This window comes from Rhinatrema bivittatum, chromosome 12 (assembly GCF_901001135.1).
Source record: "Rhinatrema bivittatum chromosome 12, aRhiBiv1.1, whole genome shotgun sequence".
NCBI lineage: Eukaryota > Metazoa > Chordata > Amphibia > Gymnophiona > Rhinatrematidae > Rhinatrema > Rhinatrema bivittatum.
Genome location: NC_042626.1, coordinates 56,265,655 through 56,337,033, shown reverse-complemented (window position 1 = coordinate 56,337,033; position 71,379 = coordinate 56,265,655). Strand labels below are relative to the sequence as shown.

The window sequence follows — 71,379 nt, the reverse complement described above, 5'->3', positions numbered from 1 at the left end:
ATGATTAAATGGAAGACTGAAGTCACCTAATATTAACATGTAACTCAGATTGATTTCAGCCAGTAACAATTGTTCAAAAAATAATGATAAATTCGACTCTAACAGTTTAGGAGGGCAATAAACAAGGCAAATAGAAAAACTTGAAGAGTAAACAAGTAATATTTCTTGAGCAGATGTTCCACTAAGATTTTGAGACTTTAAATTCAAAATTTCTTTGAAGATAATAAGCAACCCCTCCCTTTAGCATGTGGTTGTGAAATAAATGAATAGCCCGTAGGACACATCTTATTTAAGGTAACTACATCAGAATCTAAAAGCCAGCTCCTACTTTGCAAAAGACATCAGGTTTTTCTACTTCTATCAGATCGAATAACAATTGAAATTTTTTTCTCACAGACTGAGCTTTAACATGATTTTCACATCAGAAGGAACAGATTTAACTGTAGGCATAATAATTGGAATATTCACTAAACTTGAAAATCTATAAGAAAATGTTTTTCGAGTAGAATTAGAAAGATCACCATAAATACCTCTCCCTGAGATTACTAGAACTGAATGGATTTCAGACTGAGAAACATCGTTATCAGCAGACTGTGGCTCATCTACCCTCATCACACACGAAGAAGCGCACAAAGGAGCTCCTTTGTCTCGCTCCTTCATCAGTGCAACAAGTCGCGCGATGCCACACTGGCTTTTCACCCCCCCGTTCCGGTGACATCATCGGGGGGCATGGCTTTCGGCCTGATAAGGTGGCAACGGGGCTGGAAACAGTGGGAATAGTGTCCTTAGGGCTTCTGTCTCTCCTCTCTCAATTTTTGGGCTGAAAGGTGGCGCTGATAGAGGCGTCTCACATTGCTGGGTCCAACAATGTGCAAGTGGATTTTCTCAATCGGAGGCAATTGGATCCCGAGGAGTGGGAGCTATCGGACAATGCCAAGGACCTCATCTCTCACTGATGGGGCATGCCTCTTATGGATGTGATGGCAAATCAGAGAAATGCAAGGCTCCACATTCCTTCAGTTGTAGAAGAAGAGCATGGAGTGGAAGGAGTCAATGCCCTGGTGCTTCCTTGGCCTCACGACGTTCTGCTCTGTGTTTCCTCCATGGCCTCTGGTGGGCAAGGTTGTCAGGAGGATAGACGGCCACCCAGGAAAGGTAATCCTGGTACCGCCAGAGTGGCCACGCAGACCTTGGTTTGTGGATCTGGTGAAATAATCAAATTTGCAGATGACACAAAATTGTTCAGAGTAGTTAAATCACAAGCAGATTGTGATAAATTGCAGGAAGACCTTGTGAGACTGGAAAATTGGGCATCCAAATGGCAGATGAAATTTAATGTGGATAAGTGCAAGGTGATGCATATAGGGAAAAATAACCCATGCTATAATTACACAATGTTGGGTTCCACATTAGGTGCTACAACCCAAGAAAGAGATCTAGGTGTCATAGTGGATAACACATTGAAATCGTCGGTTCAGTGTGCTGTGGCAGTCAAAAAAGCAAACAGAATGTTGGGAATTATTAGAAAAGGAATGATGAATAAAACGGAAAATGTCATAATGCCTCTGTATCGCTCCATGGTGAGACCGCACCTTGAATACTGTGTACAATTCTGGTCGCCGCATCTCAAAAAAGATATAATTGCGATGGAGAAGGTACAGAGAAGGGCTACCAAAATGATAAGGGGAATGGAACAACTCCCCTATGAGGAAAGACTAAAGAGGTTAGGACTTTTCAGCTTGGAGAAGAGACGACTGAGGGGGGATATGATAGAGGTGTTTAAAATCATGAGAGGTCTAGAACGGGTAGATGTGAATCGGTTATTTACTCTTTCGGATAGAAGAAAGACTAGGGGACACTCCATGAAGTTAGCATGGGGCACATTTAAAACTAATCGGAGAAAGTTCTTTTTTACTCAACGCACAATTAAACTCTGGAATTTGTTGCCAGAGAATGTGGTTCGTGCAGTTAGTATAGCTGTGTTTAAAAAAGGATTGGATGAGTTCTTGGAGGAGAAGTCCATTACCTGCTATTAAGTTCACTTAGAGAATAGCCACTGCCATTAGCAATGGTTACATGGAATAGACTTAGTTTTTGGGTACTTGTCAGGTTCTTATGACCTGGATTGGCCACTGTTGGAAACAGGATGCTGGGCTTGATGGACCCTTGGTCTGACCCAGTATGGCATTTTCTTATGTTCTTATGTTCTTATCTAGCGGTGGACGAGCCCCTGAGATTGTCATCTGCCAAATCTTCTACAGCAGGGCCCTATATTTTTCACTCAAATGGATCGCTTTTGCCTAGCGGCTTTGCTTTTGAAAGAAGGCGATTCAGGAAGGAAGACTATCTGGAGGAGGTTATTTCTACTCTGTTAAGGGCTCGTAAAACCTCTACTTCTTTGGCATATGTCCGGGACTGGAGAGTTTTTGAATCTTGGTGTACGGAACAGGAACTTGATCCTCACCGAGCATCCATTGCAGAGATTTTGACTTTTTTACAGAGAGGTCTGACGAAAGGCTTGTCCCTTAGTTCTCTGAAGGTGCAAATTTCAGCCTTGGGCTGCTTGTCAGGTAAGTCTCATGGTTCATCTCTGGTGGCGCATCGGTATTTGGTGTGTTTTCCTCCGAGGAATGAAGCACTTCTGCCCCCTGTTCATCAAGTCTGATTTTCCTGGAGTCTTAACTTGGTCCTCAGGGGCATGTGTGAAGCATCGATTAAGCCTCTTAAGAGGGCCACCAGAAAAGGTTTGACTTTGAAGGTGGTTTTTCTGGTTGCAATTTGTTTAGCCAGAAGAGTGTCTGAACTTCAAGTGCTGTCATGTGGGGAACCCTTTTTGAGGATTTTGGATTCCTGGATCTCTCGGAGGTCGATTTCGTCTTTTTTGCTGAAGGGAGTTTCAATGTTCCAATTAAGTCAGTCAGTGGAACTCCCGGTCTTTACACACCTAGAGTGTGATGCGCCTCATGCGAAGGAACCGAGATGTCTAGATGTCAGAAGAGCTTTATTGTGGTATCTTGAGGTCACTAGTAGTTTCAGGGTGATGGTTCACCTTTTAGTACTATGGGGTGGGGCAAAAAAAAAAGGGGTCAAAAAGCATCAAAGGCTACGATAGCGCGATAGATGAAAGAGGCCATTGGTTCTGCATATATCTTGTCGCGGTTGCCCGGTACCGGAGGGTTTAAGGATGCATTCTGCACGTTCGCAGACAGCAACCTGGGCTGAATGCCAACTGGTTTCGCCACTTGCGATTTGCAGGGCAGCTACTTGGAAGTCTTTGCATAACTTTGAAAGGCACTACCGATTGGACGTCCAGCCCACGGACATCGACGATTTTGCTAGAGGTGCTCTGCAAGCGGGTCTCTGAGTCCCACCCCATTTTAGGGAAGCTTTGGTACATCCCACAAGTTTTTTTTTTTATTGTTTTTTTCTGCTTGGGTACTGATAGTGAGGAGATGTAGGAGGCACACCAGGTTAAGAGGTGGTGCCTTCGAAACTTTCTCTGTCTCCATCTGCTGGAGAGGAGGCAAAACTCAGGAGTCTGGACTGATCTGTGGTACTACAGGAATGAACATATTACAACCGTCCCTTCCCAACAGCTTCATTCCGCCTATCTTTCTTTCTTTGCACCTCCTCTCGCTATGGATGGATGCCTGGCTGCCGCGGCGTCTGCCTGCCGTCCGGCGTCCCCGGACCAGCTTGGGTGCTGCCTCCCGCCATGCTCCGCTGGTACCTTAGGGTGTGCGCGCCACGTGGCCCTCACTCTTACTTCCTACTTGGCGCGAACCTCAGGGGCATCCCCCTGTGATGACTTCACGCTGCCCGGATATTTAAAGCCTACGATGTTTGCTTGCCTTTGACTTAGCAAGGTGATTCTTACGGATAGGATTCGCTCTCCGTACCCAGCTACTCTGCCTCTCCAATCTTCCATTGGACTCTTAACGCTAACGGGGTACCCGCTCCTCGGGGGCCTCACTTGCTTTTCAGGTCGCTATCAGGAAACCGGTACTCGCTCCTCGAGGGCCCATGTTCCCTGACTCGCTGCCTGCTCCTACCTTCTCTTCTGCCTGGAAGGATTTGCTGTCTTCAACACCAGTGAGTACTACCATCTTCACCTCAGAGCTGTTCCCTGGAACCACGTACTCGCTCCTCGAGGACCTGCCTCCGTTCCAGCCCTAGTGCCATCTCCTACGTGGAACCACTGTGTGAGTACATTACCTTCAAGCCTCTCTGCTCTCAGGGATCAGGTACTCGCTCCTCGAGGGCCTGCTCTCCCTATCCTGGGGTTCTCCATACTGGGGCTTGTGCTTATTCCACTGTACTCATTATTCTCAGTTCTTTCCACTACAGCACTGCTACCGGAGAAATCGCTGTTCCAGCGCCTGAGGGATACTAGCCCAGCCGGGCTACTTCTGCTGCTCACCACTGCCACCTCTGGTAGCTTTATCACATTGTCTAATAAAAGATCAATCTCTGTGTTTGTGTGTCCTAAGCTGAGACTGACCTGTGGCCCCTCACGGGACGTCCCCCCGTGGGCGTGGTCAGCTGCCACAGTGTCCAAGGGTCCACCCAAACCTCACTAATTATAACAAAACATTAGCAGTTAAGAACCAATTTTTCCTTTCTGTTGGAGACTCTGGGGCCTTCAGAGCTGGGCAATAGCAGGACTTTTCTTGGAGCCTGTGATGGAGGATGGCAGCTCTTGGCCATGCTTGAAGACTAAGCTAGATGGCCGCCTAGGGCATGGAGAGGCCAAAGATCGGGAGCTTTGCCATTCTCCTGTGTACCTCCCTATCCTATTCTTTTATTGCTGTATTAGTGTCCTTACAGGCCCTCAGCTGGGTTGTCTTTATAATCTGAAAAAAAATGGAAGTAGAGCCAGATTGCTAACAGAAAATGGTCATCCTATAACTGTACAAGCAGTTGATTTTGTATTAAATCAGTTAGAACCAGATATAAATTTTGACTAAAAAAAATGTGAAAAGCCTGTAAATGAGTTGGCTGAAACAGTTTTTCAAATGGTGTAGTTTTTATCCGAGGCTTTTATTTCCTGGGATAGGGGAGAAACTCCACAGGAAAGTAAAATTATGCACACAAACTTGTGCAAAAATGCATTACAAAACTTTTGTAAAACTAGTGCAGAAGCATTTAATCTTAAAAAGGGAGACTATGCTAAAATGAGGAAATTGGGGGGAAACGTAAAAGGAGTGGTTAAAAAATTGCCTGAAATGGACACTGTTTAAAATACCATATTGGAAACCCAGATAAAATGTATTCCATACATTAAAAAAGGTTGAACAAAATACCAGTTGAGTGCCAGCATGGTTTAATGCTGAGAATGAAAAAGGCAGTTAAAGCCAAACAGATATTTTCCAGAAAACAGAAAGCAGACCCAACAGAGAAAAATAGGGAAGAGCATAAGTACTGGCAAGTTAGATGTGAAATATGAATAAGAAAGACCAACAGGCCGATGCAATACTGTGCACTCAGGCTAGCACACAGGTTAACCCAGGGTTAGATGCTTGTTTTGGACGTGCGTCCATAACCACTTATGCACTAAGGGGATTAGCGCATCCAAAACGCGCGTAGCTAATAGCACTCATCACATGTAAATGCATGTTAGTGAGGCTATTAGCTATTACCCCCATGTAAAAAATAAATGTGCGCCCAACGCGCAAATTTTTACCCTCAAAATGTAATGCCGGCCCTGGAGTTGGTGTTGAGGAGTCGCAAAACTTAACAGAAAAGCAGAACATATTACTTTTTTGTAGTTCCTCCAACTTAATATCATGGCAATATTAAGTCGGACCCAAAAAACAAGAAGGAACTTGGTCTGACAAAGCCGTGAGGAATACAAACACAGAAAGGCCGAGGTCCTCAAAAATATTTATTTATAAAACAATAGTCCGGCGACTGCCCGACTCAATGCCTGAGTTTCGCCCAATGGAGGGCTGTTAATAACAAATTATGGCATTCTGCAAGAAGCATTTTAGTTGTCTCATATCTCATTCAACTGACATCAACAAGGAAACCCAAAACATTGCTTGCAGGTCTCTTAGCATATCATGTTGATGTGCTTATTCCAATATATTTATGAAGAAGCAATATCATCCCAACTAGAGAAACCAATACAATAGTGTTTAGCACACACTGTGTTAATATTAAGTCGGAGGAATCAAAAAAAGAGTAAAGAAAAAACATTTTTTTTAAATCTTGCCGGCGGTCAGGTCAGGAAAACCGACGCTCAATTAAGGAGCATCCATTTTTCTAACCAATGGCTGTGCACAGATTAGGAAAACAGATGCTCGTATAACTGAGCGTTTGTTTGCACAACCACTTCTCCTGGGCATCTGATGCCCTGGATGCACTAGGGACACACAAATTATCCTAGTGTTTCCTCTTTAGAGCGGCAGCTCATTTGCCTATTGCATCAAGCGCCCGGGAGAAGTGATTGTGCATGCATTAAAGGGCATCCAGTTTGGACGCTCATTTTTAGCACGTTGATATTGCATTGGCCTGCAAGAGAGAATTTCAAAGGAATCTAGCTATAGAGGTAACAATCTAAGTAGATTTGAAGCAAGAAGCCTGTGAGAGATTCAGTTGGACTGCTAGAGGATGGCCAAGGAGTAAAAGGGATGCTCAGGAATGACAAGGCCATAACAAAAAAACTAAGTGAATTTGTTGCTTTGATCTTTACTGAAGAGGAGGTTGGGAAGTTAACCCTCACTGAAAGCTTTCACTGATGGTGATTTATTCATAGGATCTGAAGTAAATTGCTGTGAAGATGAAAGATGTAATAGACAAACTGATAAACTAAAGAGTAAGAAATCCCCAGGACTGGATGGTATTCATTCGAGTTCTGAAAGAACTAAAATATAAAATAGCAGGCCTGCAGTCTAACATTTAAAAACAGCCACAGTAATTAAAGACTTGGGAGCGGCCTATGTAACATCAATTTTTTAAAAAGCTTTAGCAGTGATTTGGCAGACCAGTGAGCCTGATGTTGGTGCTGGGTATCATGGAGGAAGTTATTCTTGAAAACAAAATTATTGCTCATATGCATAGACATGGCTTAATGGGAAAGAGTCAACATAGATTTAGCAAAAGGAAGTCTTGGCTTACCAGTTTACTAAATATTTAAGAACATAAGAAATTGTCATGCTGGGTCAGACCAAGGGTCCATCAAGCCCAGCATCCTGTTTCCAACAGAGGCCAAACCAGGCCACAAGAACCTGGCAATTACCCAAACACTAAGAAGATCCCATGCTACTGATGCAATTAATAGCAGTGGCTATTCCCTAAGTAAACCTGATTAATAGCCGTTAATGGACTTCTCCTCCAAGAACTTATCCAAACCTTTTTTGAACCCGGCTACACTAACTGCACTAATCACATCCTCTGGCAACAAATTTCAGAGCTTTATTGTGCGTTGAATGAAAAAGAATTTTCTCCGATTAGTCTTAAATGTGCTACTTGCTAACTTCATGGAATGCCCCCTAGTCCTTCTATTATTCGAAAGTGTAAATAACCGAGTCACATCTATTCGTTCAAGACCTCTCATGATCTTAAAGACCTCTATCATATCCCCCCTCAGCCGTCTCTTCTCCAAGCTGAACAGCCCTAACCTCTTCAGCCTTTCCTCAGAGGGGAGCTGTTCCATCCCCTTTATCATTTTGGTTGCCCTTCTCTGTACCTTCTCCATCGCAATTATATCTTTTTTGAGATGCGGCGACCAGAAATGTACACAGTATTCAAGGTGCGGTCTCACCATGGAGCGATACAGAGGCATTATGACATTTTCCGTTCTATTAACCATTCCCTTCCTAATAATTCCTAACATTCTATTTGCTTTTTTGACTGCTGCAGCACACTGAGCCGATGATTTTAAAGTATTATCCACTATGATGCCTAGATCTTTTTCCTGGGTGTCGTTCCTAATATGGAACCTAACATCGTGTAACTACAGCAAGGGTTATTTTTCCCTATATGCAACTTCATCTTTGTGAACGTGCCACGTTGATTGGGTTCCGGGGTATGCAAGCGCCACCTTCCGCGTCTCAACAATTGGTTACAAGCCCGGCATCCGTTGCAGCAGATTAGATTGAGCTCTGCCCGCCCCACCTCCTCCAAGCCCACCCCCTTTTTTTTTTATTATTGTTGCTGCGGTGCGGTGGGATAAAGAAGTGGGATTACGAGGGCTGTTAATAAATGTGGATAAGAATAAAATGGCTGAGATACCTAGATTTGCAGAAGGCATTTGACAAAATCCTTATGAGAGATTCCTCAGGAAATTAGTCTTGGGCTAGGTAACTGATTAGAAGACAGGAAACAGAAAATAGGAGCATAGGGTCAATTTTCCCAATGGAGAAAGGTAAATAGGGACATGCCCCAAGGATCTCCATTGGGATTGGTGCTATTTACTATATTCATAAACTATTTGAAAAGGGGATCAACAAGGGAGGGGATCAAATTAATTTGCAGATAACATAAAATTATTCAAAGGTGTTAAAAACATGAGCAGATGGTGAAGAATTTCACAAGGACCTTGCCAGACTGAATATCTAAATGGCTAATGAAATTTAACATGGGCAAATGCAAAGTGATGTGTATATGCAAAAAGAAATTCCTAATTATAGATAAACAATGCTGGAGTCAACACCCAGGAAAAGGATCTTGGAATCATTGTGAACAATATATTGAAATTCGCAGCTCAGTGTGTGGCAGCAGTAAAAAAAGCAAATAGAATGTTAGGAATTAATGGAGAATAAAAAGTGTTCTAAACATCAAAATCACAGAACATATAGAAAGACATGGTTTAATGGAACAAAGTCAGCATGGCTTTACCCAGGGCAAGTCTTGCCTCACAAATCTGCTTCACTTTTTTGAAGGAGTTAATAAACATGTGGATAAAGGTGAACCGGTAGATATAGTATACTTGGATTTTCAGAAGGCGTTTGACAAAGTTCCTCATGAGAGGCTTCTAGGAAAAGTAAAAAGTCATGGGATAGGTGGCGAGGTCCTTTCGTGGATTGCAAACTGGCTAAAAGACAGGAAACAGAGAGTAGGATTAAATGGGCAATTTTCTCAGTGGAAGGGAGTGGACAGTGGAGTGCCTCAGGGATCTGTATTGGGACCCTTACTGTTCAATATATTTATAAATGATCTGGAAAGAAATACGACGAGTGAGATAATCAAATTTGCAGATGACACAAAATTGTTCAGAGTAGTTAAATCACAAGCAGATTGTGATAAATTGCAGGAAGACCTTGTGAGACTGGAAAATTGGGCATCCAAATGGCAGATGAAATTTAATGTGGATAAGTGCAAGGTGATGCATATAGGGAAAAATAACCCATGCTATAATTACACAATGTTGGGTTCCATATTAGGTGCTACAACCCAAGAAAGAGATCTAGGTGTCATAGTGGATAACACATTGAAATCGTCGGTTCAGTGTGCTGCGGCAGTCAAAAAAGCAAACAGAATGTTGGGAATTATTAGAAAAGGAATGATGAATAAAACGGAAAATGTCATAATGCCTCTGTATCGCTCCATGGTGAGACCGCACCTTGAATACTGTGTACAATTCTGGTCGCCGCATCTCAAAAAAGATATAATTGCGATGGAGAAGGTACAGAGAAGGGCTACCAAAATGATAAGGGGCATGGAACAACTCCCCTATGAAGAAAGACTAAAGAGGTTAGGACTTTTCAGCTTGGAGAAGAGACGACTGAGGGGGGATATGATAGAGGTGTTTAAAATCATGAGAGGTCTAGAACGGGTAGATGTGAATCGGTTATTTACTCTTTCGGATAGTAGAAAGACTAGGGGACACTCCATGAAGTTAGCATGGGGCACATTTAAAACTAATTGGAGAAAGTTCTTTTTTACTCAACGCACAATTAAACTCTGGAATTTGTTGCCAGAGAATGTGGTTCGTGCAGTTAGTATAGCTGTGTTTAAAAAAGGATTGGATAAGTTCTTGGAGGAGAAGTCCATTACCTGCTATTAAGTTCACTTAGAGAATAGCCACTGCCATTAGCAATGGTTACATGGAATAGACTTAGTTTTTGGGTACTTGCCAGGTTCTTATGGCCTGGATTGGCCACTGTTGGAGACAGGATGCTGGGCTTGATGGACCCTTGGTCTGACCCAGTGTGGCATTTTCTTATGTTCTTATGTAACAGAGAATATTAGAGGATGTGGTTAGTGCAGTTAGTGTAGCTGTGTTTAAAAAAGGATTGGATAAGTTCTTGGAGGAGAAGTCCATTACCTGCTATTAAGTTGACTTAGAAAATAGCCACTGCTATTACTAGCAACAGTAACATGGAATAGACTTAATTTTTGGGTACTTGCCAGGTTCTTATGGCCTGGATTGGCCACTGTTGGAAACAGGATGCTGGACTTGATGGACCCTTGGTCTAACCCAGTGTGGCATGTTCTTATTATGAGCAGGGCTGGATATAAGAGTTTTGCACCCAATGGCAAGGCTGGCGAGTTGGGGGGTGGGAGTCCCTTTCCCCCTGCCACCCCGCAACATCCTAGAGTACTATAGCAGCATTGCTTTGAAGTGACTTACCGGAGCAGGCTTCTCTGGCACAGTTGCACTCCATCTTGGCCTGGATATTTGGCACCTTCAAAAATTTGGTACCAGAGGCAATTGTTTATGTTGCGTTTGCCTAAATTCAGGCCTGATCATAATGCCTCTGTATTGATCCATAGTGTGACTGCAACTTGAGTATTGTGTGCCTTTCTGGCTGCTGTCTCTCAAAAAAAGATAAAAAGGAGTTAGAAAAGGTAAAGAGAAAGGCAACCACCAGACAGAGAAAGTGATCATGTCCCGGTACAGGTTTTTGTTGAGGCCTCACCTGGACTACTGTCTTCAGTTCCAGAGATCATATCTCAGAAAGGATAGAGATAAGATAGAAATTGTCCAGAGAAAGGCAACCAAAATGGTGTGTGCTCTGTACCGAAAAACTTAGGAGATGAGACTGAAGGAATTAAATATATATCCTGTTGAGGAGAGGAGATAGCAGGGAGATATGATTATAGACTTTTAAATACCTGAAAGGTAATATATACCCTGTTGAGGAGAGGAAATAGCAGGGAGATATATTATAGACTTTTAAATACCTGAAAGGTATTATTTATAAATGAGAATCAAATCTTTTCTGATGACAAGAAAGCTGTAGAGCTAGTGGTCATCATATGATATGCCAAGGGGGGTGGACTCAGGAACATCAGGAAGTATTTCTTCACAGAAAGGGTGGTGGATGTATGGCATGCCCTCCCAGAAGAGGTGGTGAAGACAAGAATGGTAATGGAATTCAAAAGGGCATGTTAACTTTAGGAGTAACATGTCTGCATGGGGGTAATGTCCACAGAGCAACAGTTACTACCATTAACAGAAGACGTGGGGATAACCTGCATAAAGTGGCATTTATTACACTAAACAAATGGTCCATCCAACTGCTGGGCAGTTGGATGGACCATTTGAGTCTATCTGCTGTCATTTACTGGCCCATGTGGTCAAGGAATCTAGAATAGCTGGGTTTAAAAGCGGTTTAGCCAAATTTGTGGAGGAATAGTCCATAAATTAGTTAGCCAGGTAAATTTGGGAAACCCACTGCGTATCCCTAGAAGTGAGTAACAAGAAATGGCTCCTACTCTTAGGGATCTGCTGAATACTTGTGATCAGGATTGGCCACTGTTGGAGTCAGGATGCTGGGATCGACGGTCTGACCCAGCAAGGCACTTCTTAATTCTTTCGAGATGTAGTTCTGATTTTCCCATTTATGTCTCCAAGAAATCCAGAACTGCATCCCACTGCAAGCAATAGTGCAAAACCAGGACTGGCTCAATCCGATCGGTTGCCTGGGATGAGGTGGCAAGCCTATACCCGCCCCGCTTTGTTTTCTCCTGCAGGGCCTATACCACACCTACCCGCCGAAGCCCCGCCTTCTCCTCGCCAACCCAACAAGCGAAGGGGCGGGGCGCGGCCTAGGCAACGGCAACTTCGTGAACGTGCCACGTTGATTGGGTTCCGGGGTATGCAAGCGCCACCTTCCGCGCCTCAACAATTGGTTACAAGCCCGGCATCCGTTGCAGCAGATTAGATTGAGCTCTGCCCGCCCCACCTCCTCCAAGCCCACCCCCTTTTTTTTTTTATTATTGTTGCTGCGGTGCGGTGGGATAAAGAAGTGGGATTACGACGGCCTTTATTTCTCGTTGCATCCCTTTATTTTATTTATCCAGAGTTATTTTGTTGCTATTCTTATTTACTCGGCGCGCGGCGGCTTTGCTCGCCTTTGCTTACACTAACGCGCTCGCAGCCTTTCCGGCACCAGATTGCCCTGGCTGGGGAAAGAGGAGGGCCAGTGACGCGCGGCGCATGCCCACTGCAGTCGCTAAGGGTGGGCCGGTGATACGCACATGCGTGTTCCCCTCCATCCATCGCTCTCGATCCTCCTGCGTGCCTGCCTGTCGCTTGGTGCTGGATTGAGGCGGCCTGGCTGGGTGTATTGGGGGGGAGGGGTGGGAGGGGGGATATGGCGGCGGCAGCGGCCCGTGAGTGATCCCTTGGGCTCCGAGGAAGTATGGGGGAAGCGCCGGGGCTCCTGCGGGACACGCACAGCCCGCAGAGGAGGCACTGGGGCCGGCCCTGACCAGACACAGACGATTGGGTGAGTGGGAAAACCGGGGTGGGAACTAGAGACTTCTCCCACCCCCAGACATCTCGATCTTCTCGATGCTAGACCCCTCCCTTACCCTGGGCATCACAACCCCCGTACCAGAGTATGAGATCCCGCCCCTTATCGCAGAGAGAAGCCTCCTCCCTGGCACTTAAAGCCCCTGATGTCTCGAGTTTCCCATCGTACGGTACCAGAATCTTCAGTTCTACTATCTCATCTCCCTGGTACCAGACGTTCTGCCTGGAATCAGAGCCCCAGGTCCCAGTGTGCTCTATTTTCTCGTTACCGGTAACTCCAGTTTCAGTCACCCTCCCTCCCCATCTCACAGCCCTGATCTCTCTGTTCTATTCACACTACCTCTTTTCTCCGTGATGTCAAAATCTGATGACCCTACTTCTGCTACCGGATTGCCGCAAGACTCTCCTGTGTCCCATCCCTGATAAGAGATGGCCCCACTCTTCCTGATGTCATCCTGTTCGCTAGTATCACCCTGTTCGAATCTCAAGTAGCATACTGTTTTATTTTCCCTTCCCCCGGTATTAGAGCCTCTACTCTCACTCCTGTTCCTTTCCCTTGCGCCATGTATTGGAATTTCCTACTATTGTCTCTTGTAGCAAATTGTCTCACGTCACTTCATTGGATGGCAAATGTATGGCTAAATATTGTTTTCTGGTTTTTTTGCTCCCCCTTCCCCAAGTTATAACCAGTTTTACCTACAACAGCAAAAACTCCTCCACTTCTGGTATCAGAAGATCTTGACTATTATGCAGGAGTGCCTTGGGCCCTGGCTTTCAAATCTGTCCTGACAACCATGCAACCTTTTGGGTTTTTAGGGAATTGACAATGAATATCCCTGAGATACATTTGCATTCTTGGAATCACAGTACATACATATTTATCTCAGTGATATTCATTGTTGATATCCTGAAAATCTAACTGGCTCTGAGGGGAAGCTGCACTTAGAATGTTGTTCATGCTGGGTCAGACCAAGGTCCATCGTGCCCAGAATCCTGTTTCTGATAGTGGCCAGTCTGAGTCAGGATACCTGGCAGATCTCAAAATGTAGATCTGTTTCCTGTTTCTTACTGCCAGGAATAAGCAATGACTTGGCTGATAGTTGTTTATTTACTTGTTTCAACATAAAAATGAGTGGGGTGAACCTTTTTTTTTTTATTAAAAGAATTGTTTTGATTGTTAACAACTTCTGGTATTTATCAAACATCCAGTGCCCATTACATTATACAACATTATTTCTCTCTCCTTGCATGCCACCCCTTTTCTCCCAAAATGCAACGTTCATGTCATCCACTCCTATTGTCTCCCTCACCCCAAATCTATGAAGGATTCCAGTAACCATCTCAGTAATATTACATAGTATTCTGTCCTCTCCCTCATGTATTATAATTTATTCTTGCTGTAACCCCTGTGGCTCCCTATCAACATGTCACTTGCTCAGGGCTTAGAACAGTGAAAAACCACACTCCCAAAATACATCTAATTTCACAGGTTTTAGGCTTTTCTTTAGGTTTGGAGTTTTCTGTAATTTTCCTGTGGAATCAAGCTCAAAGGATCTTTAGCAGTGAGAAAGCGAGAGTAAAACTGGAGATTGAGTAGGTTCTGCAGTGTTGCAGTAAGAAGGGGGGGATGGACGGACATGGTGGGGGCCTTGTGGTCATTATCTGGTGTCATGTTCCTTGTTTTGTTTTTCCTCCTGTCAAGATTTGAGGCTGCCCAGAGGAGTCTCAGTCCTAAAGTACAGAATCAGCTGACCCATAGACTTGAAAAGGTGTCATGAATTTTCTCCACTTTTTCTGGAAAGTGGCTATAGGTTTTGAGTATCTCTGGAGAGGAGGGAGGGAGGAGACCTGTGAGCCAGTAGCAAGATGTATTGTTGCTGTAGCCTGCAAAAAAATTCTCTGCAGTTTTATGAACGGTTCTGCAAATTTCCAATGTACCTGCTTATGTCCTCCCATTTGTGTTAGATTCTTGACATTTTGATGCTTTGAAGCCGGTGGGTGGGGTTTGTGTTTTTTTTGTTGTTGTTTTTTTTTTTTTACTAGGGAGGGTGCTGGGATATTTTCAGATTCTATCGTTTGCCTTCATAAAAGGATTTTTGCTTGGCTTCCTCCTTTTTCAACATTCAGTCAGACTTAATTTTCAGGAAAAAAAATCCTACATGTCATTTTCCCTGCACCGTTCTACAATTGTGTATCTTTTGCCCAAAGTGGTAAATTTTTAAGGATTCAGGTAGAGGTCCCACATTGCTATTTGCAGAAGATTTTGTGGCATTGATTTTTTTTTTTTTCCCCTCCCTTTCCAGAAATTGCAGGAAATAAAATGCTTGAGCAATTGATGCACTGTTTCAACCCTGCAAAACTGATGTGTGGGTGCTTAGAACGAAACTTAAATCTAGTTGTTAATCATTGATTTTTTTTGGCATCCTCCACTTGGGGCCTCGCTGTTCCCGTTGTCTGTTCCTTATGTGTGGTGTGGTGGTGGTGGGCATTGGAGGGCAAGGGAAGAGGCTTGAGTGTTTGGACTGGTAACAGTATGGATCTGGCAGTTTGGAGTTTCTGTGCCTTCTGGGATTCAGTCTGGGTTCTGGTTTTGGTGACTCCAGACTGATCAGTACCTATCAGGCACTCGCCATGCTGATCTGAAATACAAAGGGGATGTATGTAGCATGATCTACTGAGATTGCTGTAATAGTAGAAAATAAGAGGCATTAGTAGAGCTCTTACTGGTATATACCAGCCCCTAACGCTGATCTTTTCCTATATGCTTTCAGGTTCATTTCTGTCTTAACACACATCCAGACTAAAGTATTTCCTCGGTCTGTGGCTTAAGGAAGGGGAGCATTTCTGAAGTTGTGCCAGTGGAGATTTCCTCTTTGTTTCCCTCCCTCTTGGGGCCTTGGAAGTGCTGCTTCATCATCTCCAATGGCTTTTCATCTTGTGGTCTTTGGATGCTTTAAACAATTTTAGGAATTTGAATTCAAAATGGTGTTTGGTGTGATTGAGAGACTAAACACCAACTTTGAGCTTAAATCAGAAGGCTCCTTAGCAGTGCCGTTGGTAGTAGTAATATTGTCATGTGGCAATAGTAGTAGTTTGGAGTTTAGCGACAGAGCCGAACCTAAATATTGTGCTAAACACACGGGGGAGTCTTGACCATCTGTAGAGGCCTTGCTCGGCTGCTGCGGGAGCTGGGGCTCCTGGTTCCTGGCCATAAAATCACTGCTGGGATGCCTCCAGTAATTAATGAGGGAATGGGGAGAGGAAAAGGCAAAATGACAGCTGCAAATGCAGGCGCATGGCACCTTGTCCTCAGGCCTCAGCTGGAGCCCTGGTGGCTGAATGGGTTCTTACTGGGCTCCAGGTGTCACTCTGCACGGCTGAGAGAAAAGCGAAAATGGGCAGAACACAGTTAATGCTGAGTTAGCGTCTAAAGCTCACTGTTCCATTTTCTTGAGCCAGGCTCATGTCTTTTAAACAAAGCATTCTGAAGCGTCGCAGTCCTGGCCGAGGGACGATGGAAGCCAACTTCTTGACTCTTCCTTTCACTGTGTCTATAATTTCTCATGTCCGTGGTTTTGAGGCTGCTGCTTCTGCTGAGTGAAAGGGCTGGTTTGCTTGTATGTGTTCCCTGGGTTGGTGCTGGCCCAGGCTGCCTCCCTACTCCCTTCATGGCAGGAGTGTGGTTCCTTCTTCTGCTTTCAGTTTGCTGGCCTTGATTTTTTTATTTTTTATTTTTTTTCCTGCAGGGATTTTGGCATTGGGTTTCCTTGTTTTAAAGGTCTTATTCTGACTGGCTTTGATGCCACATAGGGTAGGTTGAAAAAAGTGGAAGGGTTCCTGGAATTGAAAGTTTATTTACCTGCCATGCTGCAGAAACGGAGAACAATTTGCTTCTCTTCACAGGAAGGGCTTTGGAGTGCAGATGTGGTGTCTGTTGAGCTTTCTTTTGGTTTAGTGCCTGAATAGGTCTGCTCTGTGCACCCTTGCTCTTTAGTCAAGGTATGATATCTCGCCCAGTTTTACCTTTAGTGCTCTTAATACCCTCTTTATGCCCAGAGGAGCTTTTGGGACTCCTGTTGTAGGTATTGCAGCCACACACCACGACACACATACTTCCCCCCCACCCCCCTCTTGCACACATGTTCCTTTCTAATCTGAGGTTCAGGGTCCCAGCCCTCTCTGCTTCTAGGTTTAATGACCTAGGAATCTTGGGAATCTTTCATAAACCCATTTTTTTGCATGTTGCTCTCGCAGGCTAAGTTCGTTATGATGTTGTTGGTTTCCTCCCTAGACTTCCATTTCTTTTTCCGTTGCAGGGGATTTGCCCGCCTGGTCTGTGCTGTGCTCGTTCTGAACTTTATCTCCACTAGTGTTTGCAAATGAGAATGGAGGAGATGTCTTTGTCTGGCCTGGATAACAGCAAACTGGAGGTAAGAGGTGAACCCTGGGGCCTAGAGCTGGTGCACGCAACCTGCTGAATTCAGCTGCTGCCCATGCTGGAAGGGAACAACCTGCTTCCCTCTTTGATTCCCCCTCCCTGGGCATTTTGAGCTTCTGTTTCAAACCCCCTCCCCTCCACCACCGCCACAGCTAATTGTATGTTTTCTAGCATGTAGCCAGATGGACTCAGGAGCAATGGGTTGTGCTCCCCTGCCAGCAGATGGAGACAGTCAGATTTCAAAGCTGATGTCACCCTAGATAAACCCCTGCAGTGACCTCAGCCCTCCAGTATTCTCAGTCTCCAGCAGGTAGATGGTGGGCGTACCTCTCCCTATGGGGATTGCTGTACTTTTTGGAAGAAGAAATTTATACATTTAAATCGGAGAAAATGTTGAGCCCCGCTTTCCAGCAGTGATACCTAAAGGACCCTCCCCCAGTTGAGAATTCCCGAGGCAATTTCAGAGATCCCTTAGAGGTGTGCCTTGGTCCGGTAGCCGGTTCCTGGCGTGGACTTTGCTGCTTAAGCAGCTGAAAGACAGCAGGTTCAGGAAGCTGAGCACAGTGGTGACAGCCAAAACCCTCTCCCCCTGCAGCTGGAGACCATCTCTTTACTCAGCCAGTAAGCGCTGAGCCCATGTAAGTAAAAAATAAAAAAACATTTAAAAAAGATTTACTTCCTGATTCAGAGACGTTTGGAGGGGTTTTCGGTAAGACTTCCTCCGGTTTTTTGCTCAGTGTGCTGTACTGACGACGTTTCTGATCTGGTTGGGGTAAGGGGAAGTGGGCCCCCGCTAGGCTCCACTGAGGCTTGGTTGGCACACCATGTGGTAGGCCGTGGCAGTGCCATCTTGGGCATGTCTTTGTGCATACCGTATTGCCCTCCATAGAATGTCGGTGCGCGCAGTGCTTCGGCTCTTTGCATGCACTGCACGCAAAACGTCACGCGCATACCTTAGCACACAACCCACTAAGCGCAGAATATAGGTAAAGCTGGGTGCACAGGCTATGCATATGCCTTGCTGCATCCTGCCTAGGCGTCTGAAATCTGTGCACATTAAATTTAAAGCGTGAGCCGCCAATGGCTCCGGCAGCCAAGAAACATAAGCGCCTTTCTCTCTGAGCTGCTTGTCATATTAGGGCTTCACAGTCTGACCTGGATTCCAACTTATGTCAGCACTGTGAGGAAGCCCAGGGGGAGTTGGCCTCCCCACACTTGGCTAAGCCTGATTCCTCCCATTCAGAGGATGGGTTACCCACAGCCTTAACTGGAAGTACCCTTGATCTGAGTACCCCCATGACTGGGTAATCCATGGGAGAGGGAAATTCAGTGGTACCTACCCCAGTACCTCCTGGGCTAGGCATGGACCCAGCTGCCTTCTCTTGGGTGGAATTTTTCCAGGGCTTTCAAGCCTTTGTACAGGTGCAGTCTGCTACTTCACTTGCCCCCTGTCCGGACGGAACCTCAGCCGGTAAGCCCTCCCTCTCCCAGTCCTATCGGCAGACCTTGAGGCATGCCTCACCTCACCAAGGGTATCCCTGGCAGGGACCCGGACAGCATGGATGAAGATGGGGAAATTCTCCTTAGCTTAGAACCATATCGGACCATGTTACGGTTTTCCCTGAAGATGCTTGGAGTTCCTGAGCAGACTCTATGACGGAAACAAAGAAGAATCCCATTCTGATTTCCCTAGGGAAAGCTTCTTGCTACTTTCCAGTACTGGAAGCCATCAAGGAGTTGATTGACCTGGAATGGGATGCTCCAGAAGCAAGTTTTAAAGGTGGACGAGCGTTAGAAGCTCTATATTCACTGGATCCGGCAGTGAGAGAGCGTTTGCGTTTCCCTAAAGTGGATGCGCTGGTCTATGCCATCTCTAAGCGAACAACTATCCCAGTGGAGGGAGGAATGGCTTTAAAGGATGCACCCGATAGATGGATGAGGTCCATCCTTAAATAGGCCTTTGACGAAATAGCAATGACTTTACAGATTGCTTCTTGTTGTGCCCTAGTAGCTCGTTCGTGCCTACTCCTCTATCAGGAGGTGGATGTCTTGGGGGTGAATTCCAGAGTAGTTATGGAACCTGCCACTGTATATTTAGTTGACACGGGCTCGGATCTAGTCTGGCCACAGGAATGGCCTCCGTGGTGGCGGCCAGAAGACAGCTATGGCTGTAGAATTGGTCAGCAGACGCAACCTCTAAGGCAAATCTTACAAAGATGCCCTTTAAAGGATTACTTCTTTTTGGAAGCGAATTGAAAAAGCTGGCCAGTAAATGGGTTGACTCTCCAGTTCCCCGGCTACCAGAAGATAAGAGAAAGCAGTTATGGTGCCCCTCACCTATGAGGGGTCGCTCCAGGGGCTTCCAATGCTTTCGCCCCTAAAGAAACTCAACTTTTCAGAGGTCTTGGTCCTTTGGGAGGTCTCAGTCCTTTTGAAGTCAACACCCCAAAAGAGGGGCAGGCTCGGGTTCAGGTTTGTCCCGAACCCCCCAATGAAATTTTGCTGACCCACCCTTGGAAAGAGGAGATAGGGGGTCGACTGTCCCTCTTCTACCAGTAATGGGTCGAGATCACTTTGGACAAATGAGTACTAAAGGTCATACAAGAACGATATGCGCTGGAATTTCACTGCACTCCTCAGGACATATGATGTTTCCTTGCCACTCCCAGCACAAGAAGCAGGCAATAGAGACTACTCTTTTAAGGCTCCTCAGGATGAGGGTTTTAATCCCAGTACCTGCACCCCAGGAAAATACAGGGCATTATTTCATCTATTTCATCGTACCCAAGAAGGAAGGTTCCTTTCACCCCAACCTGGACCTCAAGAGCATCAACCAACATCTACGAGTGAATCATTTCCGCATGGAAACCCTATACTCTAATGGCTGTACAATTGGGAGAGTTCTTAACCTCCCTGGACCTATCTGAGACTTACCTACATATTCCAATCCATCAAGAACACCAGCATTTCCTACGCTTTGTGGTACTGGGTCACCATTATCAGTTCCAGGCACTGCCCTTTGGCCTAGCCACCGCCCTGAGAACATTTTTCCAAGGTTATGGTGGTCGTAGTGGCAGCATTGAGAAAAGAGGGAATCCTGGTGCACCTATTCTTGGATGACTGGTTGATCCAGGCAAGACCATGGAAGAGAGTCTCCGGGTGACCAACAAGGTGACCTCCTTGCTGCAGGAACTCGGCTGGGTCGTAAACCTGGACAAAAGCATTCTTCAGCCCTCCCAGTCCTTGGAATATCTGGGAGTCCGGTTTGCTACCACATGGATAAGGAAGTTGATATACCAAGTGCATCAATTTATGAGCACGATATGCCTGACGGTGTGGAGCTATCTTCAAGTTTTCGGATAGGTGAAGGCAACCCTGGAAGTAGTGCCATGGGCGAGGGCACACATGTAACCACTTCAACGCTCACTGCTGTTACATTGGAACCCGCAGTCTCAAGATTATTCGATTTGCCTCCACTTACCAATGGGAGTATGCTCTCTGCCTGCAGGAAGCTCATCTGAGCAGTGGGGTACCCCTGTCCTCCCCGAACTGGCTGGTCCTCACAACAGACGTGAGCCTCCAAGGCTGGTGGGCTCACTGTCAGGAACTGACGGCCCAGGGATGTTGGACCGAGGAACAGGCCCTCTGGAATATCAACTGCCTGGAAGGCCCGGGCAGTGAGATTGGTGTGTCTACAATTCAGTCGCAGACTCCAGGGTCAAGTGGTCCGCGTGATGTCTGACAACACAACGATGGTAGCCTACATCAACCGCCAGGGTGGAACAAAGAGCTAGCAAGAGTCACAGGAAATGTATTTCCGCTCATTCCATAAGGAGATCTATCTACAGATGATCTCAGCCTCCCACATTGCAGGAAAGACTGTCGGAGCAGACTTTCTAAGCAGGGAGAGTCTGTATCCAGGAGAGTGGGCGCTAAAGCCTTTCAGCTGATAGTAGATTGCTGGGGACTCCAGTCCATCGACCTGCTGGCTGCATCCCGCAATGTGAAGGTTCCCTGATTCTTCAGTGGCAGAAGAGATCAGTGGTACCTGCGGATCAATGCTCTCATTCAGACCTGGCCGGAAGAAGAGTTGCTGTACGCCTTCCCTCCATGGCCCCTGCTTGGCAGGGTCATTCGCCGAATCGAGCACCACAGGGGATTAATCCTACTAATAGCTCCAGATTGGCCCATGAGTCGGTGGTTTGCAGACATGCGGAGACTCCTGGTGGCGACCACTTTGTGCCTCCCACCGCACAAGGGTCTGCTTTAGCAGGGACTGGCCCTTCACGAGGATCCAATTAAATTCTGTCTTACGGACTGGCCTTTGAGAGGGCTCATCTGATGAAGTGAGGATATTCTGCGGCAGTAATTGCCACCTTACTCTGCACTTAGAAGTTCCCTACATCCCTAGCGTATGTGCGGATCTGGAGAGTATTTGAGGTCTGGTGTGAGGAACGTGATGTCCCCCCTCCCCCCCCCCTCGGGCGGGCAAAATCCCGCTAATTCTGAAACTTTTGCAGGACGGTTTGATTAAAGGTTTGACCCTTAACTCCCTGAAGGTCCAGGTAGCGGCTCTCTCCTGTTTCAGGGGCGAGGTGAACGTAACGCGCCTGTCGGCTCATCCGGATGTGGCCCATTTTCTGAAAGGGGTGAAGCACCTCTGGCCACCCCTACGGAGGCCGGTTCCCTTGTGAATCTTAATCTAGTATTAGAATTTTTGGTAGGGCCCCCTCCTTTCGGCCGCTGTTCAGTCTTTCCTTGCATTTATTAACCTTGAAAATGGTGTTCCTGGTGGCTGTATGCTCCGCACGTTGCATCTCTGAACTGCAGGCATTGTCATGTTGGGAACCGTTCCTCCGGATTACTCCAGGAGCATTACAGCTTCATACCGTTCCATCCTTTCTTGGCCAAGGTAGTCTCGGAGTTTCATTTGAATCAGTCCATTTCGTTGCCACCCCTAGATAAGCACAAGGACGCAGAAGAATATCACCTCCGCCATTTGAATGTCAGTAGACTTTTAGTGTGGTATCTAAACCAGTCCGAAAGATGGATCGTCTGCTTTTCCTTCACGGTGGAAAGAAGCAGGGCAAACCAGCTTCACAGACTACCATAGCTCGCTGGATTAAGGAGGTGGTCACGGGAACCTATGTGGAGGCAGGAAAGCCATTACCGTCTCAGGATAAAGCTCATTCCACCAGGGCTCAGGTGGTCTCGTGAGCAGAAGCTAGGCTGCTGTCTCCCGTCGATATCTGCTGAGCGGCGACATGGTCCTTACACACCTTCTCCAGGTTCTAGCACCTGGACATACACCCAGAGAGGACGCAGCCTTTGCAAGGGTGGTGTTAACTGGACGGTGGGCAGCCTCCCACCCCGATCAGGAGTAGCTTTAGTACATCCCATTGGTCCTGAGTCCATCTGGTTTTCCTTAGTGTAGTCAGATGGATTCAGCATCCCGCCCACAGCTGCCCAAGAACAGTGCCCGGGATTCGCCCGTGGAATGGATATTGTTTCCAGGAGATTAAGGGTAAGCCTTCATCCAGTCCCTAGATCAGGGCATCTATATTTTTACTGCAGTTCAGTGTTTGGTTGAGTACAGTTACAGTTATCCATTTTTAATCATATTTTTAATCGTTTTTTCATTAGTATGTCCACAGTGGCTATTGAAGAGAATACTGAAGGGCTGAGGTCTCTGCAGGGGTGTATCTAGGGTGACGTCAGGTTTGAAACCGACTCAGTCTCCTTCTGCTGGCAGGGGAGCAGAACCCCTGATTCCATCTGTCTATACTAAGGAAAACAAAATTATCAGGTAAGTAATTTCTCCAGTCTTGACACAATGTGGAATAATGAGTGGCTTAGTGATTAGATTAATGGACAAAGACACAGGAGACCTATGTTAATATCTTGCCCCAACGCTCATTGTGTCCTTGGGCAAGTCACTAGCGCCCCTTCCTTTTCATACTCAGATCAGACAATGGGTTTTGCATCCCTACCAGCAGATGGAGTGGAGGCAGAGAACAAAACCTTGAGGCACTGCTACATATCCAAGAGTGCCACCTGCAGTCCCTCAGTATTTCTGTCTCCAGCAGATGGTAGAAGTGTGAGCCTGCAGTCTGTGTAAAAAAAAAAAAAAAAAAAAATTGCTGCAGTGCTACCTGAGGTGTTAGGGTGGCTGTCCCTGTCAGTCTTTAGCCCGCTTCTTCCGGAGGGACAGATAGCCAGGGGACTGGCTTCCTTTTCCCTTTGGGGTCTCCTCCTTCAAGCCATCTTCCTCCTGGCAGGGAAGTACAACTGTTTGTAGATTGTTTAAAAAAAAAAAAAAGAGTAGTTGACAGAAACAGGAGCTTCGGTTGGTATGGCTTGGCAGCAGGAGCTGTTTTTATTCAGTGGGAGCTGTCAGCGCTGGAAGGAGGGAGAAGCTAAGCTGCTGTGGCTGCCAAGGGATCCGGGGTTCTGACAGGCAGGAGGCTTAGGCATGTTTGCTTCACTGCGCGTGAAGTTGGGCCTCTGCAGGCACACAGCTCTATAAGCAGACCATGTGCACAGCCTGCTTGCAAGCACCGGAGCAGGTTTTTTTCATCTGCTTCTCATGGGGACCTTAGGGGCTGACAGGCTGATTGCCCAGGTGTGTTTTTCTGTTGGGCCTGTTCAGGCACATGCCTCTTAACAAACCACAGGCATGGCCTGTGTGCAAGTGCCGGAGCGAGGTATTTTATCCTTCTGCTAGGCCGCTGCTTCTTCCCTGGGCCTAATAGCGCTGAAGCCACGCATGGCAGCCTGTAAAGCATGCGGGCTGTGGTCTGCGTGGCTGAATGAGGCTTCCCTGTTCTCCGGCTGCGCTGGAGGGGGTCAGGGAGCCTCCACATATATGGCCCCGGACAAGAGGGCCACCAGATCTTCAGGGCTTTCAGCAGAGGTCCCGGGGGGGGGGGGGGGGGACTGGAAAGGGGCTGCCATGTCCTCCGAGGGTTGCAGGCAGAACACTGCTAGCTCCAGGGCACCCAAGGTCTCTCCTCCGGCTCTTTTTCCCATTAGACATCGGCAGCGCGGGCCCTTAGTTTGGGAGAAGAGTCCGATGGGAGTGGCCTCGATGAGGATCTGGAAGAGTTTTCACCTGATTTTGTTCTATTCCTACATAAGATCTTTCTGGCCTGGAAGGGGGCAGGAGGTCCAACAGCTGCGAGGTCCTTCCAGGAGACTTAGGGATTTGGTGCGTAGATCTGCCAGAAGCATGGTTTCGACAATGGTGACTCAAAGGCTGTTGTGGTTATGAAATTGGTCCGTGGACACATGGTCCAAATCCCAGCTCTGTAATCTCCCCTTCAGAGGGAAACTCCTGTTTGGGGAGGATCTGGACAGGCTGATGAAGAGCTTGGGAGAGTCGAAGGGGAATAGGTTGCCAGAGGATAAGAGTGGCAAGAAGTTCCTCTGCTCGTTCCCGTTTTCAGGATATGAGACGTTTTCGTTCATGCAAGAGTTCCTCGGCGTTGGAACAATAGCAGTCTTCGGAAGCCAACTGTCCTTTTGAGGCTCCCGCAGACCCTTTTGAGATTGTCGGTCGGGGGACCGGGGGAGGAAAGTCAATACAATGAAACCAGGGTTGTCCGTTCCGCTGTGGAGGGAAGATTAGCCCACTTTTACAGAGAGTGGTCCAAGGTCACCTCAGATCAGTGGGTTCTGGAGGTGGTAAGAGACGGTTATGCCTTAGAATTTTCGCATCCTATCAGGGAGGCCTTTCTAGAGTCCCATTATTTGTCTCAAAACAAGCAGGAGGCAGTACAGAATACACTACGGAAGTTGCTAAGATTAGGCACAGTTGTTCCAGTACCTCTGTCCGAACAAGGGCAAGGGAGGTACTCATTTCATGGTTCCAAAAAAAGAGGGCACGTTTCAACCCATTCTGGATCTGCAAAGGGTCAATATGGCCCTGCGGGTTTCGCATGGAAACGTTGCACACAATGGTAGCAGCAAAGGAGAGTTCCTAGCATCGTTAGATCTAACGGAGGCCTACATGCTTATTCCCATTCAGGTTAGCATTAGAAATTTTTAAGGTTCATGGTGTTGGTGCAACATTTCCAGTTCAAAGCTCTTCCATTCGGGCTCACCACAGCGCTACAAAGGTGATGGTAGTGGCGACGCCCCTGAGATGAGAGGGGATGCTTGTTCACCCATATCTGGCCGACTGGTTCATCTGGGGGAAGACAGAGGAGGAGTGCAGTCGCTCAGTGCAGTGGGTGATGGACAGATTGCGATTACTGGGGTGAGTAATAAAGCTGATTAAGAGCCATCTGGTTCCAACCCAGTCGCTGGAATATCTGGGGGCACTGTTCAATACCTAGAGGGGCAGGGTGTTCTTGACCTCAGACAGAGTGTCGAAGTTGCAGATACAAGTGACGCACCTGTTATGTCTGCCAGTACCCAGAATCTGGGATTATTTGCAGTTTCTGGGTTCCATTGCATCCATGTTGGTTTTGGTTCCATGGGCTTTTGCTCACATGCATCCCTTGCAGATGGTGCTCTTGTCCAGCTGGAATCCGTTGTCAGAACAGTATCAACTGCCTTTATCATTACAGGGGGAGTCCAGGTCCAGTCTCTCGTGGTGGCTGTTGCGACACAGCCTGGAGAAGTGAGTGGATCTGGAGTCTCCAGACTAGGTAGTGGTTACTACGGTCGCCAGCCTCCAGGGTTTGGGGACAATCTGTCAGGGGCAGTTGGCTCAAGGTCTTTGGACACCGGCAGATGCAGTCTGGTCGATCAATCGCCTAGAGACAAGGGCAATTCATAGGTCCCTGGGGGTGTCCCTGCCTTAGATCAGTGGTCAGAAGGTGAGTCTTTTCAGACAACGCGATGATGGTGGTGTACATCACTCATCAAGGAGGGACGAAGGGTAGCATTGTGGTCCTGGAGGATCAGCATCTCTTTGCGTGGGCGGAACTTTTCCTAGTGGGAAAAGTCGCGGGAAAGGACAATTATGCAAGCAGACTTCCTCAGCAGACAGCAATTGGATCCGGGGGGAATGGGAGTTGTCCCCGGAAGCCTGGGCTGTCATTTGCGATAGAACTCATGGCCACATGGGGCATTTCCAAAATGACCTGATTCTTCAGTCACAGACGAGATCGGGTCGGAGGGAATAGATGCACTGGTGTGTCTGTGGCTGAGAGGAGTTCTGCTGTACGTATTTCCTCCCTGGCCTCTTGTTGGATGAGTCTTGCGATGCACAGAGACGCACCTAGGGAGGGTGGTTCTTGTAGCGCCAGAGTGGCCATGCTGGCTGTGGTTCACAGATCTTGTGTGTCTTGCAATGGGCGGGCCTCTCAGACTGGCCCATCTCCCTGAGATTCTTCTTCAAGGGCTCATGTTCTTGGGTTGGGAGAATTGCTTTTGTCTCGCGGCTTGGCTTTTGAGAGGCGACAGTTGTGTCTAAAAGAATATTCAGAGCCAGTTATTTCCATTCTGCTCCAGACTAGAAGGCCTTCTACTTGTGTCAGGGTCTGGAAGATTTTTGAGTCTTGGTGTTTGGAATATCGACTGGATCCGCTGGGCGTGGATATTCCTCACATTTTGGCCTCCAGTGCATAGGGTTTGCCCCGATTGAAGTCTTAATTTGGTTCTGGAAGTGCTCTGAGGACCTCCATTTCAGCCCTTGCAAGGAGCTTCGCTAAAAGACCTGACCTTGAAGACTGTTTTTGGTGGCCATTTGTTCAGCCAGACGGATTTCAGACTTCAGGCTATGTTCTGCAGAGATCCGTTCTTGCGTATTTCCAATCATGGGGTTACGCTGCATACGGTTTCATCCTTCTTACCAAAGGTGGTGTCCTTTCATGTTAATCACAGTTGAGCTGCTGGCTTTTCTGGAGTAGTCTCGGGATTCGCCAGAGTCCAAGGTTCTTCATCTTTTGGATGTGCGCCTGATTCTGTTATGATATCTTAAGGTCACTACCAGTTTTCGGCAATCGGATTATCTCTTTGTGGGGCTTAGTGGGGCAAAGAAAGGGATCAAAGCCTCGATTTCGTGTTGACTGAAAGAGACCAATGGTTCGGCTTATGTTTGTAAAGGCCAAGAAGTGCCGAAAGGTCTGCTCATGCGTTCTACAAGAGCGCAAGATGACTCCTGGACATAGTGTCAATTTCGCCTCAGGAGATATGCAGAGCTGTGACGTGGTCTTCGCTCCATACTTTCATCAAACATTACCATTTGGATTTTCAGGCGCAAGAAGATGTCTCATTTGGTGAAAGTGTATTGCGTGCGGGTCTTTGGGTTCCCACTCAGTGTAGGGGAGCTTGGATACATCCCGCTTGTCTGGATTGATCTGGGTATGAACAGGAAAGGAAAATTTGTTTCTTACCTGCTAATTTTCATTCCTAGAGTACCACAGATCAGTCCAGAGACCCATCCCCTGGCTGCCAAAAGACCAAATTTCCTGTTTCTCTTCTCAGATTTTATCCACAAGGTTGAGCCGCTAGGTTAAGCGGTTATCATACTTTGCGAGGAAGTGGGGGCTCCAACCCTGAGTTAACTGTTCGCCCTAGTTGGAGAAATTTTGTCTACACCTTGATTTTTGATTGTAATGTCATTTTTATTATCTATGTCTTATGTACATGATTTATGTACACCGCTTAGAAGGTCAGATTACTGTCCCATTTTGCAGTATATAAAAACTTTTAAATAAAATAAACATTGGCTTGGGTACAGGTCAATACTGAGGGACTGCAGGTGGCACTCTCGGATATGTAGCAGTACTTCAAAGTTTTGTTCTCTGCCTCCATCTGTTGGTAGGGATGCAGGACCCACTTGTTTGGACTGATCTGTGGTATTACAGGAACAAAAATTAGCAGGTAAGAACCAATTTTTCTTTGCCTCAGGTGCCCACTTACTAGCTCTGTATGTAATTTGTTGTAAAATGCTCTGGCCTAGGATATTATATAAAAGCTGAAATAATAAGAATAAGCATTCCTTGCTGAGTGACTAGAGGTAGATCATCTTGTGCACTCCACTAGATATTTTTAAACCTGAGGTCCATCTTGGTCAACATCTAAGGTTCCCCACCCTGGTAAACGATTTTATTTCTGTACCCTACAGCTTTTGCTATCAAACTTTAGCAGGCATCGTGTACTGGTGAGAGCGCAGAACTGGAAAGACTGGTTAAGCCGTCCTCTGTGAATTGCCGTGCAACCTTGAGTCGCTTAACCTCCCTGTGCTCAGATGTAGATTGGAAACCCTTTGTGTGTTCTGTGAATTATCCTGTACAGCACTGTGTACTCTGATGGCACTCTGTAAATGTTATCACTTCATTGCATTGACTTTAATTGTAGGCCATTGCTCATGAAATTTACACGGACCTGATTGAGGACTCATGCCTTGGACTGTGCTTCGAGGTGCACCGGGCCGTGAAGTGTGGCTACTTCTTCCTAGATGACACAGATCCAGACTGCACGAAGGATTTTGGTGAGTTCTTCCAGGGGACTGCCACTGGGGTTTTCTCTCTTCATTGTCAAGGGTCCAGGCTATCCCAGAAGAAAGTAGCTAACAATTGGATCACTCTATTTCCCAGATCCACTGGGTGAGGTTGGAGGTGGTGGTTTGTGTTTGGTTAGATAAACCATTTTGATAACAAAATTAACTCCTATAGAATTCCCATACCATTAATGGAGGAGGGAAAAAGGAGAAAAATTTCAAAATGCTCTTAAAAGTAGTGATTTCCATATCTGTTTATAATCTTGTACCGGGATTTGACTATGAGAAGCTGGGGGCACCTTTTATTATCAATGTAGTGCTTCCTTGAGTATGATCTTTTGTAATTTGTAACGAGAATGTTCCAGACTATTGGAAAAAGCATAGCCCCCGATTAAAATAATTCCCGTGCATGCCCCAGATCAGTCCAGACCACTGGGTTTTGCATCCCTACCAGCAGAGGGAGGCAGAGAATAAAAATATTTGAAAAAGATCAAGGCATCTATTCTTCTTTGTTTTCCTGACGGCTATTATAGATCGCCTACCTCTTTGTTTTCTGGGACCACCCCAATTGGTAGCCAGCTTTCTGTGATTATCACTCTGTCAGGTTTTTGGTCTACAATCCTGTCATGAATAATCAAGCTTTTGATATTTACTAATCAAGCATTCAAAGATTTAGCACGCTATCTCCTTCACAGAAACAGAAGAGTCAACCTGCACTCGTGCAACTGATCCAAGTGTCTGTTCACATATGCCTCGTACCCTGAACTTATCCCTCCTCCTGGCAAGCTAGGGGGCGTGGGTGTGGCTAGATAGAGGGTCAGCAAGGGGTTTGGGGCTAAGAGCCACTGACTGAAGGCTCTCGCCCTAGGTCCAGGTGACTCCAACCACAGGACCGTTGTCAGAAGTAGGGACAGCCTGAGACGTAGCCCCAGCACTCCTGCTTTTGGGTTTCTTCAGTCCTGCTTGTCAGACTCCAGCCTGCCCTGCGGTCCCTCCACCGGTTGCCTCAATGTGTTCTGCCAACAGTTTGCTTTGATTTGTTTAGAAGATCTGTCTGCTTCTGACTCGTGATATTGACGGAGTGTTTTCCTCTCCTCCCGTCCCATTAGAAATTGTGGACCAGCCAGGCGTGGACATCTTTGGGCAGGTTTACAACCAGTGGAAGAACAAAGAGTGTGTGTGTCCCAACTGCAGCCGCAGCATCGCCGCCTCCCGCTTTGCCCCGCACCTGGAGAAGTGCCTGGGGATGGGGCGCAACAGCAGCAGAATCGCCAACAGAAGGTGGGGGAGAGCGACGCTGGGCCCCCAGAGGGTTGGGCTGTCTGCATGGTACGGCGGTTGTTCCTGGAACCTCTGATCTGGGCAGTGCGTAGGCGCGTGGAGGGGGGTGAATATGGGCTGCTGACATGTAAGCCCTGCTGTCCGTGGCAGCCCCAGACTCTGTAATGGATGGCTTCTGAAAAAGTTCAAACCCTGTGGTGTCCCTGCCTGCTTTGTGTCTGGAACGGCAGCTTCCATGTCCGCGCAGCTCCTTTGGACCCCTCGTTTTGGGTTAGCAGAGGCTTTCTTCGTACGTCACCCTGTGGACTGCTTGTGCGCGGTTGCATGCTGGTTTGTGGTTTTCATCACTTTTCCCAATTGAAAATCTTATAAACGTAAACAAAGAGCCCCGTTGCAGGAAACATGAGGCTCCTTGTTTAGATCGGCAAAGCCACTTCTACTTTTGCCCATTAAATGACTAACCGCCCATTTCTCTGTAGTCATGTTTGGGTGTAAATACTCAGGTTTGGTTGTCTCCGGGATTCCCCAGTATAGAATGTGTTTAATGAATGCATATATTGTTTCTTTGGCATAATTGGATGAGCTTGTAATTGAAGGTTGGACCCCAATCCAACTGAAATTGGGAGGCAATTTTCTTCCTCTGGTGTGCTGCAGGTGCAGAGCTGTCATCACTTCCCTCCCCTCCCCTCCCCACCCCCTTACACCACCACAATCCAGGTTTGCACACCAATGATTTTCTTTCTTTTTTTTTTTGCTTCCACAACTTCTAAGAAAACAGTTTGACTTTTTTTTTTCTTCTCTCGTCTCCATATCTCTCCGGTGACAGGATAGCCAGCAGCAACAACCTTAACAAGTCCGAGAGCGATCAGGAAGACAACGACGACCTTAATGATAACGACTGGTCCTACGGCTCTGAAAAGAAAGGTAGGAGAAGCAGGGTGGGGCAGCCGGGGCCAGCGAGAAATAGTGCAACAAGGCTTGCAAAAATGCGTCAGTTGCTACACAAGGTGTATTTTGATTAGCAGCAGCTGCCATGCAAAACAAAGGGAGAAATGGATTCTCTGCTGGCAAGTAGGCGATAAGTGTGAGGGTGTGCATCATCTTAGGAGCCTGCAAAGCTGAAACCTGATCTTGATACTTGTAAAACTTATAACGCTTGGAAATGGACTTTGGCTAACAAATGTATTTATTTCCTCCCTTTCTTAGCAAAGAAAAGAAAATCCGATAAGGTAAGATGCCCATCTCAGGTGGAGGGTGTTGCATGGGAGTGGCAAAGCTAGCACGGTATAAGAGTTCTCTCCGGCCTGTTAAAAACCAAAAAAAATGTTTACGATGACAGTAATAGGAAAGGTGTTGGAAACCGTCTATAGTGATTGTCACCCCCAGTTGCATTTACAGAGCAGAAGAATAACTGTGACCAGCAGACCAGTCCAGGCAAGACTTGTGAACCCCTCCCTGCAGATGGCAACAGATGAACAGGCTCGCTGATGTCACTGCTAGTATTCTCTGTCTCCAGCAGATGGTTGGACAGGAATCTCTTGCTGCGGACTCGGGCCTGGGAGGCTGAATAGGATTGCTTTAAAAGGGCTCTGGAGGTGAAAGACTAATCTCCTCCCTCAGTTGAGCGGGATCCCTGGGAAACAGAAGGTTATAAAGCAGGGGATTCCCTGTATGTACCCGGATCAGTCCAGACAGTGTGTTATGCCCCCCATCCAGAATACTTTAACTTTCACTGACTTTATGTTACTTTATCTTGTATTTGTCCTGGATGGATCAAGTTGGGTGATTGAAAAAAAAAAAGATCAATTGCTTCTGACTCTCAGCACCTGACTTGCAGCCTGAACTATTTCTTATAGTCTCTATCCCTAGCTCTGTTGTATGTGGGGTAAGTTTGTTCTGTATCTATTTACAGGTGAAATCTCTGGCTTTCCTCTCGGGGATGCACGCTGGTAGTCCAGCCTCCCCCCCTTGTCACGATCCGGCCCACTGCCCCTGAGAAGCCGCTTTCCTCAGAGCAGTTTACACAGGGACGCGCCATACCCCTGTTGTCTCCTTTATTTTCTTTATTTGGTCGGATAGTGTGGCAGAGCCTCCCTGCCACGGCGGACGAGTTTTCCCGCTGCTTCCAGCGTGTCTTGGCAGATCAGCTGTCTGCTGCGCGGCACCCCTCCTCCACTCCCGAAGCAGCGATCTGCCCGGTGTAGTGCATGCGGGGAGCCCGGGTCGAGGCTCTCCCGCGAGGGGCTGTGTTCGAGGTGCCTCCCTGGGGGGGGGGGGGGGGGAGGGTCCCTCGCTGTTGCCGGAGTGCGCGGTTTCGCGCTCCCAATCGCGCTCTGAGGTGCAGAAGTCAGCCCCGTTCCCGCTCAGTGCGGGAATGGTGGCCATTTTGACTGAGGAGCCGGATTCCCGCTCACAGACAGGGGATGATCAAGACAGCGATTTGGTGACACTACCACCTATTCTAACACCAGTACCGCCTCTAGGAATCTTTCCCCCGGCTGGGGACCCCCCAATTCGGCCTCCCATGGGGGCTACACCATTTACCACGGATTTTGTTCTTCTAATGCATAATGCTTACCTGGCTAGGATGAGCCAGACTCGGGCGCCAGCACCAGGTCCTCCTCCTCCCAAAATCCCTAGGATTGCGGACCCTTCACCAGCGGGGGATTCCCGGGGCGTGGGAGGTCCGGCCCCAGTGACCCTTCCGAGCACTTCTAGGATCAGAGTGGTGCACCCACCGGTGGGTGGGGTGGATTCCAGTCCGGATCCCGACCTGGATGAGTTTTTACCAACGGCTCAGGCAAAAGGGGACGATCCGAGAGTACTTCGTATCTTCCACAGGGAGAGTTGGACCCTCTCATACCGTTCATCATTCAGGAGCTGGACATTCCGGTGATCACGCCTCAAGTAAAGAATGGAGACCCTGTTTTAGCCGGACTGCGACCTCCGACAAGGGCTTTTCCTACCCACCCTACTCTGCTTCAACTTTTGTCCAGGGAATGGGATTCCCCTAAGGCATCACTTAAGGTTGGTAGGGTGATGGAATGCCTCTATCCACTTCCGGATGATTTCCTGGAGCTTCTTAAGCCTTACCGCTGAGTCATACACAGAAAATGCCTGTGACGAGGATCACTTACGCAATATGACAGTGAAATAAGCTAACCTTCTTTAGCCTGAGAACTCCCCACCCACCTTAAGGTCCCTTTGTTTTAGCTTTGCTTTTGATGTCTCCTGTTTCTTCTGAACTTCTTTGCTCTGTCAATAAATCAATCATTTCATCTCCAGGGGGCAGGGAGAAACTTTTGATTTCAGTTGGAGTCTCTTGGAGCCAGATAAGCAAAGAATGCAATTTCTGCCATCGATAACCTCATGACCTTTAATTATAGGCTTTGCAGAGCCTAAAGATGTTCCAGATATCTTCCAAATTCTTGAATCTGAGGTCAGTTAAAAGTTCATTATGCCAGCAGTTTCAGTTAAGTCAGACAGCAAAGGATTCTGGGGTAAGCTGAGTGAGCCAAAGGCCTGAGCCAAAGTCTTCATGCTACGCTGCCATATATCAGAGCACCCTGACTCCCTCTCAATCGCTGGACTTTCTGGGAGCCCGCTTTGACACTGAGAGGGGCATGGTCTCCCTGCGCCCAGACCGGGCTCAGTCGCTTGTAGCACAGGTCCAGCTCTTCAGTTGCCTTCTCCTTCCCACTGCCTGGGATTACCTCCAGCTGCTGGGCTCCATGGCTTCCACTTTCGATCTCGTGCCATGGACGTTTGTGCATATGCGTCCCCTACAGAGAGCCTTACTCTCCCGCTGGAAGCTGGTGTCTCAGGAGTACCAAACTGTCCTCCCTCTTCCATAGGAGGCCAGGGACAGTCTGTCTTGGTGGCTCAACCCTCTTCATCTATCACAGGGGATGCCCTTGGAAATGCCGGAGTGGGTGATTGTCACTACGGATGCCAGTCTCTCTGGATGGGGAGCAGTGTGCCAGGCGAGCTCATGGTAGAGGTATTTAAATCATGAGAGGTCTAGAACGGGTAGATGTGAATCGGTTATTTACTCTTTCGGATAGTAGAAAGACTAGGGGGCACTCTATGAAGTTAGCATGTGGCACATTTAAAACTAATAGGAGAAAGTTCCTAACTACAGACCCCCCCCCACCTGCCAAAAGTCCCTGGTGGTCCAGTGGAGGTCCGGGAGCGAACTCCTGCACGTGGGCTGTCTGCTGCCAGTAATCAAAATGGCGTCGACGGCCCTTTGCCCTTAGTATGTCACAGGGGCAGACCAATGGCACCGGTAGCCCCTGTGACATAGTAAGGGCAAAGGGCTGTCAGCGCCATTTTGATTACTGGCAGCCGACAGCCCACGTGCAGGAGATCACTCCTGGACCTCTGTTGGACCACCAGGGACTTTTGGCAGGTCTTGGTGGGGTCAGGAGGGTGGGGGGGGTTGTAGTTAGTTTTTATTTTTTTATTTTTTTATTCGCTCCATAAGACGCACAGACATTCCCCCCCCACTTTTGTGGAAAAAAAAGTGCATCTTATGGAGTGAAAAATGCTAGTAATAGCAGTGGCTATTTTGTAAGTTACTGTATCAGTAGCATGGAATAGACTTAGTTTTTTGGGTACTTGCCAGGTTCTTATGGCCTGGATTGGCCACTTTTGGAAACAGGATGCTGGGCTTGGTGGACCCTTGGCCTGACCCAGTATGGCATGTTCTTATGTTCTTAAGTTTTGGTGTTGCGGGCTGTCCCCACCTGCAGCTGCTTGGGTCGAAAGCAGCAGCATTGGATGGGTTCCTTGGGCAAAGGATCACATGCACCCTCTGAAAAGGCCTTACTTTCACGGTGGAAACACCAGTCCAAAATCTATGCCATTTAGCTTCCACTATCGGAGGCTCTCAAGAGGAGCCTGAAATGGTGGTTGGATGCCAATTGCTCAGGGAAACAATCTGGACATCCTGGACTGGGTGCCATTGACTTCAGGTGCCAACCTGTCCAGCTGGGGAGAACACAGTTTTTGTACCATTTTGTTCAGGGACAATGGACTCTGGAGGAGGCACGTTGGTCTATCAATCGGTTGAAAGCCAGGGCTGTTCTTGCGTCTGCACTTGGCTGGTGGGTCAAACAGTCCATGTAATGTCCAACTCCACAGCTGTAGCCTACATAAATCATCAAGGGGGTCAAGGTTTCCTTGGAGATAGGTTTCCTCCTCGCTTGGATGGAAGAGAACTTGACAGCCCTGTAAACATCTCACAAAGCTGGAGTAGACGATATGCAAGCATATTTCCTCAGTTGCAATGTAATCGATCCAGGAGAGTATATCAGATGGCATTCAATCAATTGTGTAAGGGTGATGGACCTAATGGCATATCGCAACAATGCACAGGTTCCCAGATTTTACAGCTGGAAGAGGGACGCTCTTGCAGATGGGGTTGATGACTTGGTTCAGAGTTGGCTGGTGAAGATAGTGTTCCCTCCATGGCCCATGACAGGCAGAATTCAGAAGGTGATGAGGCATCTGGGTCTGCTAATATTGGTGACTCCAGATTGGCTATTTCATCCGTAGTATGCAGATCTCCTCTTGCGTCTGATGCAAGGCAGTCCGCTGAGGCTTCTATTGCACAGAGCATTATTTTCTCAGGGTCTGGTACTTCACAAAGATCCAGATTGATTGTGTCTTACAGTGTGGCCCTTGAGAGGGCATGTTTAGTGAAGAAAGTTTATTCTGAAGCCAAGAAGTTTTCTACTTTCTTTGCTTATGTCTGGATCCAGAGTGTGTCTGAAGATTGGTGCTCTCAGCGCCAGTGTACAACACAGAAGGCTTTGGTTCCTTTCAGCCTGGAATTCTTGAAAGGCAGTCTGTCTAAAGGTTTGGTGCTGAATATCTTGAAGGTATAGACTGCTGCTCTCTTTTGCTACAGAGGTCTGATACAAGGTAGGCCATTGTCATTGCATCCTGACATCTTTGAGGAATGAAGCATATTAGGCCTCCTCTTCAGATTTTAGTTCCTTCTTAGGACTTGAATTTGTTGTCATTCACTCTGGTATATTGCTCTGAAGCTCCTTACTTTGAAAATGATTTTCTTGGTTTCCATCTATTCTGCCGGGAGGGTTTCGGAGATACAGGCTCTTTCCTGTAGAAAGCCTTTCTTGCTGATTATCAACGTTATGGTGCCGTTCTTTCTGCCAAAGGTTCTTTCTAACTTCTACTTGAATTAGTCAAGTTTCTTGCCTTCATTCAGCAAGAAGGTGGTTGGAGGGGAGTATGAACTTCTTCACTTATTGGATATGAGAAGAGTCTTTCTACTGTATCGAAAGGTCACTAATGCCTTCAGGAAGTGAGATCATCTTTTTGTGCTGTTTAGTGGAGCACGGAAGAGTGAGGTAGCCAGTAGAGTTATGGTGGTGCATTGGATTAAACAGGTCATTACTGCAGCCTATATGAATTCAGATACTCCCTTACCTCAGCAGGTATAAGCTAATTCCATGAGTGCTCAGGCTATATCATGAGTGGAGTTGAGGTTGGTGTCTCCCTTGGAGATCTGTAAGGCGGGCACCTGGTCTTCATTGTATACCTTTTCTGAACATTATCGCTTGACTGTCATGTTCAGAGAAGAGGCCTTCTTTCCTTTTGGCAGCATCCCTCCCTATTCAGGAGTAGCTTGCGTACATCTCCCTTGCCTGGACTGGTCTGACTGGATGAAGAGGAAAGTGAAATTTGCTTCTTACCTGATAATTTCCTTTACTCAAATACAGTCAGACCAGTCCAGATTCCTCCCTGCACTGCTTGTTTTCAGAATTCATATCTTTTTGCTGCCTAATTTCTCTGTTCTTTTCTCTCTTGTTAAAAGAGAAAATACAATTTTTTGCCCTACGTTACACTTCCTGCAGACTATATCCTTATACATGCATCTCCTACAAGACAGAGGAAGTTCTGTTCTGCTCTGCAGGTGAGTGATTTATTGTATATTATTGACTTTATTTCTGTCATTTTCCATTGCTTGGTTCTTCTGGAAGTCCACTGGTTACTGCTTTTTGCTGTTGATGAATTTGGGCATTTGAAGTTGTCCACAGTTAGCATATTACAGAAATACTGACTGGCTGATGTCAGCACCAGTGCTTATAAGGAGTGACATCAGCAAGCCTGTGGTTGGGATTCCCAACCCGCTTGTCTTGCATGGACTGGTCTGACTGTGTTTGAAGAAAGAAATGTCATTGTTCAGACAGATTCCTGAAATTTTATTAAAGACCTTTTTCTTTTTCTCCACCAATCTGTTTCCATGCAGTGGTATTCCAGGCCCAGAGCAGCCTCCTATGGTGCCTATAAGGTTACACTCCTGTACCTGGGCCATGGGGGAGGTGGTAGAATCTATGTATCTGTCAAATTGTGCATGTGATATCTTGGACCAGTATAAATGTTACCCCACCAAAGGGAAAAAAAAAAAAAAGCTGCTTGTGTTCTTTTATTTCAGAACCCAAATTCCCCCCGAAGATCAAAATCATTGAAACATAAAAATGGTAAGAGACTGGCAACTTAGCTCTTTTTTTTTTTTTTTTTTTTTTTTTTAAACAAGACCAGAATTTGGCTTTAAGTGGAAGGAAGGTTAACTTGGTTCCCAATAAAGATTTTAGTTAATTCCTTTGCCAGTTGACACAAACTGATTGATTGCCCCTTTTTCATTCTGAGTTTGAGTGGGTGTTTTGTTTTTTTTTTAAATTCCCACGTGGATATATATTTTTGAAAGATCCCATCCTTATTCATTTTAATAAACTGGAGGCAGGGAGAGTCCTGCTGTTCTGGTGGTCGTCAGAAACCTACCACCGGCATCACACCAGGGATGTAAGAGCTGGTATGGGGAATTTAGAATTTTATTTATTTATTTATTTTTTTTAAGGCTGTGGGCCTAATGGGTTACGCACTAAATAAGTGTGAAATAATATGTGAGAGAGAATGTAACCAACTGAAGCAGTAGAGCCAAGAAACAGCCACATTGAATGTAGGTCTTCAGCTGGTACCTTTACTCCTTTACTGCTGTCTTCCTTCGTTACCCAGGGAAGGCAGCTGAACTTTTGTTTTTTCCCCTAATTGTGCTGAATGAAAACAAAAAAAATCTCATCTGATGATAATCACAAAAGAGACATTGTGGGGTCTTTTTCTCTTCTTAGGGGAACTCGGTGGAAATTCAGATCCATTTAAGGTATGGTTCTCAGGAAACTTAAAACCTTTACTAACACCTACAAACTTTCGAACAATCCTACAAGCACTAATATTTGCTAGCACCGACTACTGTTAACGCCCTTCTTTTAGGATTTCCATACACCACATTAAGACCCCTCCAAATACTGCAAAACTCTGCCGCAAGAATCCTTACTGGTAAAAGACAAAGGGATCACATTACTGAAACTCTAGCAGAATTACACTGGCTGCCCATTGAACACAGTGTACAATGAAAACACTATTCACAATACATAAATTAATTCACAACGAAAAAGCAGAATGGCTGAACACAGCCGTCCGTTTACATGTCCCACATAGAAACCTGAGATCTGCTAACAAAGCCCTCCTAACCGTCCCTTCTGTTAAAACAGCAAGACTGACCCAAGTCAGAGAACGGGCGCTATCCTTAGCCGGACCTATACTATGGAACACCATGCCCCTAGAAATTAGACTACAGAGAGATTTCAAACTTTTCAAAAAGAGTTTAAAAACCTGGCTTTTTAAACAAGCATTTGTTAGAGAAAATGGAGAATAGGAGAGTAACGAATACAGGCAGAAGAACACCAGCACACAGCACTTAACTTAATATGTGCAATTTTGTTATTTTATTGCATCAGTAATATAAGTGAAATATACAGTTCAATAGAGTTTTACATTTAAATAATACTGATACATGTAGAAAAGGACAATTTTTACAACATTCATCAATAGTCTTTATTATGAAACTATGTAACCGGACTTTAAAGGCACTTCTTTATAGATGGTATTTATATATACAATCCCCATAATTGTGTATGTGCCTCTCTGTAAACCGTTGTGACGGTATAGAAAAGATTTTAAATAAATGAATGTATAATAGAATCCTTGTACCTTACCTCCACCTGATCCTGGTTCTCCCTCTCACCTGTATCCTTGTCAGCACGGGCAGTGTTGGGTGGCTTAAACACAATCTCTTGGTCTGACAGTGGATTCACCCTGCGATTAGTACTGGAATATGGCTTTACAGTGGAGAAGGTGATGTGAAGTGTCTTCATGTGTGAGAGTCTTAACGCTGAGTTCCCCCATTTCTTTCCACACAGTATAACAACAACAACAACTCCGGAATTAATTATGAAACTCTGGGCCCAGAGGAGCTTCGTGCATTGCTTACCACAGTAAGGGGCCTGTCCTGTTTCTTTAATCTCACACCAAAATGTTGGAGGGCTCATGAAAGCATCACATGTTCTGCCCTTCTGCCACACTGTCCCAACTGCCTCTCCGTTCCTACCCCGCTCTGTCCGGGGCACACCCACCACTCCTACCCTTCTCTGTCCTTAATGCTGGGAGACTCTTAACATGTTCTTCAGTCGCTTCTTAAATTACTTAGTTTCTTTCAGATTTTCAGAAGGGGCTTTAGTAGGAATGGAAGTAGTTGAGGTAGGAAAGCCAAAACTTCCCCCAATGAATATTGCAAGCCGAAGTAAAGGAGAGGTCTCCATGAATGAAATGCAGTTCAGCACTCAGCTCAGCTTCGGAGCCTAGATCTGGGCTTCATGTGCATTCTGTTCCTTTACAAACATGTTAATTATAGTAATTTTGGAATGTTAGCTCACCTTGCCAAATACCATATTTTTCGCTCCATAAGACGCACCTGACCATAAGATGCACCTAGGATTCCGAGCGGGAGGGGAAAAAAAAAAGTGTGCTAAACCGGCTCTGTTCCCGGGCGTCTGTGCGTCTTATGGAGAAAATTAGGGTAGGGCATAAAATGTTTTTTTTTGTCCCCATCCCAACCCTTTAAATTTAATTAACTACAACCCCTACCCTCCTGAACTCCTCCCCCCCCCCCCCCCCCCCCAAGACTTGCCAAAAGTCCATGGTGATCCAGTGGGGGTCTGGCCATCCATTGCTCCTACCATGTGACAGGGGCCATCCTTTGCTCCTACCATGTGACAGGGGCCGACCAATGGCACCTGTAGCCCCTGTGACATAGTAAGGGCAAAGGCTATCGGCGCCATTTTGAATACTGGCAGCCGACGGCCCAAGTGCAGGAGATCCCTCCGGACCCCCGCTGAACCACCAGGGACTTTGGCAAGTCTTGGGGGGGGGGGGGGTCAGGAGGGTGGGGGGTTGTAGTTAATTAAATGTAAAGGGTTGGGATGGGGACAAAAAAACATTGGTTGTAGTTGGGCTGTTTTTTTTTTTTGTTTGTTTTTTTTAATATTCGCTCCATAAGATGCAAAGACATTTCCCCCCCACTTTTGGGGGAAAAAAGTGCATCTTATGGAGCGAAAAATACGGTAACTCTCAAGGTGGTTTACAGCATTATTAGGTACAGTAAATTCATGCCCAAAAAACCTTACAACATAAGTGATTATGTGGGGCAAGAGGAGACTCCGTGGCTTATCGTGGAGTGGTTGGAGCAGCAGGGAGACCAGGATTCAAGCCCCACTGTCGCTCCTTTACCCGCCATTGCCTCAGGTACAGACATAGATTGTGAGGCCTCTGGGGATAGGGAAATACCTCCCAGTACCTGAATGTAATCCGCTTGGAAGTGCCGAAATCTAAATAAAGCAAAAGGGCTGTCAGTAGGGGGAAGCAAGCTTTGAACCCTGCTTCTCAGCTCTGCCTGGATTGATTCCAGCTCTGCTTTCCTTCTTTAGCAATGTGGCGTTATCTCGGAACACACCAAGAAGATGTGCACAAGGTGAGATTTCTGCAGCATGGTTCAGGCCCTGAGATGGGGAGAGGGGTTGCTTGTGTGATTGGACTCCTTGTTAGATCAATAGTGTAGACCCAGGGTTGGTCTCAAGTTGACCAAATCCTACCTTAGGACGCTCTCGGATGTGGGAAATATGCGCTTGCCAGCAAGCCATTTCAGGGTTTAAACACTAACTTCCCTTCTCCCTGACATTTGCCTGAATAAAAGCATCACTTGTGCTTAAGTCTCTGCCTGGGAAAGGATACCTGTTGGCCCTGAATTCCTGGGGGAGGGGCTGGGTTTTCCCTAGTCAGAGGCAGGACTAAGTCAGGAGGTATAGATTTCAGCAGCCAATGATATGATCCGTGCACACCCCCTGAGCCAAAGCCAATGGTGTAATGACTCTTCTGTTGCTATGGGAAAGTAGCCAATCATGTAATGACACATCATCTGCCTTTGTATGAATGTACAATAAAAGGAAGAGGCTCGTGAGGGCAAACCCTCTTTGCCTCTTTGCCTTCTCCCTCTTCCTGCCTGCCATGAAAGCTGTCTGATGTGCCTATTCATTACTCCTATACTCGGAGCAATATTCATTCCCCTCTGCTGGATGTTGGTGGTGAGGAGTTGAGAAGATGTGAAATGGAAACACAGAGCACTCCTCGTTGCATGACTGAAATGAGCGCTCCTGCACTGGTTTTCTCTCCCCTACCCCATCCCATCCCTGACTTCCTGTGTTTGTTTGGTTCTGCAGGTCTCTGCGCTGCCCCCAGCACACGGATGATCAGCGGAGGTCAGTCAGGGTCTACCTCCTGGGACCTTCTGCGTAAGTGTGACCCAATCCAGCTGGCCAAAGGCCATCAACCCCACCTCTTCATGAGAGGAGACATCCCCCCCCCCCCCACCTCCCCCTTCGTGTTCCTGGGCAGAGCATGCAGCGTCCATATGTCACGCTGTTCTAACAGCCCATGACCTCAGCCGGTCAGAATCATCCTTCGAGTCCTGCCAGGTCATCTTTGCCGAAAGCTCAAATGCCTTTGGCCATTGAACAGCTGGTCCGAGTAAGTTAACATTTCACAGGCAGCTCTAGTACTGCAAAGGGTTAAAAGTAGTACACACCTTTACCTTTTCTCTTTACACTCCTTCCCCATAAAAATCACCGTTAAAGGAGGCTCCCACATGAATGACCCTGAAATCTACAGCAAGGGGAAGAGAACTGGATATGCAGATTGGGAGAGTCTCTTAAGGGACACTTGGCCAGACTGGGTATTGTAAAATAATGTAATTCCCCACATCAAGCCTTGTTATTTGCTAACATAGATTACTGCAACGCTCTGGTACTTGGCTTACCGCAATCGACATCAAGATCTCTTCAGGTATTACAAAATGCTGTGGCCAGAGTTCTGACTGGCAACAAGAAATGTGATCGCATAACCCCAATTTTGATTCGGTTACATTGGCTACCTCTAAATTACCGAATACAGAACAAAACTGCATGCATCCTGCACAACATAATATATGGGGAAAAGACAGAATGGCTGAATACTGCAATACGAATACATGCTCCTCAAAGAAATCTAAGATCGGCCAATAAGGGCCTTTTGACAATACCAACTATCAAATCAGCCCACTTAAGTAAGGGAACTAGCAGGATCAAAGCTTTGGAACTCTCTCCCCACTCACGGCTACAAACAGATAAGAAAAAATTTAAAACCGAGCTAAAAACTTGGCTTTTTAAATGCGCATACACAGAAAACAAATAACAAGCTTTTACCAACACAGCACGGTTTTTTTCTTTTAGTTTTATTTTCTATCTTTATCCTAAAATTGTTTTTTTTTTTAATGTTTTGTACTATATTATGATTCCCTTGATTTGTTTGAGTTTTATTATTTTATCCGTTGCAATGTATTTTATATTATGTAGATTAAATTTATTGACATCAAACTACATACATAATAACATGAAAGTCAATATTCAATGACGCAGCAAATTTATCTGGGGGAAATTACACACGGATATTCACACGCATAAATCTCTTGCTGAATATACTTGGATAAGATTACAACTGATTTTTTTCCAACCAGACTTATTCATGTAACTTCTCCTGGACAGTGCCAAATGTATGTGCTCTCTGGGTTTAAGCCTCGCCTTCATTAAAGCCCCTTTTTTTTTTTCTATGTACAAAAGGCATGTGTTTAGGTGAAAATATTCAAAGCTCGTTTTTTGTGTGTGTAACTGTCCCAAGCTTGTTTTAAATTGTTACAGCACTGGCTTCCAGCATCTTCGCTGATAGGCCACGCCAAGCCTTATCTTTTTCTCTTGTGGTTCTGATAAGATCAATCCTTAATTCAGCAGCCAGGCCTCTCTCCCTGGCCTTGCCACCAAACTTTGTAATCCAAAACAGCCATCAGAACTAGTGAGGCTGTTTGAACATGTGGCCATCCCATGCTTGTTGAAATTAGGGGTTGTAACCATGGCTACTCCATGCTTGTTATCCCCAGCCGTCTTGAAAACCTTATGCAGCCGAACCTCTGCTGCTAGGGCTGTATAACCATGGCCGCTCCATGAAGGCTACTGCAGCCACCTTAGGAGACCCTATGCAGCCGTATGCCACACTCTCTGAAAGTTGGCTTGTGGTTTCCCTTCTTTGGCCCTCTAAAGTCCTATCTGAGTGAGCAAACACTCAAGTCTCCTTCCTTATTTCTTCCTGTCACCCCTGCATGTTCCCTTACCATGCACTCGGTCTGAAGGTGTTATCCGTGAGACTCTTTGAGCACCTTGCCCTGCAGGTCTCCGGGGGGGGGACAGCCATGTTGACACGTGTCACTGTTGACGTGACTCGCACCCTGCTTTGAGAAACAGCACGACTGGTCCCAGAGGAGAGGGAACACCGAATTAGTGTGAAGAAATAGAAATGAAACTTCCATGAAATCTGGTGGCTGGGCACCATGCGAGCGCTTGAGATCACCAACCACATGGTGCTTTTTCTTTTAATCCTGGCACAAGACATAAAGAGAGACTTTTTTTTTTAAATGTGGTTCTTGACCTTTGCTGCTGCTTTTTAAAATTTTGTGTGTCCCCCTTCCTGGCTCCTCACCTCTTCTCCAACTTTTCCCTCTCCCCCTCCACATCTCCAGATCGCTGCCAGAGCCCGAGGGCAGTATGGACAATGACAGCTTTGATGTGGCCGAGAGCCAGGCCATCATGAGCAGGCTGCAGTGGGACGGCTCATCTGACATCTCGCCCTCCGACTCTGCCTCCTCAAAAGCAAGTAAGGACTTGGGAACAGGTCCTGCTGGAGACGGAGGAGTCTGGGGGCCCAGCAGAATGGGGAAATCCTGGGGTGGCTTAAAAAAAATACCTTTTAGAGATGCCTGGAGGGCAGGTGAAGAGCTGAAGTAGTTTTGGAAGTAGAAGCCAATTGATGTGGACAGGTCAGATGTGACCTGGAAGTAGACAGAAATCCCCAAACTTACAGGTTATGTGATTTTTATTAGCTAAGAGTCCCTGTCTTGGAAAGCGTCAAACGATGATTACTTTCAGACATCTTTGTATCCCTGTGTTTGCTTTTTCTTAATTTTGATGTCTGTCTGTCTGTCTTTGACTTGGAGCAGAACCTAATCTCGTCGTCTTTGATCGTTTGGAGACCTGTTGGGGATCTCTTTGTGATTCTCCAACCGGCCTGCTAGTATTTTCAGCAAAGAATAAGAAGCTCAAGGGTTGTGTTGTATTGCTGCAGAGAGAGAAGGTGAAAAGGCAATGTGGAACAGCAGAGCTGGTAGGAGCTGAGACTGTGGCAGAATTCAGGCAACCATGGGCCTCACAAAGGGACCGTATTGGCAAGAGGAGAGAAATAAGCCTAGTGGGCAAGGGATTTGATTGGTCCTTATCTGCTGACATCAGTGTTTCTAAAATACTGCAGCTTCCTTTCTGTGGCATAGAGAGCAAGATGCAGGTAGATACATTTGGGGAAGATAGATCAGTCACAGCTGTAATATGTCACTGATGTCATCCTTAAGTTGTGACTGCTGGAAACTGGAAGGTTGTGTTGAGCTGGCCCACTCACACACACACTCTTCTTCTTATTCATTCCCTCTGCTGCTTGCCGTTTATTGGAGACAGGATACTGGGGCTGGAAAACACCCTGGCACCTAAAATTTGGTGCCTGCTCAGGCGGGAAGGGGCCAGAAAGAGCAGAGATGGTTTTAAAACTTACAAGAAGCAGTAGGATGGTCCTTGGCTGGAAGGAGGAGGCTGAAGCAAGAAAATAGCAGTGGCCGTAAGACTGGGAGAAGAGATGGGCCAGGAAGAGTGAGAGTGATGGTCCTGGGCCAGGAAGAGGGGCTGGAAAAAGCATCCACTTCAGTCCAGGAGGAGGGTTGGGGCTAGGAGTATCCATCAGGCTGCAGAAAAATGGAGGCAATGAAGAAGAGAGTTTGGAGCGGAGGGGGGGAAAAAGTTGGGAAGTGAAAAGAAAATTAAGCCAAAAACAATTATATATATCATTAAATATTTCATTCCCTACTGCCCTCAGCTACTGATCATGTTTGGATGGCTGGGCTTTGGCATTTTATATTTTCCACTAAGGCTGTTATGATGGGAAAGTGGTGTTTTCACGTAGATAAGCAGCTGAATTAGTCATGCTGTCTGGGTACGTCCTCCGTGCCACTAGGTGGCGGAGCTCTCAAAGTCTAGGTAAATCTTTTAGCTAGGTACTCCCTCCCTCCTGTTTTGTGACAGGATCACCTCAGGCTCCTTAGTCAAATTTTTTCCGCGCAACAGAGTGCGCAGAGCTCTTCTTCTCCTCACAATTTACTTAGAAAACATATAAAGAAAGAAAAATTAGTTCTTACCTGTTAATTTTTGTTCCTGTAGTACCACGGATCAGTCCAAACCGTGGGTTGAGCTTCCTGTCCAGCAGATGGAGACAGACCAAAATTGAAAGGGTATCCTATATCAGGACAGAGCCTACCCTGCAGCCCTTCAGTATAACCATTGTCAAAGCAGAAAAAGACACAAAGAACAGGTTCCCTGTACGTACCTGGATCAGTCCAGACAGTGGGTTATGTCCCCAATCCAGCAGATGGAGTCAGCACAAGCTTTGAGGGGGCGTCACCATATATCCTACTACCCCCTCTGCAGGAGTTCAGTATCTTCTGACTCCAGCAGATGCGAGTAGGGGAATCAGGCTTCCCCTCCTTTTCCTTTTTCTTCACTTTCTTGCTTGATTATGGCTTGTTGTTGTCTTTTTCTGTGGATCAAGTTTGTATCAAGTTTGTATTAAGTTTAAAAAAAAAAAAAAATAAGGCAGAGTTCTTTCAACTTCTGGGGAGTGGCTTATCTTCCTTGTCTCCTCTCTGCGGCCTTGCTGTTTATTTCTCGTTGCAGCCAGGGGTAAGTTTGTTTTTCCTTTGTAGTTTTTTCCTTCACAGCTCAGCCCCCGGTGCCCGCGAAAGCCGGTGGAGCCGGCCTCTTCGCTCTTTACTCCCTCACCCGCGGCCATTTTACAGCTCCTCATGGGCTGCTGAGCCATTTAGGGAAAGATGTCTGGGGCGGGTCGTGTGGCCGGGAAGGCCCCCCCGCGGCATCCTCCTCTATTTTCGGACAGCGGGCAGTGCGGGCCGACCGGGCCCCCCCGCAGCGGCGCTTTTGTGCGCGTGGCCCCCCCCCCGTGGCTTTTTCTTTTTTCCTACAGCGATCCCGATGCCGCGGCCGTCCCGCTGTGCGGCCTGCGGAGACCCGGGGTCCCGGATTTCCCGGGAGGGCATCTGTACACGATGCCTTCCCGGGGGGGAAGGTACCTCACAGTCCCTGACTGATTTCTCTTTTTTGCCCGGGCGGCGCGGGCCGGCCACTCCGCCATTTTTGGCGGGAACGGCGGCCATTTTACATTCTGAGCACCCTGAGGCGCAGGCCACGAGGGGGAACGGATCCCTGGAGGACTCTACCAGCGGGGGTGTTCCCCCGATTTTGGTGCAGGAACCAAGCACCCAGAGCCAGGGAGCAGGAACCACGCCGCCCCCGAAGCGCACCCGAGCAGTCCGGGGTTCTCTCCGGAGTTTATCCTGCTCATGCATACCGCTTATCTGCAGGGGCTGGAAGCACCTGTGGGACCCCCCCCCCCCTCCTAAGATCCCTCGGATGTCGCCCTCGACGCCGGCCCCCTCCGACCCTCCGGGAGTGGGGGCCTCCCGCCTTCCTACCCGGGTCCGATCCACGCCCGCGGCAGTGGGGGCGGTGCCAGACCCAGCGGGACATGGACTTGACTTCCCGGACGGGGGACAAGGGGACGGCACGCAGGAGGGGGATGATCCGCATACCCTACGCCTCTTCCAGAGGGAAGAGCTGGACGACCTCATCCCGCAGATCATCCAAGAATTAGATTTGGACCCGCCACCAGACCCGCCTGCCCCAGTAGCTCCCGCTGTCGTCACTTCTTCAAGGAAGGGAGATCCTGTCCTGGCGGCACTCCGGCCGAGGGCTCGGGCTTTTCCCATTCATGACTCGTTTTTACAACTTCTCACCAGGGAATGGGACACCCCGGAGGCCTCCCTGAAGAGCAGCCGGGCTATGGAAAAGCTGTACCCGCTCCCCGAAGATTTCTGGACCTCATCAAGGTCCCAAAGGTGGACTCCGCAGTGTCGGCGGTCACGAAGAGGACGACTATCCCAGTGACGGGAGGTGCGGCGTTGCGGGACACACAGGATCGTAAGTTGGAAGTTTTTCTTAAGCGGGTTTTCGAGGTCTCACTCCTCACGTCTCAGAACCTGCCGTCCGATGAGGCTGCCCAGGCAGATCAGCTAGAAGCCGCAGTGGCGTATGGGGTGGATGCCTCGTACGACCTTTTTCGGGTCCTCGCAAGATCCATGGTTTCGGTAGTGGCAGCACGACGACTACTGTGGCTACGCAATTGGGCGGCTGATACGTCCTCTAAGTCGAGTCTGGGCTCTCTTCCCTTCAGGGGCAAGTTCCTCTTCGGGGAGGATTTGGACCAGATCATCAAGTCCCTGGGGGAGAACGCTGTTCATCGGCTGCCGGAGGATAGGTTTCGACCATCCAGAGCATTTTCTTCTTCTCGGACCAGAGCCAGAGCGCAATGGCGCTACAGGGGATACAGGCGGGCTCCCGGTCATCCGCCCCCAGGTCTCAGCCCTGGTTGCGCTCCTTTTGCGGGCGTCAGCCCGCACGCACTACTCCCGGAACCGGGAACCCCTATACCAAGTCTTCACAATGATGCCAGTCTCGCCCACTCCCCTGTCCCCAGGATTGGGGACCGACTAACGTATTTCTACGCGGAGTGGGCACGGATCACCTCGGACCAGTGGGTCCTGGATACCATAAAACACGGCTACGCATTGGAATTTGTCCGCCCCCCCCCCGCAGGGAAGGTTCATCTTTTCCCCCTGTGGCTCGGACCTCAAGAGAGGAGCGGTGCTGCTGACTCTGGACAGACTCCGGGAGATAGGCGCTATTGCGCCCGTGCCCTTCGGAGAGGTGGGCTCGGGCCACTATTCCATCTATTTCGTCGTACCAAAGAAGGACGGTTCCTTCCGGCCTATCCTAGACCTCAAGGAAGTCAACAAATCCCTTCGAGTCGTTCGGTTCCGCATGGAAACGCTCCGGTCAGTGATTGCGGCGGTGCATCGGGGGGAGTTCCTCTCCTCCCTGGACTTAACGGAGGCCTACCTGCACATTCCCATCCGCCCGGACCACCACCGTTTCCTTCGTTTCAAAATTCTGGACCAGCATTTTCAGTTCACGGCTCTCCCGTTCGGATTGGCGACAGCGCCGCGCACCTTCACCTAGATCATGGTAGTCGTGGCGGCAGCTCTCCGGAAGGAGGGCATCCTGGTTCATCCTTATCTGGACGATTGGCTCCTCCGGGCGAAGTCATTCGATCATGGATGCTCAGCGGTGACTCGAGTAGTACGGTTTCTACATTCCCTGGGATGGGTAGTGAACTTCTCCAAGAGCTCCCTCGTGCCCTCGCAACGCTTGGGTTTTTTTGGGGGCGACCTTCGACACCCTACTGGGCAAAGTTTTTCTGCGCCAGGGCAAAGCTCAATCCTTGCGGGATCACACATGACGGTTCTCTGCGTTACCAGAGCCCACCTCCTGGGACTACCTGCAACTCCTGGGAGTGATGGGGTCCACCATCGACCTTGTACCTTGGGGTTTCGCGCACATCAGGACCTTACAGTGGGCGCTCCTCTCCCGTTGGAAACCAGTATCGCAGGACTACCAGATGATTCTCCCGCTCCCGCAGAATGCCAGGGACAGTCTGGGCTGGTGGTTGGATCCGCCGAACCTGGCCCGTGGCGTGTCCCTCGATCTGCCAAATTGGGTGGTGGTGACCACCGATGCCAGTCTAGCAGGCTGGGGTGCAGTCTGCGATCGAAGCGCCACGCAGGGGACGTGGTCCACGGTGGAGGCGAAGTGGTCAATCAACCGTCTGGAAACCAGAGCGGTCCGGCTAGCTCTGCGACATTTCCTCCCGCTTCTTTGGAACCGGGAAGTCAGAATCCTATCGGACAATGCTACCACCGTGGCCTACATCAACCGACAAGGAGGCACGCGCAGCCCGCAGGTCGCGCTCGAGGCGGCGCTGCTGATGCAATGGGCGGAGCGTCATCTCGTCCGGCTAGCGGCCTCGCACATCGCCGGTGTGGACAACGTCCAGGCGGACTTCCTCAGTCGTCAACTGCTGGACCCCGGAGAGTGGTCTCTCTCCGACAAAGCGATGCAACTTCTCGTCCATCGGTGGGGGGCCCCCCACTTGGATCTGATGGCGTCCGCTCTCAATGCCAAGGCTCCACGCTTCTTCAGTCGCCGGAGAGAGCGCGGCGCGGAGGGAGTGGATGCCCTGGTCCTCCCGTGGCCGCCACATCTTCTGCTCTACGCTTTTCCACCATGGCCCCTGGTGGACAGGATGCTCCGCAGAATAGAAAGCCATCAGGGGACCGTGGTTTTCGTCGCCCCGGAATGGCCCAGGCGACCCTGGTTTGCGGACCTGCTACAGCTGGTGATCGACGGGCCAATCAGGCTGGGGCACCTCCCCCAGCTCCTACATCAGGGCCCGGTATTTTTCGAGCAGGCAGAACTCTTCTGTCTTGTGGCCTGGCTTTTGTGAGGCGCCGCCTCCGGCGTCGGGGCTACCCGGAGGCGGTAGTATCCATGCTATTGCGGGCACGAAAGACATCGACGTCGGCGGCCTATGTTCGAGCTGTGGTGTACCAGCCAGGCCACGAGACCCGCTAAGGCTTCTGTACCTCAGATCCTTCAGTTTCTACAGGCAGGGGTGGAAAAAGGGCTCGCCTATAATTCACTACGGGTTCAGGTGGCCGCCCTTGGTTCGCTGTTGAGTGATGGGGGCTCTCTTCTACAGTATCCTGACATTGCTCGTTTTCTCAAGGGTGTCAAGCATATGCGTCCTCCGTTACGGGACCCTTGTCCCTCCTGGAGTCTTAACCTTGTGCTTCGCTCCCTGTCGGGGCCACCGTTCGAGCCGCTGCGCAGCGCAACGATAAAGGATCTCACTCTCAAGACTGTATTTCTTGTGGCCATCTATTCCGCTCGACGCATCTCTGAGCTGCAGGCTCTGTCGTGTAGAGAGCCCTATCTCCGTTTCTCCGACTCTGGAGTTTCGCTTCGCACCGTTCCCTCCTTCCTTCCGAAGGTGGTTTCTGCATTCCATGTGAACCAGACGGTGGAGTTGCCGTCCTTCTCTTCCTCAGAGCCGAAGTCTCTCCGTCTCTTGAATGTCAAGCGCACTCTGCGCCTCTATCTGGAGGCTACAAATGAGTTCCGGACCTCTGACCATCTCTTCGTACTCTGGGCCGGTCCTAAGAAGGGATCTCAGGCCTCGAAGACTACCATTGCCAGATGGCTGAAGGCCGGCATTGCTGCTTCCTACATTGGGTCGGGTCGGACTCCCCCACCCGGAATCATAGCACATTCTACACGTTCTCAGGCGGCTTCCTGGGCGGAGGTTCGCTCGGTATCCTCGCAGGAAATTTGTAGGGCAGCCACCTGGAAATCGTTACACACGTTCTTGAGGCACTATCGTCTGCACCTCGCCTCTTCAGTCTCTGGACACTTTGGCGAGCAGGTTCTCCGAGCAGGCCTTGCAGGACCCCACCCGATTTAGGGAAGCTTGGGTACATCCCACTGTCTGGACTGATCCAGGTACGTACAGGGAAAAGAAAATTATTACTTACCTGCTAATTTTCGTTCCTGTAGTACCATGGATCAGTCCAGACGCCCACCGCGTTTGGGTTCTTGATCCTGCTCAGCTCTGCGCTACTTCTTGCTCGCAGTGTTCTGTGTCTTCACAGTCGTTTCTTTTCGCTGTTTTTCACAGCTCCCTACAAGTTGGTAGGATGTTTGCAGTTACTTGTTGCGGTTACAATTGTTTTCATTATCTGTTTCCACAAACTTGATCCTTCGGGGGTTTCTACTCTGGCTTTGATATACTCGATACTGAACTCCTGCAGAGGGGGTAGTAGTATATATGGATACGCCCCCTCAAAGCTTGTGCTGACTCCATCTGCTGGATTGGGGACATAACCCACTGTCTGGGCTGATCCATGGTACTACAGGAACGAAAATTAGCAGGTAAGTAATAATTTTCTTATCAAGCAAATAACTACAAAACTCAATTGAGCAACTCAACAACGTTTAAGGAACTCTGTAGAAAGAAACGCTCTTGCAAATTCTTGTTCACCAAAACCAATGCTTCTGGTGTTCTGAAGAGAAGAATACAGTACGGGCACCTGAAAATCTGTAGGAAAGAAAAAAGACTTCAAGCGGACGACATGAAAGAATAAACAGGGAAGGGCGTCTGGACTGATCCGTGGTACTACAGGAACGAAAATTAACAGGTAAGAACTAATTTTCCTTTCCCTGTACGTACCCGGATCAGTCCAGACCGTGGGATGTATCAAAGCTTCCCTAAACCAGGTGGGACCGAGACAGTCCCGCTCAAAGCACTCGCCAACCAAAAGAACCAAAGACTGGTGCCTGCACATCCAGGCGGTAGTGTTGAGCAAAGGTATGCAGGGACGTCCATGTAGCGGCCCTGCAGATTTCTTGTGGAGAAACAGATTGATTCTTCGCCCAGGAAGTAGCTTGAGACCGCAGCGAATGAGCCTTTAGGCCCTCAGGAACCGCCCGACCTTGACAAAGATAGGCCAAGGAGATTGCCTCCTTCAACCACCGAGCAATGGTAGTCTTAGAGGCTGGTTTGCCCCGATTTGGACCGCTCCAGAGGACAAAAAGATGATCCGAGACCCGAAAGTCTGTAACCTAGAGGTACCGAAGTAAAACGCGTTTAACATCAAGCCTGCGAAAATCGTCCCCAGTGGTACCCGCAATCTCCTCTTGAGAGAACGCTGGAAGCTCCACTGACTGGTTGACATGGAAGGCGGAAGCGACCTTCGGCAAGAAAGAAGGCACCGTTTTGAGAGTGACTCCTGAATCGGAAAACCGCAGAAAAAGTTCCAGACAAGATAACACTTGGATCTCTGAAACTCGCCAAGTGGAACAGATAGAAACGAGAAAAACCACCTTGAGCGTGAGATCCTTTACCATAGTCCGGAGGGGCTCAAACGGAGCCGCACAGAGAGCCCGAAGGACTCAGGTGCTTGACGCCTTTCAAGAAACAAACCACGTCTGGGTAAGCCGCCAAAGGATGACAGTCGACTCTATCGAGAAGGGAGCCGAGGGCGGACACTTGCACGCACAATGAACTGAAGGAAAGACCCTTGGAGAGACCCTTCTGGAGGAAGGAAAGTACCAATGAAATCAGAGCAGAGCGAGCCGAGACACCCGATTCCGCACAAACGGTCTCAAAAACTTTCCAAACGCGTACATAAGCCAGAGAAGTAGACTGCTTGCGAGCCCGCAGCAGAGTGGAGATAACTTCCTCCTTATAGCCCTTACGCCTCAGACGTCTCCGTTCAAAAGCTAGGCCGCTAGACAAAAGCGATCGGCCTGGTCGAAAAATACGGGCCCCTGCCGAAGCAGGCGAGGAAGATGGCCGAGCCGAAGAGGCCCGTCCGTTGCCAGGTTGACGAGATCTGCGAACCACAGTCTGCGAGGCCATTCGGGTGCTACCAGAACCACTGGCCCTTGGTGGAGTTCTATTCTTCGGAGAACTTTTCCCACCAGAGGCCATGGAGGGAACACGTAGAGAAGGACGTCTGCGGGCTAGGGGAGAGCTAGAGCATCCACGCCCTCCGAACAGTGTTCTCTCCAGCGGCTGAAGAACCTGTTGGCCTTGACATTGCCCAAAGTCGTCATGAGGTCCTGGTGAGGGGGACCCCACCTGTCGACGATCAGATCCATGGCTTCGTCCGAGAGTTCCCACTCTCCCGGATCGAGAGACTGGCAACTGAGGAAATCGGCCTGTACATTCTCCTTGCCTGCTATATGGGAGGCCGCCAGGCAATCCAGGTGACTCTCCGCCCAGGCAAAGAGACGGCTGGCTTCTAGAGCCACCAGGTGATTGCGGGTGCCCCCCTGGCGGTTGATATAAGCAACCGTGGTGGAGTTGTCAGAGAGGACTCTCACCGCCTTGCTGCGGATCAGAGGCATAAACTCCTGTAGAGCCAGACGCACCGCCCGGGCCTCCAGCCGCTTGATGTGCCAATGAGACTGAATCAGAGACCAGATCCCCTGCATGGTCTGGGACTGGCAGACTGCTCCCCAGCTGGAGAGACTGGCATCCATGGTTACTACCATCCACTGTGGAGTCTGAAGAGGCATTCCCCGGAGAAGATGAGGAAGCGAAAGCCACCACTGCAAGGCGACGATGGTAGAGGCCGAAAGCAGGAGAATCATGTGAAACTGTTCCGACACCGGCTGCCAACGGGATAGTAAAGCTCTCTATAACGGACGCATATGCGCAAACACCCAGGGGACTAGGTCGATGGTGGAGGCCATCGAGCCCAGGACCTGGAGGTAGTCCCACGCCTTCGGGAGAGGGAGTGAGAGAAGGTTTCGCACGTGGTCGAAAGGTTTGAGAGCCCGAGCGCGAGGCAGGAACACCTTGCCGATCTGAGTATCGAAGCGGGCCCCCAAGAATTCCAACACCTGGGAAAATTGAAACACTAGAAATAATTTACTACTTGCTTGATGCGTTAGGGAAAAAGAAAGAACAGGAAAACGAGGGCTGACCAGCCAAGATCAGGAAACTGCAGGGTGAGCTGATCTATCTGCTGGATACAGACAAATACTGAAGGGCATCAGGGTATGCTCTGTCCTGATATAGGATACCCTTTCAGTTTTGGTCTGTCTCCATCTGCTGGACAGGAGGCTCAACCCTCGGTCTGGACTGATCCGGGTACGTACAGGGAAACAGAAATACAGGAAAGGACAACATAAAATAAATGAAATCCTACTTCAGAAGACCTGCCCTCACCTGCACCTCCCTTCCCCCTCTCAACCGATTTAATGCCTGCACTTCAATGTCCTCGGTACACTTCCCAGTCCGGGCCAGTACAGAGTGGAGCCCGAGGGAGGGGCGCTACATCGATTGTAAATCAACTCACAGACAGAAAAGGACTTGACTCCACGCAGGCGCGCCAAGACATGACTTCGGGGGCCCAACTGGGCAGTTCCCCCTTTCTAATTCTAGCTCCTCGGTAGCCTCCCAGTTTAGCGGGACTGACTCAGAGTTGAGTCCTTGGGAACCTGATGAACAGAGCAGAAAGTGCTCCACAGCGCTGAAGGAGCATCTGTATCGGCAGGGGCGCCGACCTTCGGCACAGGCGCATCGACACAGTGCGTCTGCCGGTGCATCCACGCAAGACATCTGCCGGGGCTAGAACTCCTGCAGGTTCGTCGAGACACCCAGCCTCTCAGTAGGTATGACTCAGGGAGTCGTCCAGCGTTACACCGGCATGTCTTATTTACAAATCACAAGACGTTGACAGCGCACAGACTATTGGCGCGGACTTTGCATGTGCCATCGGTAGAGTGGACATGGGCGCCGAGGGCGCCAGGACATCGCTACGGAAGCCAGGCACTTCGGGTCACCGATGCGGGCGCCAAGTACCAAAAAAAAAAATCAGTGCAGATGGTAGCACAGTCTCCATCAAACATGAGCGCTTCAAAGACTTGAGGGACACTCTCAGAATCACCAACGCGTCCACATAAATGAGCAACATGCCCACAAGCTAGCTAACACGTTACCCTGACTGCTGGCTACCAATTCAATTGGGGCGCACAGACGCGTGGTCCTGCAGTGTCAACAGATCAGTCCTGCATTGTAGCATTAAGCCGCATGTGATAGTGTGGCCAAGTTCCTCGCTGCCAAGTTGGCTGCATCTCGCACAATACATCTGCCCTGCCGGACATCATGGTTTTTTGCCCTTCGGTGCCGTGAATTCTTTCTCTTCTCTCAGCACTTCAAAGTGGATTACATTCAAGTACGGTGTATATTTCCCTATCCCATGAGGTTTACAATCTTACGTTTTGTACCTAAGGCAATGGAAGGTAAAGCATCCTGTTTCCAACAGTGGCCAATCCAGGCCATAAGAACCTGGCAAGTACCCAAAAACTAAGTCTATTCCATGTTACCATTGCTAATGGCAGTGGCTATTCTCTAAGTGAACTTAATAGCAGGTAATGGACTTCTCCTCCAAGAACTTATCCAATCCTTTTTTAAACACCGCTATACTAACTGCACTAACCACATACTCTGGCAACAAATTCCAGAGTTTAATTGTGCGTTGAGTAAAAAAGAACTTTCTCTGATTAATTTTAAATGTGCCCCATGCTAACTTCATGGAGTGCCCCCTAGTCTTTCTACTATCCAAAAGAGTAAATAACCGATTCACATCTACCCGTTCTAGACCTCTCATAATTTTAAACATCTCTATCATATCCCCCCTCAGCCGTCTCTTCTCCAAGCTGAAAAGTCCTAACCTCATTAATCTTTCCTCATAGGGGAGCTGCTCCATTCCCCTTATTTTGGTAGCCCTTCTCTAAGGGCTTCTCCATCGCAATTATATCTTTTTTGAGATGTGGCGTCCAGAATTGTACACAGTATTCAAGGTGCGGTCTCACCATGGAGCGATTCAGAGGCATTATGACATCTTCCGTTTTATTCACCATTCCCTTTCTAATAATTCCCAACATTCTGTTTGCATTTTTGACTGCCGCAGCACACTGAACCAACTATTTCAATGTGTTATCCACTATGACGCCTAGATCTCTTTCTTGGGTTGTAGCACCTAATATGGAACCCAACATTGTGTAATTATAGCATGGGTTATTTTTCCCTATATGCATCACATTGCACTTATCCACATTAAATTTAATCTGCCATATGGATGCCCAATTTTCCAGTCTCACAAGGTCTTCCTGCAATTTATCACAATCTGCTTGTGATTTAACTACTCTGAACAATTTTGTGTCATCTGCAAATTTGATTATCTCACTTGTCGTATTTCTTTCCAGATCATTTATAAATATATTGAAAAGTAAGGGTCCCAATATAGATCCCTGAGGCACTCCACTGTCCACTCCCTTCCACTGAGAAAATTGTCCATTTAATCCTACTCTTTGTTTCCTGTCTTTTAGCCAGTTTGCAATCCACGAAAGGACATCGCCACCTATCCCATGACTTTTTACTTTTCCTAGAAGCCTCTCATGAGGAACTTCGTCAAACGCCTTCTGAAAATCTAAGTATACTACATCTACCGGTTCACCTTTATCCATGTGTTTATTAACTCCTTCAAAAAAGTGAAGCAGATTTGTGAGGCAAGACTTGCCCTGGGTAAAGCCATGCTGACTTTATTCCATTAAACCATGTTTTTCTATATGTTCTGTGATTTTGATGTTTAGAACACTTTCCACTATTTTTCCTGGCACTGAAGTCAGGCTAACCGGTCTGTAGTTTCCCGGATCGCCCCTGGAGACCTTTTTAAATATTGGGGTTACATTTGCTATCCTCCAGTCTTCAGGTACAATGGATGATTTTAATGATAGGTTACAAATTTTTACTAATAGGTCTGAAAATTTCATTTTTTAGTTCCTTTGGAACTCTGGGGTGTATACCATCCGGTCCAGGTGATTTACTACTCTTCAGTTTGTCAGTCAGGCCTACCACATCTTCTAGGTTCACCGTGATTTGATTCAGTCCATCTGAATCATTACCCATAAAAACCTTCTCCATTACGGGTACCTCCCCAACATCCTCTTCAGTAAACACTGAAGCAAAAAAAATCATTTAATCTTTCCACGATGGCCTTATCTTCTCTAATTGCCCCTTTAACCCCTCGATCATCTAACGGTCCAACTGACTCCCTCACAGGCTTTCTGCTTCGGATATATTTTTAAAAGTTTTTATTGTGAGTTTTTGCCCAAGATCACAAGGAGTTGCTATGAGACTTGAACCCTGGTCTCATAGTTCGTAGCCCTCTGCTCTAACTGCCAGGCTACTCCTCTACTTGGCTATTAACGACCCTCCATGAGGGCACGCATGGCCTTCGAGGACTCATAATGCACCAGAAGGCTCCAGTTCCCTCCGCCGTCGGCCCATACAGAGATCTTCTTCAGGTTCTCCTATGGGGAGTACTACTTTCTCTGCGAATGTGGCTCACTCCCTACTACACTACTTGGTGAGAACTCTCCTTCGGATCCGTTTTTCTGCCTCGCACCGAAAACAGGCAAGGGGAGATCCCGCCTACGGACGACTATCTTCCTCACAAAAAAAAAAAGTGGGGGTTCTCACCTTCTTATAGCCCCTGCCTTGGGGTCATTGAATGTCTTAGTTCGCTAAACGGGCACTCCCATATCCTCTACTATTACGTCACTGGAGAAGGTAATATTTTTGTGAATTGTAGTCTTCCACACAGGACTCCAGTTTCTATAGCTCTAAAGTTTCTCTCACAGAACATGGGATACCACGATACCTTCTTTACTTATATGCAGATAAGCTGGTTTCAGTAATCTCCACAGCTAAATTAAAAAAAAAATAATAGTAATTGTGCATCCTGCCATTTCTTGCCAGGGATAAGCACAGTATTCTGTCGAATGCCGACCATCCTGGTCTGCCTGCATTCTTATGTGTACCGCACCAACAGACACGATCGAGTCTTTTTAATTAAGTTATCCTTGCCAACTGCACAATGCAATTGCAAGTTACGTGCAATGAACATCTTCTTTCACCAATGTGCATGGAAACTAAAACTCATGTCTTGGCCGTAGCTGATCCATCAAACTGGAGGTCGAACGAATTTCATCTATATCATACTGACCAGGTTACATTTCATGTCCCACTGGGGTCGACTTCAACTTTCAGTTTCACAGGAAACGCGGCGGCGTTCTCCAACTTCTGCCAGCTTCCAGGATCCGTCGGGGAATTTCTTGGACTCCCTATTTCCCACTACCTTTAGTGAGAAGCAGTCTCTTCTACTTGTTCTGTCCTAACACACAGATCAACCCGTACTTACTCTTCATATTTGATACAGACCGATTTCTTCCATTTTTCATCTTCGCCGCACTTGTGCTGCCTTTCCCCGCTCTAACCTTCATTAATACTGCTCCACTTGAAGTGCAGGACTATAGCCTCCGTCAAACCGGAATAGGAATTCTCATTGAGAGTCACTACGGATTAAAGAATCCTCACCAAGGATTGTGCAGTGGTACTCCTTTCGACAACATAACATCATGATCTTTCCTACCTGACGGACTACCTGTCCGTGACAGTTAGCCAAGACACCCTTGTGATCATTTCTTTGAATTGATCCTCACCATCTACAAATCCAGGCCATCCTAGGTCATGTTACAATATCCATCTATGTGATCCCGCATACATACCTGTATATGCGTTGCCTGCAATGGAAACTAAGGACCTAATGGATTCAATTTCTCCATCCATTGTTTGCCCGTTACTCTCACCAACAGCATGAAAAAACTACCTTCAGTGGTGTCTACTCCCGTCAACTTACGAACAGGCTCGTTCCTAAATTCCTTACGACATCAGATAATACTCACCACGGGCGTGTTCCCCAGCAGCTGGGGAACTCAATTAGGCCAATTATCAACACAGGATCTATGGACCACATACGACCGTTCGCAACACATGAACCTATGAAAACTCAAGTCGGTGAGAAACTCCTTTTGAGCCTTTGGAGACTCCCTACGTGGGAAGATAGTAATGATTCATTTAAAAACAACCAAATCATGATGTTCTACATAAACAAAGACAAAGGGTCAGGTTCTTGAAACCTTTACAAGGAAGCACTCCAGATACTGGAGTGGGCTCATCAGCGATCAATTTCTCTTCAAACAACTTATCTGCCGGGAATCCAAACTCCAGTGCAGACAGGCTCAGCAGAATATTTCATCCCCACGAATGTGAATTATACCAGAAGGTGGCTCAACACACATTCTCAATTGGGAGCCATCCTCCCCTCGACCTGTTGCAACAGGAGAATACAGAAGACCTTCTCCGTTTCCCAAGCCCACTGAAATTTGCTCCACACGTTTTTTTTCTAGTCAGTGGGGCTAACAACCTATGGTATGCGCTCCCTCCGATACCACTCATCTCTCGTACAATCCAGAGATGCATCGCAGACCAAGTGAATCTGATCTCGATCGTGCTAGTGTGGCGACACAACCATGACGCAGCTACTTACTGCACCTATCAATCTGCGACCCAATTCCGTGGGACAGCAGCCCTCAACTACTCAACCGGGACAAGGGAGATCTCACATCTTCACTCCTCCCTACGCCTCATGGCATGGAGATTGGTCGAGTCACATAACACTTAAACACTTTCCTGATCTTCAGCATGTGTTACTGTCCTCGGGACAACTGTCAGCCAGACTCCATTACAACAAAAGAGGTTACGCTACGTTTTTTGGTGTTCAACAATGGGTATTAACCTGTTAACTGCCCACCTAAACGGCTTCTCTCCTGCCTTCATCTACTCTGCAGTGAGGGCCTTGCTATTTCCTCACTCCATGTTCCTTTACGCGCTTTAGTGGATTACCACATTCATCTCAATGGAAAGCCCATTTCACATCATAAACTAGTCCCAGATTCCTGAAAGGAATATTCCGCCCACATCCACCTTTACATAAACCACCAGTGCTGTGGGACGTTTCTAAGATCATTGAATACCTAATTCTTCCATCCCTTTGAACCATTAGACACTAGTCACCTTCGATATTTCTCATGGGAAGTACTTCCATGGAAAGGTGATTTCAACTTTCCACATTAACTAAACCATCACCTTACCCACTTTCCATTCAGATCCTCATGCAAATGGGAATGAGAGAAAACTCCATACTTTGGACTGTACACGTGCGCTAAACTACTACAAACAGCGCACTCATTCACCTGACAGACCTTTACAGTTCTTTCTATAGTTCAACCCGAACACTCAGGGACTTCCAGTAGCAAAATGCACTCTATCTCCGTCGATATCGATCTATTTCAGTTTGCTATTACCAACGATAGCAAACTTTACCTACGAATCCAAAGACACACCGGGTGTGTGCAATTGCACCCCAATGGCCCATCTTCCTGTGGTTCCCATTATAGACCTCGCTACAGTGACAGCATAGTTATCGCTGCACACTTTCACATCCCGTTACTGTTTCGATAAACAAACTGCGGATGATGTGTTAATAGGACGGACTATCCTACAGCAGAGAACTTGTTCCTCGTACATAGCCTTCATAGGAACTGTCCGCCTCAATCTCCCGTTTTGAGCGAATATACCAAATTACACACATTAACAGCTCAATATGTCCGCTGGCGACTGCCAGACAGCATGGCTAATTTAGCTGCTTATCTACGTGAAAAGAGCAAGTTTGCTTACCGTTTACCGTAGATAGCAGATGAATTAGCCATGCTGACCTGCCTGCCTCCCCGGACAGTTCTAGCATACCTACCTTGTTTTGATACTGACTAAGGAGCCTGAGGTGATCCTGTCACAATACAGGAGGGAGGGAGTACCTAGCTAAAAGATTTACCTAGACTTTGAGAGCTCCGCCACCTAGTGGCACGGAGGACGTACCCAGACAGCATGGCTAATTCAGCTGCTATCTACGGAAAACACAGTTTACGGTAAGCAAACTTGCTCTTCCCTGTACACACCCGGATCAGTCCAGATTCCTGAGTTTTGCCTCCCTTCCAGCAGATGGAGACAGAGAAAGTTTTACAGACACTGCCTCTTAACCCGGTGTGCCACCTGCAGTCCCTCAATATTTCTCTGTCTCCAGCAGATGGTAGATGGTGTAAAACCTGCAGTCTGGAGAGAGAGAAAAAAAATAAAGATTAAAGGACAAAATGTCTGTATCCTCTCAGGAGATTGTGAGGTTCTGGTGGGGCCACCCCCCTCTGGTTTGAAGCAGATGGGCAGGGGTTTGGTGACCCTTCTGATAGCTTGATTCGGAGATCCAGGGGGTGGGCATCTGGTGGTGTAGATCCCTCATCCCTCCAAGACAGCGGTGAAACCTGCTGGCAGTTCTGCACTGCAAGCCCAGGAGCTTTTGTATGGTTTGCCCTGGGCTGGGTTGCTAAAATTTGGTGAAAGGAGACTGATATAGTCGGTGGTCTGGCTCTTTTCTGATCTGCCATGCGGCCTGCGCTCCTGAAACTGGAACCTCTGCTCCAAAGGGAAAGTATTGCTTTCTATGTATTTTATTTGTTCTCAAGAGGAGGAAAAAAAAAACAAAACAAGGAACTAGTTAGAGGAATCTGTGCAGGTCTAGGGGGGGGGGGGAGCTACCTTAGCAGCTCAGGGAGCTCAGTAATCGAGGTTTTTCAGCAGCTTCTCTGCCTGTGTTGGCTGCCGATGCTGAGGGACTGCCCCTTGCTTGCCGTTGAGGTGCTGGTGGTGCCGTGGGTGCGGCACCACCAGCACCTCAACAGTGTGAGCATGTGGCAAAAGCAGCGTGACATTTGGGGGGGGTCTTTTGTCGAGCATGGCATAGACGGGGTCTAGCGCTGAGGCTTTCCCAATCCTTGCAGAAATGGCAGCCATTTTCAATTCCCTAGTAGCATCGGTGGGAGAGGCAGGGGAATCCCCTCCTTAACTATTGCCAGCAGTTCTCTGTTCCACAGAGGTGCAGAAAGGCACTTGCACCGAGGAGGAGTCTCTGGTTTTGGTAGAGGTCTTCTGCTGGTTTTAATCTGCTTATGTGCAAAGCTTACCTACAGGAACAAGCAGCAGGGGATGCTGGCTCTCAGCCCAGTCTCCATAGATTCTCAGCTGGTCAAGAGGCCTGAGCTGTTGAGAAGCTCTTCAGGCCTTTGATAATTTTTGGTGACGGATGTTGAACGGATCCATGCCTAATCGCACTGAAGGTGCAGGCAGGCTTTGCTTAGCTGTGTGGTAGGCCTCGGCAGCGGTTCTTTTCCTGCGTGCATAGGCGAGTGCACGCATTCTCACTGCATGGCAGTTGCATGTGTGCGTAAGTCTGTGGCCTAGACGAGTGTATATTTACATAGGTACTTGAGCACGTATGACCACGGCATATACGAGCGCATATTTGCGAATCTACTTGTGCGCATATGAGCGTGACCTAGTCTTGAACACATATTTGCGCATCTTCTGGAGGTGTGTACAAGTACTCCCTGGAGGCATTCGTGTGCACACAGGAAGCCATGTAGAGCTGAAGATCAGGAGAGCTAGGTGCCAGGGGCTAACGGGTCCAAGCACCTTGCTATCTGTTATGCTTGCTTTCTGATAGCAATTCAGACCTCATTCTCTTTCCGTTTGTGTTAGCGCTATTTAGATCACAAAGTGATTTGACTACTACAGCTTTTGCCCATGTTGGTACATCCCCTTGGTCTGTGGTGTCTCTAGAGGGGAGGGGAGTGGAGTGGGAGGTGAGGCAATGGTTCTTCTCCCTTGTTCCCATGGGCAGAAGCTTCTCTGAGAGAGAAGTGTGGACCTATGGGCTCCCTTACAGATCCTTTCTCCTGGGTGGAATGTTTCCAGGGCCTGCAGACCTTTCTTACTATGTAGGGATCGCGTGCTTGGACCTCCCATTTGTCAGTCACGGCAGGCAAATACTGCAGAGAAGCTGTCCCTGGTAGTGTTCGAGGGGGTGTAGATCATGAGACATCGGAGGATTGTGATGGGGAATTGACTTTCTCACCTCTAGAAGAGGGTGAAATTGCATACAATTGAGAGCTGCTTCGGACTCTGCACAGATTTTTTTCTTCTTTCACAGAAATGTCTTGCTGAGTTTGTTGGCTCAGACTCTGAACACCCCTAGTGTGGCCAGAGGTCAATTTTAAGTTAAGTGGCCTATTTCTTTCCCCCCTGTATCTAATTCAAGAGTTATTGGATTTAAAGAAGGTAAATATGGCTCTCGAGGTTCCCCGTTTCTGCATGGAAACTCTGAGGTCTGTCATAGCGGCGGTACATGAGAGTTCTTGGCATCTCTTGCCTTGACAGAGGCGTATCTGCACGTAGCCATCAGGCCGGAGCACCAGAGATTCCTGAGGTTCATGGTCCTAGGAGAACATTTTTGGTTTCGAGCACTTCCTTTTGGCTGCCAACGGCTCCACATATCTTCACCAAGGGTGTTGGTGGTGGGGGTGGCCGCATTGGAAAAAGGAGGGTGTGTTGGTGCATCCGTATTTAGACAACCGGTTCGTTCGTTTAGAATCAGAGGATCTCTGTCAACAATCAATACAAAAGGTACTGATGTGCTTGAAGTCTCTAGGGTGAGTGGTGATTTTAGCAATGAGCCATTTAATCCTCTTTCAAACTCTGGAGTATCTGGGAGCTCAGTTCGACATGCTGGTGGAGAGAGTATTTCTCACGGAGAGAGAGTGCTGAAATTAGAGTCATATTCGGCTTCTGCTAGAGCTTTCGGTGCCCAGGGTCTGGGACTATTTACAGGTCCTGGGTTCTATGGCATTGACATTGGAATTAATGCATTGGGCATCCGTGCATATGCAGCCTCTGCAGGGGGCTCTTCTCTCCTGCTGAAATCTGTTAGAAGAGTTTCATCTTCCATTAGAGGGGGAAGCCAGGGACAGCCTTTTTTTTTGGTGGCTTACTCACACCGGTTTCCAGTGTGGTGCAGAAATGGAGGTTCCGAATTGGGTAATAGTCACTACCGATGCAAGCCTTGCTGGATGAAGGGATGGTGGGGAAAGATCAGTCTGCATAGAGCCAGTGGTCGAAACAGGAGGCCTCATGGTCTATCAGTTGGTTAGAGATGAGAGTGGTGCATTTCGCATTGCTCGCCTGTCTGCCAAGGGTGCGCATCCATTCAGTACGGATCCTATCGGACAATGTGATGACAGTGGCCTACAACAACCTTCAAGGTGGAACCAAGAATCAGGCAGTGGCTCGAGAGGCCTGGGAGTTGATTCTCTGGGCAGAGCAGCACCTCACATCACCGGAGTGAACAACATTCAGATGGATTTTCTCAGTCTGAGAAAGTTAGACCCCGGGGAATGGGAGCTGTCAGAGGTAGCAATGTCTCATTCACAGAAGATGGAGGTGTCCTGACCAAATACAACACCAAGGTGTCGCAGTTTTACAGCCAATGAACAGAACACGGAACGGAAGGAATCTGAGCTCTGGTGCTGCTGTGGATTCAAGGGATTCCTCTTTGTCTTCCCTCCATGGCCGCTGAACAAGGGATTACAGTGAATAGAGAAACATCTGGACAACATGATCCCAGTAGTTCCAGAGTGGCCACATTAACCATGCTTCCCAGATCTAATCTATATGGCTATAGATGGGCCCCTGAGGCTCGGATATTGGTCGACTTTTCTGGTAGGGCCCAATATTTTTGGGTCAGGTGGCTCACCACTGTCTCGCAGTTACGCTTCTGTAAGGGAGACAGCTGAGATGGAGGGGATATTCCAAAGTGGTTATTTCCACCTTATTGCAGGCTAGGTGACCTTCTACATCCTTGACATATGTGCAAATTTGGAGTATCTTAGAGTCCTGGTCTGCTGTTGACGGAGTGCTGCCTCAGCCTGCTCAGGCTATGGTGTTGCATATTTTGGCTTTTCTACAGAAAGGTTCTGGTCAAGGGACTGGCCTTTAACTCTGAGTCCAGGTAGCAACATTAGGTTCTCTTCAGGTAAGGTGTAAGGGTATCCTCTATCTGCACATCCGGTTGTTATATGGTTCCTTTGGGAAGCTACAAACTTGCATCCTCGGGTGCGGAACATTTGTCTGTCTTGAAATCTAAATCTAGTCCTTAGAGGATTGTGTGAGGCTCGGTTTGAACCACTAAAGAGAGCTATAGTTAAGGACTTGACTCTTAAAGTGGTTTTCTTGGTGGCTATTTGTTCAGCCAGGAGAATTTCGGAGTTCCAGGCGCTGTCGTGTCGAGATCCCTTCCTACAGATGTCTGATTCGAGGGTATCTTTATGCCTGATGTAGTCTTGGTATTCCATCTTAGTCTGAAAATGGAATTTCCAGCTTTTCCAGATCTGGATTCCTCTACGCCTCAAGCGAGAGAGCTTAGGCTCTTAAAATGGGAAACTTGCATTACTGAGGTATCTAAAGGTGACTTATGATTTCTGTAGATCGGATCTCCTCTTTGTATTGTGGAGTGGTCCAAAGAAGGAAGTAAGGTATCTAAGGCTACAATTGTGCGGTGGCTGAAGGAAGTGATCGAGTTGACTTAATTTCTAAAGGGTGCCTGCTGCAGAGGGGTTTAGGGGCGCACTCAACGCGTTCTCAGATGACTTCCTGAGCTGAGTCACAACAGGCGTCTTCTCCACATGAAATTTATTGGGCGGCTACTGGGAAGTCGTTGCACACTTTTTCTAGGCATTATCATTTGGATTTCGGGGCTCTGGCTTCCATGTGCTTTGAGAGTGTTTTACGAGCGAAACTCTCCATTGCGCGAATTAAGCAGAGCTTAGATACATTCCAGAAGGCTGAACTGATCTGGGTTCGTACAGGGAAAGGAAAATTGGCTCTTACCTGCTAATTTTCGTTCCTGTAGTAAAACAGAGCAGTCTAGAGACCCGCCCATTTACTGGGGGGCGAGTCCTCACTAAATACGAAGCAACAATACGAGTGGCGGAGTTGTTGGAGGTTTTCAATGCTGATCGCTTATGTTAAATTTGGGAAACGAGTTTTCCATTGTCTTTTTGGGCAACTTCACCTTCTTCCGGCTGATTGGAGGGAAGGGAGTTTGCTTAGAAATTTATGGTTGTTGTCATCTTGGCTTGGGGACAGGTCAATACTGAGGGACTGCAGGTGTCACACTGGGTTATGTACATCTGCTGGAAGGGAGGCAAAACCCAGGAGTCTGGACAGATCTGTAGTACTAGAGGAATGAAAATTAGCAGGTAAGAACCAATTTTCTTCTCTAAGCCCAGAACTGTGCTTCCTGGCATGGGCTGGGAGTGCTACTTTCAGTATCCAGTATCTGTCCCCATGTGTATTAGTGGCAAACTGACCAGCTACATTCGTTGGTATCTTCTACAAACAAACACTTCTAGAAGCTGAGAAGCTCATTTTGTATTATTTTTTTTTCTCCACCAGGTACCAACAACTCAGAGTCCAGGAAAACCAAAAAGAAAAAACCTCACCTGAGTCTGGTGGGCAGCAGCTCCTCCCTTACTTCAGGCAAGAAAAAGAAACTGAAGCCCCTGGCGCCGATGACCCCAAGCATCTACGATGATCTCAACTGAAGGGGCAAGAGGGAAAGGGCGGGCTGCCTTAGCCCTGCCCCCATAGCTCCACCCCCCACCCTATCCCTGCAACCGGATCCCAAAGAGGCGGGGGGTGGAATGGGCGCATTCTTCATGAACCATGAAAGCCCGCCGGCACCTGCCTGGGGCTGGTCAGCAGCCCCACTTCTTAGTGGCTGGACAGGCGCGGTGTCCGTCCACGGAGGTCGGGGAGGGACATGTTACAAAGATGAGAAGGCGCCCCAGAGCGGCTCTCTGCCAGAGGACTTCACTGGGCATGGTAGAGAGAGACCACGTCTGATTTTTTTTTTTTTTTTTTTTGTTTTGTTTTTTGTGTGTTTTCCCTTATTTATTTTATGCTAGTTTTACCATTTGTCCAATCATGAGAGTGAAGGTGGTGTTTGGCAACACCAGAAACGGAGAGCGAGAAAAGGAATTGAAGGCGGATAAGAATCATTGATCACAAATTGAAGGCGATGCAAGATTTTCTCTTCCTTTTTTCCCCCTTGTTTTGTCTGAGCAGTAATAGCAGACGCATCACCCTGCCTGACAGACTAGCCAGGTTCTGTTTGTTTTTTTTTGTTTTTTTTTTTACTTGCTTTCTCTCTTGAAGCCAGGATGGTGGAATTGGAGAGTCGTCGGACGCTGCTGACCTAATTACCCTGCCAGTGCTCAATCACTGGGGTAGCACTGAGGTTTCTGGCTGTGGGGCCGTGTGCTTGTGTAGATGGGGAGGTCGCTGAAGCTGTCACTCCCGAGGGACGTAGCTTGGGCACAGACTCTAGGCCTTGTTGAAGAGAGTTAACATGCCCCTGGATTCTGCTGTCACTGGTGCAGCAGTAAGTACTCGGTAGACTCCTGAGAAATGGATGGCCGGGTGACCCAGTCGCTGAGCAGTGGATGCCTGAAGGGTCAGCGGCTGGGCATCTGTCTCTTGGTGCTAGTGATGACTGATGGATTTGGTGAAACAAATTGTACATTGCTTATATCTTCCACTGTCTCCAACAAGATTATCCCCCAGCCCCTTCCCACCACAGAAAGACACGGCTGCTTCTGACCATTCCCACCTCATTCCATTGCTAGCTCGTGTACAGGGGTGATCAGTGGAAGTGGGTTTATGTTCTGTTGGGACGTGGTTGGGATCTCTTCTGGGACTCTTCTTGTAGGTATAGCCTCATTGATATGGGTAGGGGGCAGGGAAGGACTGCAGAATCCTAGGAAGGATCAAAGATCAGGTTATATCAGGGCAGGAAAGACTGAGACTACATTTCAGTGTTTTTAGGGTGAGTCACTATTGCTTTTAGTTTTTACCCTTTCAGATAAGAGGCCAGCACTTTCTTATTGGTCTGATTTTTATTTATTTTATTTTTTATTTTTTTTAGGGAAGAGCTTGGGGAGCCTCTCAAACCTTACCACTGTCGGCATCCCCGCTTACTCCTCCTCACATCGCTCGCCTCTGTCGTCATCCGTTCCTGTTTTAATGTAACGTGGGAAACGCTGCTTTTTCTTGTATCATTTGCCAGGCTGGGCTAGCCCTTTTGCCTAGATGGCGAATAACATTTCCATGTGAGCATCGGGGGAAGGAGCCCCGAGTTGTGTGTAGTATTAACAGCCTGCTGTATTCTCCTTACAGGCTGGTGGAGTGGCCTGCTGCTCATTCCCACTTTAAGGAGTCAAGGACTTGACTGCTGTCGCTTTTAGACTTTTTTTTTTTTTATCTCGGAGAAGTCTTTCAGTCAGTCTGGGCGAGTCTGCCTGGACCCTGCTTGGGTGAAGGCCACTGCCCCTGTCTCCACTATGCATTGTAAAATGTTTTGATCTACTAATGAATGATGAACTGGATGTTGTGACTCTTTGCCTGTAGCTGTCGTTTAGTTTAGGTTTTTTGTTTTGTTTTTTTTTTTGTTTTTTGTAGAATTAGCAAGGTTTGGGGAGAGAGTGCAGGGCCAAGGCCTGGATTTTATTGTCCAAAGCATCAATTTCTTGCAACTCCTGGAAGGTACAAAAAAAAAAAATGTTTCCAGGAAAAAGTCTGCAAGCCCTGTCAAAGGGAATGGGTTAGGGGGAGAAAGCAGGGGAGGAACTTTTGGCTTATTCTTAGCTGTATCCCTTCTTGGGGCGCAGCCTCGCAGCGCTTCTGCACAGCGTTTGCATCTACATTGTTTTGGTTTTTTTTTCCTTTCCCCCATGCTGCAGAAAATTAAACCCTTGAGCCAGAGAAGGAAGATGTTGTGCAAACGGACTTGACAGCCTTCTCCTATCTGGTCCCTAAACCTGCCTTCTTGGGTTGGCGAAGAGATTTTTGTGTGGGGGGTTCCCCCCCCCCCGAGTGGCACGATGCTGCTGGGAGTCTCTCTCTGAAAGCAAAACCCTCTCATTCCATGTGCGTGGCTGCTGTTCCACTTCCACGCGCCATCTTCTGCCCGCGTTATTTATTGCAATCTTTTGAAACACTTGGTTGATGCTGGGTCGCCATGGATTGTGACGCCCGGGATGTGTAGTCCCTGGAACCTCACAGCCTGACCTGAACAATCCATTTTCACTGAGCGGTAAGTGAGAAGGCAAACTTGACCAAACCCACCCCAAAACCTCCTCCTTGGCAGTTGTAAAGCAGAGAGAAACCTGAAACACAAGGGTCTTGTTTTTTCACAGCAGTGCTGAGACCCTTTGACCAGCTGGCGGTGTCTTAAAGAAGGTGCCAGAGTGCCGTAAATGGCTGAGGCAGCCCCCAGCCCCAGTCCTACCTGCCCTGGCCCACCCTGAGCCGGCTGCACGCTCCCTGTGCCAAAGGATGCAGTTCCCACGCCTGGGCAGCTGCCCCTTGAGTGTGACATCTTTTGCCCGGGGGTGGAAAATGTTGACCTGCCACGAGTCTTGAGCCCAGGGTCGTCACAAGAATCATGTGAGAAATAGGAAATGAAGACTTGAAAATGAAAATAACACTTGGACACTAAAAAATAATGTGCGTTTTACTAGTTTGTAAATCTTCCCCCTAACATTGTTCTTTCATCACTAGTAGTGCTTTGCAGCAGGAGGGGATGACTGTCAGCAGGAGGGGATGACTGTCAGTAGGAGGGGAGCTTCTTTGCAGCTTGTGGCACATGGTCACTGCCCAAGTTATCCCTTGTTGGCTTGTGTAGCGCAGGTAGCTACACGCAAGTTGGTGCTGCCCCTTTCTCTTCCTGATGGTAGATGAGCAGATTCCCCTGCGTGCGGGGCTGAAAGTTCCTGGTTTGTGGGTTATTTTTTTTGGGGGGGGGGGGGGGTTTGTGTGTGCGCGTGTTTATGGTTTTTTGCACACTTCGGCATTCTCTCTTGCCCATTATGATCTTAGCTGTGGTCCCCTCCTGCAGCGGCCCACCCCCACCTGTTCCACAAGAGGCCCTGTTAGGTTTTGATGTTTGCGCGCATCCTAGACGAGGGTTGGCGTGTTGGCCTGGGAACTACATGGTAGCAGTTCCTGCCCTGTTGTGGCTGCTGGTTTCCCAAATGCTTGCATCATTTATTATCTATCTTAAATTCGGTTGTTTGTCCTCTGAAGATGATGGCTTTCCGCCGAGATGTCCATGCTTTCACTTGTTGGTTCTGGTCTGCAAAGTTCCGCATGTCTCTCCCACCTTGCTGCCTACTTTCACTGATAGTTGAGTTTTGGGGAGGTGCTTTTGGCAATGGATTCACGTCTGGATAACTCACAGCAGAAGTAAATTTCCCTGATGGGTTAGCAGAATGTGTTCAGCACGTGTATCTGTCTCGCTTGGGGTTGTTGGTGTTTTTTTTAAACTCTGTCAGGGTACAGGCTGATCTGCTTGGCTTAAAGCCCTGAATCAATCTCTCTCTTTATAGAGAGAGGGATAGATGAACGAATGAATATAGGTACTGACATCTGAGAAGGGGATATGATGTACTGGGAGCTCCTGTACGGCTGTAGAAAACTCTGTATGTTGGGCCAATAAAGAATCCGTTTGCAGTGGTAACACATTCATTGCCTGAAATCGGCAGGGTGGGAATGGCTGCAACCGTTTAGTGTTGTACAGTGTACTGCAGAGAAGGGCCTGGCCGCTCCTGTCCTGGGATGTAGTTGAAGTTGGCTCTAGAAAGACTTCAGCCTGCCCACTTTGGCTTGGAGCAGCAGTTGGAGTGAGCGGGATGAGCCTGCAGAGTTAGTGTCCTCTTGCACTGGCTCCAGAAAGGTTGGGGGGGTGGGGTGCAAAGATGAATGTAGTAAACCGATCTATCTTCTCTGCATTAAGGGAGGGGAATATCGTGATGTCCAAAGGTTTATAATGTAAAGGTATTCCCTGATCGGTAGGTAGCTGGGGCTTGGTATGGTGGTTTTCACAGCTGACTACTTAAAACAAGCTCAGAAAAACAGTATATTTTAAGATGGAACTGGGTTCTAACTAATAACAAATGCAATAATGAAAGAACCCTCTTTCCAACTTTTCTAAACTTATCAAACGCAGTGATTAATGACCGTCATAATAGGCATCATTGTGTGGTAAAGTGTACCTTTGTCACTCTGCCTTATGCTTAATCATAGGTCAGTCCATATTTTTAAATATTTTTGTTGCTTAATTCACCTTAGTGATATACCCCAAGTTTCTAACAATCTTGTGTTGCACCAATTCAAGCTTACTTATATTTGAGGTTATAAACCACACTTATCTTGATAATGCGATGTTATTACTTCTTCTTAACCACCATCGACTTTGAGCTTGATGCCCTCAAAATTATCAGCAATATACAAATTCACTATATTGCTGTTTAATGCCCGTCATTGCACAATGTTTCGGACTAGCATCGAGTCCTTCTTCAAGGGCGTGATATATTCTACAGCATGGCGTGTCTCGGCGTTTTTGTTAGCTAACAAAAACGCCGAGACACGCAATGTCGGGCATTAAACAGCAATATAGTGAATTTGTACATTGCTGATAATTTTGAGGGCATCAAGCTCAAAGTCGATGGT

General features: G+C 47.8%; 1 protein-coding gene across 2 annotated transcripts; it reads left to right on the top strand.

The window, feature by feature from the left end:
* The first annotated feature begins 12,196 nt into the window (after window positions 1-12,196).
* ATXN7L3 (ataxin 7 like 3) lies at window positions 12,197-70,906 on the top strand. 2 transcript variants are annotated; one of them, XM_029573376.1, is made up of 13 exons: window positions 12,197-12,680; window positions 17,023-17,136; window positions 28,455-28,587; window positions 29,706-29,877; window positions 30,704-30,801; window positions 31,084-31,106; window positions 37,343-37,388; window positions 38,037-38,068; window positions 39,168-39,242; window positions 40,731-40,774; window positions 41,520-41,591; window positions 43,904-44,037; window positions 66,265-70,906. In XM_029573376.1, the coding sequence occupies exons 2-13, from the start codon at window positions 17,086-17,088 to the stop codon at window positions 66,411-66,413; spliced, it is 1,029 nt and encodes a 342-aa protein (XP_029429236.1). In that variant the 5' UTR covers window positions 12,197-12,680; window positions 17,023-17,085; the 3' UTR covers window positions 66,414-70,906. The 2 variants fall into 2 exon arrangements, with proteins under 2 accessions (XP_029429236.1, XP_029429237.1); XM_029573377.1 differs by lacking the exon at window positions 43,904-44,037.
* The last annotated feature ends 473 nt before the right edge of the window (window positions 70,907-71,379 follow it).

Excerpts from the sequence above, each read along its gene's own strand:
- ATXN7L3 (XM_029573376.1), top strand. The coding sequence starts at position 17,086 with ATGAGAATGGAGGAGATGTCTTTGTCTGGCCTGGATAACAGCAAACTG. Across the intron at positions 37,389-38,036 it reads ATCATTGAAACATAAAAATG|GGGAACTCGGTGGAAATTCA; the intron begins GTAAGAGACTGG and ends TTCTCTTCTTAG. Across the intron at positions 41,592-43,903 it reads TACCTCCTGGGACCTTCTGC|ATCGCTGCCAGAGCCCGAGG; the intron begins GTAAGTGTGACC and ends CCACATCTCCAG.